This window comes from Lontra canadensis, unplaced genomic scaffold, assembly GCF_010015895.1.
Source record: "Lontra canadensis isolate GAN:19392208 unplaced genomic scaffold, GSC_riverotter_1.0 scaffold49, whole genome shotgun sequence".
In the NCBI taxonomy this organism is placed as follows: domain Eukaryota; kingdom Metazoa; phylum Chordata; class Mammalia; order Carnivora; family Mustelidae; genus Lontra; species Lontra canadensis.
This window is the reverse complement of record NW_022631043.1, coordinates 12,728,742-12,800,830: the sequence shown is the minus strand read 5'-3', so window position 1 is coordinate 12,800,830 and position 72,089 is coordinate 12,728,742. Positions and strand designations below refer to the sequence as shown.

The window sequence follows — 72,089 nt, the reverse complement described above, 5'->3', positions numbered from 1 at the left end:
AGAAAGATGTCAGTTCTGACTTATGACCCTGATAATGTGTGACTGCAGCACAAATTACCTCACACATAGCACTCAGCACGTTTGTTATTTCACAGTTTTTGAGGATCACGAATCTGGGCATGGTTTAGATGGGTTCTCAGCTTTAGGATCTCTCACAAGGCTGCAATCACAATGTCAGCCTGGGCTGGGGTCTCATCTGAAGGCTCCACTTTTAAATTCATATGGTTATTGATAGAATATTAGCTCCGCAATGTCTATTGGATTGAGGGCCTCAGTTCTTAGACAGCTGTAACTGGAGGATACCCCAAATTTCTTCTATGTGGGTCCCTCCTATATGGCAGTTTGATTCATCAAAGCCAAAAAGAGAGAGTCTGCTAGCAAAGTGGAACTCATAATCTTGTAACCTAATGATGAAAATACATCCCATCACTTTGCCATATTCTATTAGAAGCAAGTCATGAGGCCAGCCTACACCCAAAGAGGGGAAATTACACAAGGGTGTGCATTCCAGGAGGAAGGGGTCATTAGGGACTGTATTAGGGGCTGTCTGCCAAATGATGTGAGGGGATGAGAAGGCTTTCTTTGAAAAGAGGGTAGGGAAGGCAGCATTCTCAGAGATCAGCCAGGTGTCTGTTAAGGTTAGGAATTATAGTGAACATCAAGTGGGAATTTGTTAACTCACATTGGGATAGTGATTCTTGCAGGTGCAGGAGAAAAACTTGAGAGAAGAAAACTTGGAAATTGAGTGACAGAAAAAGAAACACAGAAGAATGGGACCCAGAATTCTTTGAAGAAAAAGAGTTTAAGGCAGACATACTGACTTGTTCTCAAAAGTGAGTTATTACATGCATCTGTTAAAAACAAAACAAAACAAAAAACAAAAACAAACCAACAACGACAACAACAACCAAACCAGTCTGGAATTAGAGCTATACCTTCTGCCTAACAACTACACAAACTAGTTGATCACATGGTGGCCAAACCAAAGTCCTAAATCCCTTGCTTACAATTTTTTTAAAAAAGATGTATTTATTTATTTTAGAGAGAAAGAGAAAGAGAGAGAGAGTGGGGGAGAGGCTGAAGGAGAGGAGGAGAGATAATCTCAAACAGACTCCCTGCTGAGCATGGAGCCTAACGTGGGGCTCCATCTCAGGACACTGAGATCATGACCAGAGTGGAAATCAAGTCAGATGTTCAACTCACTGAGCCACCGAGGTGTCCCCAGCTTACAACTGTTCCTTATGAGCTCAGATATCTTCCTATTCTTCATAGAGTATATAACCCTACAGATCTTAAGACACAAATGAAACAATGTTGTAAGGGGGTGGTGAAGGAATTATATGAGCCGGTCAACCAAACTGGGAAAGCTGTCACACCTGGTTGTCCTAAATGGATTTGAGGGGATCCTGTACTGATTTTATAGCTTCTTCTCTTTAGTTAATGAAATATAAATTAAAGTCTCATATTTTCAAATTCCTTTTGAATTACAGTAAAATCAAGGAGCTAGGGCCTATACTTCTACCAGAAACCATGACCTTGTTGGGACGGACAACTTCAATACCTATACACGCTGAATCACAATCCTGGGGAACTCTATCCACAGCCCTTCCGATTTCAAGTGCTAGAAATTGCTATGTGTACATGGAAAGATTGGGGTCCACTGAGTCAGAATACTTATTCCTGTCTCATTTGCCTTCCCACCCTCAAAAATCTATATTTACTTTAAAACCAACATTATGAAACACGGATGGAATTAGATGTCTAAAGCTTCTTAATTCTCCCATCACCTACAATTAAAAGATAAAATCAAGCCCTTGTCCCAAACTTTCTTTTGTCTTACTAATAATGAGTACACTGTCTGTGAGAATATAAAATATCCCCCTTTTACTAGTACTCTCTCTAGGGAAGCCATTTTAGGACTTTTATTATCACTTTAGAGAAGATGTTCTAATCATTATTTAGTGTTCAAAGGGAGCTACCAGGCTGTGGGCCTTAGGCCTTTGGAAATATGGGGAATAGGGAGTTTCTGAAAGTGATTCCATTGACTTTAAAAACATTATTGAACAAATATTATTAAAAGGTCTGGCATTCAGTGGGATGTTTCTCTGTCTTTTTATCTGTCCATTGGGTACTTTCTGAAAAGAATCCTTAGTGACTGAATCAAACACCAAAGTACCAACTTGTTAGGAATTGGCCAGAAATGCAAAACCAGAATAATATCCTTTTGTTTCTTTTCATATAAAGCAAGTTTGCATGTAGGGGTAGGGGGTGAAGAGAGGGAGACCAAACCCCACAGTGTCTGTTCCATTGTTCGGAAAGCTCTGAGGAAGAAGTATTGCTTTGTGTCTTTTGTCATTTTCCTTTTAAACCAGGGGATTTTTTTAATGTGATAAAACACTAGAATAATACTGGTGATAAAATTGGAAAAATTATCTTTGGGGGAAAATACAGAGATACTGAAACAAATTTATTAGAACTGAGGATATGGGTGCTGTTTGTTAGGACCTGTGAATGTCTTGTCATTTTATGTTTGGTTTCAAAAGAAAAAAGATTTTGTTCTACTAACCTAACTTTTCTGCAAAAATATATATCATATACTTCTTAATTCTTGTCTATTTCCTAGGTTCCACTCACCATTATTAGATGGCATGCACACTTACCATTTATGTATTTATATGAAATTAACTGATGTCGCATATTCATTGCAAGGGAGAAAGTGGAGCACATGAGGGGTGTTTCTACTTATATTTCCATTTTCAGGGCAACCCATGCATTTGTTTTAATAAAATTTTCTATTTAAATTTAAGTAAGAACTTACATATTGCTCTTGAACCCTTAGGGCATCTACCATATGACAAAATTTTTAAGTTTCAAGTATAATTTAAAAAATAAAAGACTAATTGTATCTATTGCCTTACTTAGTGTAGAATATTTGGTCATCTAAACAAGTTGGTTTTAGCAAAAGAAAAAATAGAAGCATACTTCAAAATTTTCCTATTTGTTCAAAGCTATGAAATTATTGCCATAAATAAAATAGAACATCCACTATTTGAAGTAGAAGGAGAATCTTTCAAGCAGTAGCCTAACAGTTTTTCCTCCAAAGTTTCATATATCCTTTGCTTTTCTTACAATCTAATCATTTCTACCATCTTGGTCTCAGAATCAGTTTCTTTACCTTCAGTATTCTGGCTTAATTTGGGGGTGGTGTAGGGGAACCTTTCTTTTGACTCCCCTTAACAATGATGAGCAGTATTGAGTAACTAAAATAATGCTACCCAACAGTAGGGGCAGCATAATGAAAAGATGCAAATAAATGATAATAAGCAAGAACACAGTCAAGTTCTCCAAACATAGGCTCTTTATTCCCTTTGTGAAGATTACTATATTTTCTTCCCCCAAAGATGTCAATAAGTATGTTGCTTACTGCTTTTGAACTCCCTCATAGCTGCCTGCACTCTATCCCTTGAAAGCTAACTTTTATTCACTCAATACCTTTAAGTCAAAGCAAGAGTGCTCTGTGTTCCTGCCTCCTCCTCCCAACCCTGCTCCAGTCTTACCTGAAGACATCCATCCAACCAGCACATATTTATAATAAGCTTATTCAGTGGTAAATAGGAGGGATAAGATTTATAACCCTCACTCTCATGGGTTTTATACCTTGGTTGGGGGAAAGGCAAAATCAGACCAAAAAATGAGTAATTTCTAAGAGTTACCTGAAAGAGAAACAAGGTGGTATGATGGAGAGGAACCAAGATTGGAGAAGGGAAACTGCTTTGCTAACATTGATCTAGAACACTTCTCTGAGGAGGCTGCATTTGAGCTGACACAGGAATGGGGAGGAGGAGCCATCTGTGAAAAAATCTAGAGACAAGACATCAAGGTGGAGGGGATAGCAAGGGCAAACAGAGTAATACTGGATGAGCTAGAAGTGTTCTAGATCAGAAATAAAGCCAATGTGGCTACAGCATCTTGAGCAAAAAGTGCCACACGAGAGGTCAAATAAGCAGAGGCCAGATCTGGTAGAGCCTGGCAGGTTACATTAAGGAGTACAGGTTTTTTTCTAATTGCCACTAGAAGCCACTATATATACCCACACTCCATCCAAACAACCAACATTGATTAGTCTTAGTGAGATTTTTTTTTAAAGATTTTATTTTATTTATTTGACAGAGAGAGAGAGATCACAAGTAGGCAGAGAGGCAAGCAGAGAGAAAAGGGGGAAGCAGGCTCCCCTCTGAATAGGAGAGAACCTGATGCGGGCCTCGATCCCAGGACCCTGAGATCATGACCTGAACCAAAGGCAGAGGCTTAACCCACTGAGCCACCCAGGTACCCCATTCTTAGTAGATTTATTTCAAACAGTAGTTTATACTTACCACAATCTACCAAATTTTCCACAACAAAAATGCATGATTTTATCATTCCCCACTAATAGAAATCATGGGTTCTGAGAGAGATGATTTATTTCTAGTGTAAAGGAGGAAAAATACAACTTGAGCCTAGAACAACTTGTGCCTGAAGCAAAGACATTCTCAAAGACAAACAGTGACATGTTAAGAGAGGGAGTCAGCTTCAAGGGACACTGAATGGCTAAATATTTAACAATTTGACTATTAAAAAAAAAAAGCTTGTAATACATTGACTATTTTTCTTTAAAAGTCCGTAGTATTAAAAGATAAACTGAAGCATGTTAAAATTTTAAGAGTTTGAGTAAAAATCCTTTCAAGTCAGGCAGGATCAGACTGGAAATGGTTAGAAGTTCTCCATTGATGGGTCCTTGGGGACAGATTTTATAGAGAAAAGGCAGAAGCAAAGCAAGGAGATTATTGATTGGCTATCTATTGTTTGTAGCCTAGTTGGCTGTTTCGTGATTTGTTGTCCTTAGGTTTCAATTTCCTAACTGAGTCACGCTTAGATTTTCCTTTACATCTGTAAGCCACCATGGCATTGAGTCAATTCAGTAAAATTGGGCTCCTTTTCATTAATTTAACCCTAGGGATAGCCCTTAATCCTGGGGGAAGACAGGAGATGGAAGGAGAAAAGAAAGTTTTTTTGAAGAAGAATGTCAAGTAAAGGTAGAAACACTGGTAATACTACAAAAAAAAAAAAAAAAAAAAAAAAAAAAGGCAACTTCTTCCCCTTCCCCCAACGTAATAAGTGTTTTGGGAAACCATCAGAATGGTGATCCTTGGGTAAAAGAATTTTGAATAGCAGGATATTTATGTGATACTCAAAGTGTCATGCTACTGATTACTTACTAATTACAAGGGGAAATGCCTCTTTATAATGAAAGAACAATTTAATCAAGCAATCAAACAGCACCACCAATATTGAAAACAAACACAGAACCAAGGTGCTATCCTGTGCCTCTTGATGGGATGGTTAAAAGATTTTTTTTTTTTTTAAAAAGATCAGGTTATGACTCTCATGGAGATATAAAATAAATTGGTTAAAGAAATTTAGTTCCTTGTTAATCTGTGAGAGAACAAGGCAGTTGTTATAGTTGATTCAAAAGAGAATTCAGGGAACAGATGCATTTATAGATGAGGATTATTGAAATTAATGTGCAAATGGAGGCAATACTGGTTTTTCTGCTAGGAGATTGAGAGGGGAAAGAGCAGCAATTGAAAATCTATTGGCTCTGGTCATAATTTGCACATCTATAGACAAGAATTAGGTGACATTGTTATGTTACCTATAATTTACAGTTTTTAGATAGCTTCTGTGGAATCAGAGTCAGATAACCCAGAGGGATTGCTCCAGATTGCATGGTTTTTCATTGAGGTCCAGTGTTTTAATAAGAAACACACAATATTGATAATGGGATATTTTTGCCAAAAACATTCAACCTGAATTTAGTCAGACAAAACTAGAATATAGCACATCCTATATATCTCGCCTGAACCCTCTTAAAACAGTTGATGTCATGAAAAAGTATAAAAAAGATGGGGAGAATGTTCTTGATTGTAACAGAATAGGAAGCCTACTAATTACATGTGGTGGCAAATAATTACATATGGTGGCAAATAATTACATATGGTGGCAAAATCTTGACTGCATTCTGGACTCTACAAAAGATACAGAATAGATTTGGGATGGTACTCAGGAAAATTAATATATGGACTGCATATTAGTTGATATTATTGAATCAGTGTTAAGTTTCTCAGTTTATAATGGTTTTGGGGTTATGTAGGTAAAATTCTTTAGTACATGCTGAAGTATTTAATGTTGCCATGTTATCACGTCCTGCACACTTCAAATGTTTCTGAGAAAAAGACAATGCATATATAGAGAACAAATTTGTCAAAAGGTTAACTAACTGGTGAATCTAGGTGAAAAATACATAAATGTTTACGAAAGTGTTTTCATAGATTCGTGTTCATTGAACTATCAACCTTTAAAAGAGATTTGCAATTTTTAGTACAAAATAGTTAAGGAAAAAGGTAAAAGCTCTTAGAACAAAATAATGTTTATAAAATGAGTTTAAAGAAAATGATGTACATTAAATATGTGGCTATGAAAATATATGAATCATTGATAGGGATATATTGAGAGACAGATATAAGAGAGCGAGAAATGGATAGATAGACCGATTTAATGCAGGAATTGCAACTTTTCAAGTATTTGTCAGTTTCCAAGACTAACATCCATTTGGCCTCCATCCCACACTTGCCCAATATCAAGGAGTCCCAGTCTTTTTGGGTAAAAGGTATCTTTTTCATATGAAAAAAATTATCAGTATTGTGATTGTCACTTTCTAGTATCTATTCATTGAAAAATACATAATGACCATTCACCCATGAATTAAAGAAACACTTAGAAATTAATTTCTATGTCATTAAGCACAAGATTATTTACATAAATGCGTGATTTGGGTATTCCCATGTGGATGATGCATTGTATTTGTTCAGCTTAGAGACTATTTAGACTGTGGAATCTCTATGGGTTCTACATTGGTTTTTTACCATTCTGCAGACACAAGAAAAATGAATTCAAAATGGGAATGACTTTAGATGGTGACACAGAAGGGCTTATTTTTATTCTATCACCAAACACCCTCTTAAACAAGAAGATTAAAATTTGGTTTGCTTGTTCCTAAGACAGGTAGGAATTGCCCAGGGTAGAACCCAGGGTTCTGGACTAAGTCTGACATGGAATAAATTTTGACTTAATGATAATCCTTTCTGGATGCTGAGCCCTGGAAAATTTGCTTGGCTTCCCTGAGTCACGGTTTCATCATTTGTGAGGAAATAATAACAACCATAAAGATAATAATACCTACCTTTCTAGGGGTAATTGTATTTTTCTTCATTCTTTTTAATTTGTCCATGTATTTATGATAATTTATCACCCTTCCAAAGGATTTGAAGTCATGTAATGATATTGTGGGGCAAAAGGGTAATTCTTGGAATGTATTTATACAGACTAGAAGTGCAACAACTTTGATATCTGCTTCCTCCTTCTTTCTATTTTAAAGTTGAGGATTGATAACTCCGTGATCTTGAGCTTTTAACTTTATTTCAGCACCTTGGTAATGCCATTTGTAAAATGTAGAATTTAGGGGTGAGATGACCTGTTTCTATGACCTTGAGCAGAATATTGAATTTTATGATTCCACAAGTTGTCACCTACCAAACGGAAAAATATCTGCCCTGACTATAATGATCACCTGAAATACTATAGCTGTAAAAGTCTTTGTGAGTACTGAAGTGTATACATATGTGAGTAATATTCTTTTTTTAAAAAAGATTTCTATTTATTTATTTATTTATTTGTCAGACAGAAATCACAAGTAGGCAGAGAGGTAGGCAGACAGAAGAGGGGAGGCAGGCTCCCCACCCAGCACAGAGCCCCGATGTGGGGCTCAATCCCAGGGCCCTGAGATCATGACCTGAGCTGAAGGCAGAGGCTTCAACACACTGAACCACCCAGGCACCCTCATATGTGAGTAATATTCCGTCATTAAAGCTAAAAAAGGAGATGGACAGAACAAAATTGCTTGCCCAAATAACCTTTTTTTTTAATTGAAGAGTAATTAACATACAGTGTTATGTTAGTTCCAGATGTGCAACAAAATGGTTTAACAATTCTTTACACTACTCAGTATTCACAATAAACGTAGTCCTCCTCTGCCACCAATGTTTTTACAGTATGATTTTTTTTTAAGATTTTATTTATTTGAGAGACAGAGAGAGAGTGAGAGATAGAGCATGAGCAGGGGGAGAGAGGGAGAAGCAGGCTCCCCGCTGAGAAGGGAGCCCAGTGTGGGGCTAAAGCCCAGGACCCTGGGATCATGACCTGAGCCAAAGGCAGCCACTTAATGACAGCCACCCAGGTGTTCTATTTTTACAGTCTTATTGCCTATGTTCCCTATGCTGTACTTTTCATCTCTGTGACTTATTTATCGTGTAACTGAAAGTTTGTGCTTCTCAATTCCCTTTATCTATTTCACCCATCTCCCCACCACTCTCCCTTTTGGCAACCATCTATTTGTTCTCTGTTTTTAAGAATCTTCGTGTGTGTGTGTGTGTGTGTGTGTGTGTGTGTGTGTGTCTTTTTTACTTTTTTTTTTTGCTTCTTAAATTCCATATATGAGTGAAATCATATGGTATTGGTCTTTCTCTGTCTGACTTATGTCACTTATTTCACCAAATAATCTCTTAAAATATACCTCTAAAATTGTACTATTTTGACTTAGACGAATTTTATATGCTTGGAAGTCATAAATATGTCAATAGAATCCCCATAAAACGCTTTACATTTTTCTGTGTGTGTTTTATACCAACAAGACTTCAAAATTGAAAAAAGTGACAAAGGGGAGAATTTATATGAAAACTTTTGAATTCCTATAGATAAATACCATAACACTTAAAGCTATCATTATGTTATGGTCGTTTTATGGTTTTCAATATACTTGTTCTTTTATTTGAAAATTAAAAGCATGATGAATATAATTTATCCATCAGTAAGTGCCGTCAGCCTCTGTGTTATCGGAAAAATACATTTTGTAAAGAGAAGTAAAGAAAAAAAAATCATTCTCAATCTCTTGTCTCCCTGGGAGAAGGTATAATATTACAGGTTCCCTGGTGTGTCAGGATGGTTTAATTTATGAATATCTCCCAGAGAGTATCCATCATGACTCAATCAGATTGCATGTATATTTCATTCCATCATTCAAAATTCGGTGACCTATAGCTGGTCAATGAGGTGTAGGCTTTTGATTAAAGAAAGTAACTGCTGATCTTGCACCCCTAGAATGTCAAAAGAACTGGAAATTGTTCTTGCTAAATTCTGTAGCAGCAAAGGTAATACCAACTGCATGGAAATTCAGTTCTCTTAAGGAGAAAGTCTTTAGCCGTGCAATTTCCACAAGGATGATTACTTTCAATCAGAAAGCATGGTACAATGATCTCATTGAAGGAAACAAGAAGGAGATTGCAACTCAAAGAGGCAGATTCTCTCCAGGGTTCAAATCATTTCTGGGTAGTGTTGCTGGAAGCAAAACTAATACTTTCAGGCCATCAGAAAAATGTATTATTGTTGCTAAGCACTAAAGTACCCCACAGAGGTATGGATGAGTTCATTCATCTTTCTGAGAGCTTAATTTACTACTGGGAGGAGTTGACCTACGACTCACTAAAGGCGAGTAGAATTTATATGTACTGAGCAACTACTATGGTTCCAGCACTGTGAAATATACCCTTATGTGCATTGTCTTATTTAATTTTTACTACAATCTAGAAATAGATATTAATGCACCCAGCTTAAAGATAAGAAAATGGAGGATAGAGAGATAATATAACACTCTCAAGGTCATAAACACAGATAGCAGTTACATTTGATTATATATCTGTCTGCTACCAGTATCCACGATGTCTCAGCTACCAGTGCTTCACTGAGAGAGCCCAGAAAGCAAGTTCCCTCTTTTTATAGTCTTAAACTCAACTGTCTTTTGGCTACCATTCTCAAACACACCTGCCAGCTTGATGTAGGTACTGAGTACAATCTACTGGCCTGGAAATCTGAGCTTGATTAAGGTCCCATATTTTTCTCCAAGACTAAGCATTTCTTGAACATAGCAAAGATTGATAAATTCTCCATTCAGCTATCTATTACCAAAGCCCTGTTTCAGAAAATAAATGTTCAAAACACAGTTTTGTTCCTATTCTATGATGAGTAAAGGGAAAAGAAGTGAAATTCGGTTGACAAGATCAAGGCAGGAGCATCAGAGAAACTGAAGAATGGATAGGTTTCCATTTGAAAAGATGGCATAAAAAATGGCTTTCATAGTGTGGAGATAACATGAAGATAAGCCCCAAGGGAGGTGAGTCAGGACCAAAAAAGTTAAGGATGACTCTGAAGTTTCAGAGTTATAGGAAATGCTGATGCTATTGAGTAAAAATAAAGCCAAGGAGTGATTTGAAGGAGATAACAAAGCTTTGGACATATTGACTATGTTGCTCATTTGGACCTTTTGTTTAATTGCTCAGGCCAAAAACTGGGCAGCCAACCTTGACATACCTACTTCACTCACACTGTGCACTGCAATCTACTAGCCAATCTTGTTGGCTCGACCTTCAATGCATATTTTGAACCCAACCCACTTTTCATCACCTCCATGTTAATCTGTGGCCTTAGCCACCATCATCTTTTACCCGGATCATTATAATAGCATTTTAATAGGTCTTACTGTGTCTGTTTTTTTCTACAGTCTCAACCCAGCAATTAGAGATACTCGATGTGTTTTTTTTTTGTTTGTTTTGTTTTGTTTTTTTCCCACTCAAATTACTACAGTTTGATGCAGAGTAAAAGCCCGAGTCCTGTACTGGCCTGTGTGAATATAATCTTGCCCCACTCTCTACCCAACTTTACTGTACTACTCTGCCCTTCAACCCTCCATTCCAACTGCACTGGCCCCCTTGTTCTTCCTGGTACACACTAGCTGTAATCACGTCTTAGAGCCTTCATACTTGCTATAACTTTTACTTAGAAAGTTCCTTTCCCTGATAACTGCATGATTTTCTCCTTCTCTTTATTTAGATTTTGGCCCACTTTCTCAGAGAAGCCTTCCCTAATGGTTCACACAGTCCTTTGACAATCCAGACACTCCTTAATCCCCTTCTGTTTTGATTCTTGTTTTTCTCCATAGTCATTATCATTTTCTTACATATTGTTGTTATTTATTGTCTGCCTCCCTGTTTTAGAATGTAAGGTCCACAAGACCATTGGATGTGTCTGTTGGATTTACTACTTTAGCCTTCATGCCTAGAACAGTGCCAGGGACATAATGAGTGCTCAATAAATATATGAGTAAATGAAGTAATTCAGAAATTGAGGATTCAGAGAACTCAAGACTAAACTTACTGACTAAAGATCTTTTATCATTGATGGAATAGTTAAACTATATGACAGTTTACCAAAGGAAGATTAATGAAAGAAAGGATACATCATAAAGTGTTTTCAGGAAGCAGCAGAAGATGGAACAAGGGTACCATATCTAGTGCCATGTATATATTTTATATTAGAAATATTACATACACTTTACACTATATATGTATGGTTTATGTAATACATAACACATGTAATAAATACATGAATATATACACATGCATTCATTAGCTCATTCATGCATTCATTCATTCATTCATTTATGTGCCTCGGGTGCAAAGCATGAAGCCAAGCATATTGACCTTTTATCCAGTAGACTTGGGAAGCTCTCTATTTAGTTTAATTGGTTTGTCTGTTGCTGATGTTTTCTATAAGTAATCAAATCATTTAAGATAGTGGTGGTTTTATTTCTTCCCTTCCAATTCTTTATAGCCCTATTTATTTTTGTTTTATTGGAGCTTTGTACAAGGCCTCCAATTCTGTTAAATGGTAGAAGTGGTGGCAAATTGTTTTGCTATTGATCTTAAAGGAATGTGTCTAAAATTTCTCTGTTAAATATAATGCTGGCTGTAGGTTTCTGTTGTTGTTTGTAGCATTTATCAACTTAAAAGATTTAAAAAAGCAAGTAATACTGGATTTTACCAAATTGTATATATTTATTTTAGAGAGAGAGAGAGAAAGAACATGAGCTGGGCAAGGAGCAGAGAGAGGAGGACAAGCATACTGGAGCACAGAGCCTGAGGTGGGGCTTGATCCAATGACCCTGAGGTCATAACTTGAGCTGAAATCAAGGGTTGGGCACTTAACTTACTGAGCCCTTATGTGTCCCCTCCCCAGTATATTTCCAGTATATTTCACATTGATAGAAGTTTCTAATGTTGAAGCCTTACTTGATCATGTAGTATTTTTTGAAAATACAATTTCGGTTTCAATTAGCTAAAGTTTTATTTCATCTATTTGCATGAAATAGACACTATGTTCTTTCTCTCCTTCTCTCTCTCTCCACTCTCTCTCTTTCTCTTTTTTTTTCTGGTTTGGAAACCACATGACACTAGATTCATAAGATTAGCTGGGCAGTTTTCACTTTTTCTATCTCTTAATGATTTGCCTAAGAGAGGCATTAACTGTACCAATGTTTAGAAAAACCATCTGGAATTGGAACTTTCTTGGGGGGGAAGGTCTTTGATAACTGCCTTGAAACATTTTCTACTGACTTTAACATTCACATTTTCTCTTCTTTCTTGTACCAAGTTCGGCATTTACATATTCCTAGGAGTTTATCCCTTTCATTTATAAGCATATATCTATTTAAAATATTTTATATTACTTAAAAATCTGTTTTGTTTCTGCATTATTCTCCTTCTAGTCAGTATTTATTGGCATCACACTTTTTTTTTCTTTGACAGTTTTGGCCACAGTCTATTTTATTAATCTTTACAAATAATCAGCTGTTAGTTTTACTAAACCCTATTTCTTTTTTTTTTTTTATCTTGCTTTTTTCTTTGTTTTTTTCTTGTTTTTTCTTTCTTTCTTTCTTTAGTCTTTCTTTTTTCTTTCTTTATATTTCCTTCCTTCTAGTTTGAGTTTGTTGTTTTTCTGTTTTCCTGAGTTGAATGTTCAACTTGTTTTAAAGTTGGTATGTGTCCTCAGAGCTTCTGCCTGGGGTTATAAGAATGTTGTAGAATAAGTGCTAATGGTTCCACAATTCTGTGAATATACTAAATAGTACTGAATTATACTCTTTGAATGTGTGAATTTTATCATATGAGAATTCTAGCTCAATAAGCTAGTACTAAAAAGAACAATCTCATCTCACTTCCAAATAATATGTCACTTCTAACAAACGATTTGACCAGCCTGTGTAAGCCACAGGTCTCCAGCAAACTCCCCACACTTCTCACATTCACTTTTTATTAATCTGAAAGTTATTAGTGCTTGAGAAACCCAGAAACACAGAGGGTTAAAAATGACACTTGGAACTTAGCTATCAGAAACATTTTGAAAGAGGTCCATGTCACTGGAGAAAATAAACTGAGTTGGTAGATTTAAGAGGACTGAACTAAAGAGAAAGTCTAAGAAGCGGTTAAAAAGCACATGTTTTCCCTAATGTAGTTAACATCAGTTGTTATTAAAAAAAAAAAAAAAGTTGGTATGAGTCCTGACAGATGCATTTGAAGTACTTTTTTCTTTCTCATGCTGCTTTAGCGGCATCCCACAAATACCAATGTCCCATGTTTCATTGTCTCTCAATTTTAAGTATTTAATGATTTCCTTCTTTCTTTCTCTTTCCTTCTCTTTCTTCTTTCTGTTTCTTTCCTTTCTGAGGCAGGGCTCGAACTCATGACCCTGAGATCATCACTTGAGCCAAAATCAACAGTCTGATGCTTAACTGACTGAGCTACCCAAGTGCCCCCACCATGATTTCCTCTTTAAGCAAAAAGATTACTTCCTGTTGTATCGGTTCCAAACCTGTGCTAATTTTAGCTATTTTTACTGTATATTCCTAAATTTATGGCACTATCTTTACAGAATATCTGTATGAAATTGATCTTTTGGTGTATAAAGGTGAGACTTCATTTCTGACCTAACATATAATCTATATTTTGAAAACAAATTCCATATTTGCTCAATAATAAAATTTATTTTCCACCTGCTGAGTAAAGAATTGATATAAATATAAATATAGGTGATACAGATATTGACATAGTGATAAATATGTGTCTGTATGTAGAGATATATAAAACTCAAGTGTATTTAGATCTATGGTTTTTCTGGTTTCGTTTCTTTGCCTGCTTTCTGTTTTTGTTAATCTATCAGTTCCTGAGAGGAGTGTTTTAATATCTCCAAATGTAGTTACTGACTTCTTTCCCCTCCTTCAGTTCTATCAGTTTGGTCTTTTATATTATTGAATATAGATTTGTCAGGTATAAAGGTATATACATGTACCTTCTTGTTCTCCTGTTCCTTTCACCAGGGTATAATGCCCCTCTTTTCTACTGCCTTCTGAAGAACTTCTTCAATCTGAGTCCCAACTCATTATTTCATTCTTTGGCTCTTTATTCTATGTATTGTGTTTTCTATATCAAATTTATAATTTTCACACTTAATATTTCACATTGTTCTTTTTCGTAAATTTTAGCTATGGCTTTATGTTATCCTTTACCTCTTTACATTTATTTTCCCTCTTTTAAATTCTTGAGCCTTCTGTTCCTATAATTCTTCAGTTGTAAAAGTTTTTCAGTATGTATGTATGTTCTGTGGTGGCTAGATTGACCAAGAGTCTGATCATTTTGGCCTGGAAGTATTAGTTAGCTACTCCAACTTGGAAATTGTATTGGGGCAGACCCAAAAGGTAGGTTCTGGTCTACACCTCTCCCCATTTAATAAATAGGAAGAGGGACAAAGTGAGTTCCAGGTCCTGCAGAGTTGGCCCCTTCCATTTGCGGCCATTCTATAACTCATCTGTTCTAGATGCAAGTGTAAATTCTTAGAAATAAGCACTGATGGAATGAGGCAATCTTGACCTTCATCCACTGGTCCTAAGAGTTTGGAAAGAGAGGAGGTGAACAAGAAACAACCCAAAGGTATTTAGTCAATTCCAATTATTCTCATCAATTCTCCATCCCCTTAGGGTCATGCTTGGTCCTAACATCATCTCCACTGACTTCAGTGGCCTGGAATGTTCCCCACATTATCTGGAGAAGAGAGGTTAACTATTGCCTCTGAGATACTTGGGGTAGAAACAAGGCAAAGGCTTTCCTCCAGCCCTACTTCCTGTTCTAGTCAGGCCACCACCATCCCAGCTGTGGCATTCAGAAAGCCTTCAGTCTCCCAGCAATTTATATCTGGCAACTATTCTTCTTTCTTTCTTTCTTTTTTTTTTTTTTCTTCTAGCCCATGCTTCTCTATTGCTTCTATAGTTCTTCCAGACTTGGACAGGAAAGCCATGCTGACTGACCACTTACCCATGTTCAAATAATACTTAAACTGCCATCTTCATGAGCAGGACTCTCTGTAAGTCAAGTGTGTAATAGAATCATTTCAAATTTTAGAAATTAGATTTTGACTATATGCCTAGAGCATAGGAGGGTCTATAACAACTGAGAAACAATAGTCTTTAATGGTATGCAGAATTGTCCAATATTTATTTGGAGAAAAAAATATTATCCTGGCCCTCCTCCTTAGTCGTGTCAGGCCTGGAGCCATCATCGCCAAGAATATTCTAAATGATAAGTATGGAGTTGGGTTTGCTTCATTTTGTTATTTTCCCCCTTGGAATTCACACTATGAATTTATAAGAGGTCACAGTGTTATGTTCTCCATTTGAATAATCTCCCAGCCTTGACTTCATCTGTCCATCATGTTAAATAGTATGACCAATTTAAAAGCACATTCCCATAATTTCACCAGAAAACTGACCTCTGGGTCCACTTTGGGCCAGCCTTATACATCTGGCATCCTCCGCTGTGCCTACTCTGGCTCTGCTAAAGCTATACAAAAGCCATTTCTTTATGTAAGTGCAGAATTCCTATCATCTTATCTCATACAGGGCATTCAGATACTTTCTTTGTTCTCCTCAGGGTCAATTAGAAGAATCACTGGCTTTTTTGAGCCCCTATCCGTATTGTACTACTGTTTTTCTTATGATACAATATTTATGTTAGGTATCAAATAAAATTTTTGCAGTTATATTCAATATTTATAATTAAATAAAATATAAAACATTTATATTATACTATATATAAGCATACTTTATATATCATAATATATAAATATATATGTATTTCGTTATATATAATCTATAGTACTGATATTACATATTATAATAAATAAAATATTCCTCATTAGAAGAATCCCTGGTGTATGAATATCATATTTCAGAGCCATCTAAATTTCTTTTTTTTTTAAGATTTTATTTATTTATTTGACAGAGATCACAAGTAGACAGAGAGGCAGGCAGAGACAAAGAGAGGGAAGCAGGCTCCCTGCTGAGCAGAGAGCCAATCCCAGGACCCTGAGATCCTGACCTGAGCCCAAGGCAGCGGCTTAACCCACTGAGCCACCGAGAGCCATCTAAATTTCTTAAGAGGCATTTGAAGATATCTTGTGACTTCTAAATAGGACACTCGATAATCCTATCCAAATACTAGAGGGCTAGATAACTTCTATTAAGATAGCAAACCACTCGGCAGGGACAAACTGAATTCAAGTATTTCCAAAAAGGTGGGGGGGTGCTTAGATTGTAAATCCCAACCCTTTAATCTCAATCCCAAACCATGTTAAAATATCTGACTGCTTCTACACACATTTTTAAAAGCTTTTATTTAAGAAGAGATGTTAACCATTTGCTCAAATATTTTTGCTGCAAACATTGTGTCTGGATAAGAGCATTATATGTAATTGCTCCTTTCTTTTCAAACTTAGTAACAACAATTTCAGTTTCAAGGAAAAGAAACTTTTTTTTTTTTTTTTTTTTTAAGTAGAACCAACGTTCTACTGAAGATGTTAATTCCAGGGACCCAACTCACTGAGCCCAAAGGAAACTTCGGCACCTCAACACATAGCCTCAGGCATCCAGGTTAATAAACCAAGTTTAAGGTTAATGCCTGTTCTTAGATGGTCATCAATCCCCCTTAAAAAGAGCTACCACAATGGGATTCGCCACACCTGCCAATCAGTTCTACTCGAGAGACCAACAAGGGGTAAGAACAAAAGCTAACACCAGAGAGAAAATAAAGGTCAAACACGTTTGACAGTTTGATGTACATGAATCAGAATTTTATATTAGCCTGAACTAAGTTGCTGCTACTTTTTCTGGCCATTCCTGTGCATATGTCAGATTGGACTGTATTTCTTCATGCTTTATTGCATGTTAGAATAAATTTTCAGGGGATGCCTGGGTGGCTCCGTTGGTTAAACCACTGCCTTCGGCTCAGGTCATGATCCCAGAGTCCTGGGATGGAGTTCCACATGGGGCTCTTTGCTTGGCGGGGAGCCTGCTTCTCTCTCCGCCTCTGCCTGCTTGTGCGCTCTCTCTCTGACAAATAAATAAATAAAATCTTCTTAAAAAAAGGAATATATTTTCAGTTACTATAAGTTTATTTTGTATTATTATTCTTCCATGGTATTTATAGAAATTAATATTTTTAAATAGTGCATGTATTTTGATATTTGAAATTTTTCCACTTGCAGCATCACATTATCAACATAACAGCCACTTTTAGTATCATTGTGATCTAAGTGGGTCCCCTCCCACCTTCAAATTAACCTTCTCTGCTCCCACTCACTTAGCATTTAGTGAGACCTTACTACGTGCCAGGCTCTGAGGATCCAAGACCGATTCCCTCTTAAGGAGCTTAAATGAGTGGGAAGTACACATTTCCACAAACTATTCTTGAATTTGTATTGCTACTCTTCTTTAATATAGACACAGTACTCAGAGTTAGGTCCACGTTGTAGGAAAACCTTTGTGAAACACTTTGAAATAAAGGAAACAATTTTGTGTGTCTATGGTGGAAAGGCAAGCATGGTCTAAACCTATGCATTCCTGGGGTTATTTTACTCTATGGTGTCCCTAAGGTTTCTCTTGTCTTTGAGCTATTTTGCAGCTGTGTAATTTTTAGGTAAGTGAGAGCAAGGGAATGAGTGATTCTTGTGCAGCCATGAAGATGAATTTTGTCTAGCGTGAATACAACCAAGTCTCACACCCTCCCATCTTCTGTTCCTACAATCTAACCCCTGACACCATCCAGCTTTACATGTATTTGTAAATTCATTTGACATCATGTACTGCTCATAGATGTGGCTCTTTGAATTCTCCTTCTGAACCACCTATAAATATCTTTCTAGTCCTCTTAATGAGTTCAATAAAATCGTTGACATGTGCTCATGGGTATGAATGTCATGGTTATACCTGTTTTTAAAAAAATGCTGTTTAACAACTTTCAAGAAAGATACTTTAAAGCCGGCTACAAACTTTCCGACCAGCCTCAACAGCTATCAATAGCCTTTCAGTCCCCAGAATCCTCTATCTTACCACATTTGGGCTGCTCTAACAGAATACCACAGACTGGGTAGCTTACAAACAACAGAGATTTACTTCTCACAGTTCTGGAGCCCTGACATCCAAGATCAACATGCCAGTATTGTTGAATTCTGACAAAGGCTTGCTTTCTGCTTCACAGCTGGTACCTTCTTGCTGTGTTCCTTACATGGTGGATCTGCGGGGTCTCCTTTATGAGATTTATGAATCACATTCAGGAGGGCTCCACCCTCATGACCCAATTACTTCCCAGAAGCCCCACCTCCTAATACAATTACATTGGGCATTAGACTTTCAGCATATAAATCTGGGGAGAACTCAAACATTCAGACCATAACATCATCATCTACTGCACAGGTGCACATACCTCCAATCCTTCTCACTTGATATATATTCATGAGCACACCCTGCCCTTTTCTGTCTCATTTTTGCCATTTACTCAATTTGTGTTTTATATCATAAAAAATGTTATACTTCTTCATACATTAATTTTTTACTCTTTTATTAAAATTCATTTTAAAAAGTTACTTCTGTGAATATCTGTTCCTTCCTCTGTGCTATGTTAGCCCCTGGTCAGTAACCACTAGAATGGCACTCATCACAGGGCATTATCATTACTGCAAGTGGGTCCATCTCTTTCATCAAACAAAAACACTAAGTTCCTGGAGGGCATGTCTTACTCATTTTTGCATCTTATCCCTTGGTGAGAACCTGGTGCATAGTCAATCCTCATCCCATGTTTATGGAGTGAATGGATCACTGAATGATGGAATGAATGAACAATTACAATCTCATCATCATAATCACATACTGAATCCTCTATATACACATTTTCATCATTACGATAGAGCCTATATATGGGAAACTGAACATGAATAAATGCAAAAACATGCATCTATGAACGTCAGCATAAAAATTGGCAGTCAAGGTAAAAAAAAATTATGGCCAAGGAAAAAAGAATAAACACAATATCCAAACTCATCAATATGTTTTGGTCTCAAAGTTAATTTGCAAACTGGTTGATTAGAATTTCAGGCATAGTTTCCCAGAGTAACAATATGATGCAAAGGGTTTAGTCTCCAAGTCCCATCTACCCAAACTTCTTTATCCTGTGACATATTTGAGAATATATTTACTAATATAGTAAAATAGTAATAGAGGATCACAGATTTTTTAAAAAATACTTTATTTATTTATTTGACACAGAGAGAGACAGTGAGAGAGGAACAGAAGCAGAGGGAGTGGGAGAGGGAGAAGCAGGGAGCTGAGCAGGGAGCCCAATGTGGGGCTTGATCCCAAGGCCCTGTGATCATGACCCAAGCCAAAGGCAGACACCCAAGGACCGAGCCACTCAGGTGCCCCTAGAGGATCACAGATTTAAGAGACCCTTAGCACAGTGTCCTGACTACCCAGTAAACCCTTTCTAATACTTAGAATTTGAAGAAAATAATTCAGTTGGCTAATATCACTTTTTCATCATTTTCAGCATAGGTATTTCAGGAGAAAGGAGGATTCAATAGAGCAGAACAATAAATTAGACGAATAACGGAATATTTCTGAGCACTTTGACAAGGGTTTGGTTGGCAAAGGCTGACACTTGACTACATGTATCTCATTTAAAAAATCAATACTTTGTTTTCTCTTAACCAGTGATTATTCCTAGCACAACTTCCTCCTCCTCCTCTTTATCTTCCTCCTCCTCCTCCTCCTCCTCCTCTTTATTTTCCTCCTCCTCCTTCTTCTTCTCTTTCTTCTTTGGTTGCTTTCTGTGGCTTTAAATCCTGTTTGGGCTAAGAGAATGTAAGCTGTTCTTTATCTTGTTGTCATGGTGGTGGTGGTATTTTCTGTGAAGAGGAAAAAAAAGAAAGTGAGAGAGAGACAAAAGAAGAAGGAGGGAGCTTAATAATACAGAAAGAAGGCAGACAAGAAAAGGTTGGGAGCAGAGGAAAGAAGCAGTTCTAGTGTACTGGCAGACTGGCTGAGGTGAGGAAAAGCATGACTTATGTGGTTTACAATTTCCGCAGTGTAGGCGGAATTCTGCAGTGCAATTTCTGCAAGATAAATATTCTTGATGTAGCTGATTTCAAGCTACCAGCACAACATCCTGAACGTAGACTTGTGTAGAAAAGTGTCCACTTGTCTCTTGCATGTTATAGGAGCCTAACAAGCCAACTCCAGGACACAGCTGGGGAAATGAGTGAGGACAGAGGGAAGAAAGAGGAAGGACAGTATGTGAGAGGAATTTAAGAATGAGTTGCAAAAGGCTGGTGTTAAAATGATGGGTGTTTTGTGAGAATCAGGCTAATAGAGGAATAATCCAGGTGTCAGAAGTTCCCTCTCCTGGAACCCAGAGTTAGCATAATTCCAATCTGTGACCTGGTAGGGAAGAGCTTTCCTAGGGGACTTCAGTTGCTACTAGGCATACAGTTCCTATAAAATACATGGTAAGTCATTCTGGAGGTAGTCATTCTCCTGAGGGTAGCTATTCCCCCAAGAAGTCCTGCCCAGAGAAAGACAAACAGAGAGGGAGAGAGAGAGAGAGAGAGAGAGAGACTTCCACTAAAACAATTTACACATTTATGAGCACAAAAACCACCCAAAGATTTTGTTAAAATGAAGATTCTGGTTCAGTAAGTCTGGGCTAGGCCAGAGATTCTGCATTTTCAAAGGTCCCAGGTGATACTGATGTTGCATGTATATAAACTACAATTTGAGTTCTGAAGCTCTAGCCTGCCTTTTTGTCCAAATGCTTCTTTACGTGCCAGATGCAAATCTGCTTATGTCTCATGAGAAAATCCCAATCTTCATGAAGTACCACATCCTGTTCTTGTACTCTAAGAGTAATGACCTAATCATCATAGATTGTGATTAGACACAGATGATAACAATAGTAATCATGCTCACTTCTATCTTCTAAGTGCCATTTATGTGTCATTGGCTAACTTCCCATCAGTAGCTAATACATGTTATTTTGCTTACACATTATCATAAATACAGTTCATTACAGCAAAGACAACCTCTCTGCTTTTATCTCATCTGACAGCTTAACCATTTATCTAACAACTTCAGTTTATAGTCACACTATCTGTCCCTTCTGCTAGAGTCTCAATGTTTGTCTCCTTCCCCAAAATTCCTACATTAAAATATTAACCCTCAAAGATGATGGTATTAGGACGTGCTGCCTTTGGGAGATGTTTGATTCATGAAGATGGAGACCTCATGAATGAGATTATAAAAGAGACCCCATAGAGCTCCCTAGATCCTTCCATCATGGGAGGACACAGTGAGAAGGTGCCAGCTCTGAAGCGGAAGGAAGGGCTTCACCAGAATTCAGCCATGTTGGCACCTTGATCTTAGATTTCCAGCCTCAAGAACTGGGAGAAATAAATTTCTGTTGTTTATAAGCCACCCAGTCTGTGGTATTTTGTTATAGAAGCTCATATGGACTAAGATGCTTCCTTACACCATTTTCCTGCAAGGATAACCCATGGTTTTAACACCAAACTCTTGCCTTTAGACTTTAGGAAGTTGATGCAGGAATCCAGGCAAAAGCCATCGGTCCTCAAAGGGCTTCCTTAGCTAATGGTCAAGCTTGTCTTTGTCGTTGTCAATCCATTTCAAAAATGCCTTCCCCAGTTACAATGGTCTCAAATTTCTCAATGTGCAAAAGATTGCTTATTGGAAGAAAACTGCACCATAATCAATTAAAATCAAGGCAGGATCAGGGAAATACAAATCAAAACCACAATGAGATACCACCTCACACCAGTCAGAATGGCTAAAATTAACAAGTCAGGAAATGACAGACGCTGGTGAGGATGCGGAGAAAGGGGAACCCTCCTACACTGTTGGTGGGAATGCAAGCTGGTGCAACCACTCTGGAAAACAGCATGGAGGTTCCTCAAAAAGTTGAAAATAGAGCTACCTTATGATCCAGCATTGCACTAGTGGGTATTTACCCTAAAGATACAAATGTAGTGGTCCAAAGGGGCACATGCACCCAAATGTTTATAACAGCAATGTCCACAATAGCCAAACTATGGAAAGAACCTAGATGTCCATCAACAGATGAATGGAAAAAGAAGATGTGGTGTACAAATATACATGGAATACTATGCAGCCATCAAAAGAAATGAAATTTTGCCATTTGTGACAATATGGATGGACCTAGAGGGTATTATGCTTAGTGAAATAAATCAATCAGAGAAAGACAACTATCATATGATCTCCCTGATATGAGAAAGTGGAGATGTAATGTGGGGGGGTTGGGGGATAGGAAGGGAGGGAAACAAACCATAAGAGACTCTTAATCTCACAAAACAAACTGAGGGTTGCCAGGGGTCAGGGGGTCAGGAGACGGTGGTGGGGTTATGGATATTGGGGAGGGTATGCGCTATGGTGAGTGCTGTGAAGTGTGTAAACCTGGTGACTCACAGACCTGTACCCCTGGGGCTAATAATTATTATATGTTTATAAAAATTTTTTTAAAATAAAGCCAGAAGGGAGCAAAAATGCCCTGAGGGAAGGAGGAAAGATGAGGTAGAAAAGAACTATTGGTTTTGCCCAAGTCTTGCCTTGCCCAATAAGGTGACATAATCATCCACAAACTGGAAGAAATAACTGCAGGACTGTAAGAAATGTGTGGGCATCCAGGAATTCCCATGTGCCATGATTCTAAAGTGAATGTTAGTAAGTCAACAAATGCTTGTATTCCCATTCTAATGAAGGACTCCTAGAATTGCAATCTTAACCTCAAAGTAGATGGCTGTTAAAAAAAAAAAAAAAAAAAAAGAGCATCCCCTTTCAAGTTAGATATATCTGGTTTTAAGTACAAGAATCCATCATTTACGGGCTGTGACTGTCCTTGGGCAAATGACTTAACACACACTCTGTCTTCATTTCCTCATCTTTAAATTGGTGATAATAAGACCAGTATCATAAAACACTTTCCCAGATTAAATTACGTAACACTTAAGAAGTATATACCACATAAGAGACATTCCATTAATATTAGTTTTCTCACTTCCTTTCCTGAAAAAGAATGAATTTTAGCTGTTAGAAATTTCAGGTCTTATGAGTAGCTGAAGTTTTTTGTTTCTTTGTTTTTTTTTTTAAGATTTTATTTTATTTATTGATTTCACAGACAAAGATTACAGGTAGGCAGAGAGGCAGGCAGAGAGAGAAGGAAGCAGGCTCCCTGCTGAGCAGAGAGCCCAATGCGGGGCTTGATCCCATGACCCTGGGATCATGACCTGAGCTGAAGCCAGAGGCTTTAACCCACTGAGCCACCCAGGCACCCTTAGCTGAAGTTTTTTTAGGAATGGTAAAAATTTCCTGAAGAATTAAATCACTGATCCCAAATTCTATATATATTGTAGACACATAGATTCGTTTGAATATTTATGCAATTAGATCAAATTTTGTTTTAAAAATCTCTTTTTCTCAAGATGATTGTTCCTTTTGTTCCAACCCAGTAGAGCTCCTTCACCATTTATTGTAGACTTCATTCATTGTTTGTTGCTATTGTTGGCTTTTATTTATTTTTTTTAAGAGTTTATTTGTTTACTTGTCAGAGAGAGAGAGAGCACAATCAGGCAGAGTGGCAGGCAGAGGGAGAGAGAGAGAAGCAGGCTCCCCGCTGAGCAAGAAGCCCTATATGGGACTTGAACCCAGGACCCTGGGATCATGACCTGAGCCAAAGGCAGCTGCTCAACCAATTGAGCCACCCAGGTGTCCGTCATGGCTTTTAATTGATAAAGGTAGTATTTATTGTTTATAACATAATAATAATACCTTATAGTTACACTTTGCTAAAATCTTAGACTTAGGTTTCTTTTCCTCATTTAATCTTACAGCAATTCCAGTTAGTTGACAGATTAGATATTATTATTTCTGTTACATAGATGAAGAAAGCAATTTGTATAAGTTAACAAAGATCATACAAGAAGGCAGAATGAGAGACTATTGTTGGCTTTAAAACAGATTAAATTATCTTTACATTCACTTGGGGGCTGAGCTTCTGGGAAGTTAGGGTTCTTTCTCAAAGCCACACACTGATAAGTGAATGCAGCTGGAATTTGCATACAGGTTCTGCTACAGCTCACACTTCATCTATTTTTCTACTGTTTCATTTGAGGGCTACAGCTATGTTAACTTTGACAGCACTTAATACTAACAGTGCATTGGCATGTGCTAGTTTGCTTTGAATCTGATCCTTGTAAGAATCTTATAAAATGAGGATGGGCAGATACCATTATAATTCTTATTTTAGCATTTAAATAGAGGTTCAGATAATAAATATGTGGCACAAAAAGTTATAAACACTGTGGTTGGGAGGTAAGCCTTGGGAAGAAGAAGGTATCTTTGTGTGAAATGAAGTATCTGTATGGGCAAGGCTAGAAGCTTTACCATAATTCTCACTCCACAAAGTTTGATGAAATGTGCAAGCCCCTCACACATTGGGAGGTGGGTGTCTTGGGGAGGGTGCTGTCTTGAAGCTCAAGGGTGATGGTACCCAGAATTGTGGTCATATGTGTAAACATGCTCACTACTATCGATACAACTTGCTTTTCTTGGCAAATCTCTTTTTATTTCCCAAGGAGGCAAGAGTTCAGAGTAGAATAAAGAACTACATTAGCAGCAGTGTCTGAGAGCCTGCACCTGTCTAAAACAGGCAGCTTGCAAATTTGTCCCAATCGATTGGATTTCCAGAGAGAAAGGGGAGTAAAAAGACAATCAAGTCAACCCCCTACCCTTGTCCAGCCAGTGGGACACATTATTCATGACTCAAACTCAGTATGTGCTGTTCATAAATAGTTCTAAACCCCAGGATGCCAAATAAGCCCTCTGCTATTTGTACACCATTTGAAGTAAAGCAGGACAAGCTTCAAGGCACCAGCCTGTACTTGGGGTTTCCAGAAATTCACCGAGGATTTGCCTCAAGCCTTCTAATGGTGGTATGAAGATTCCATTAGGGCATACTGAACAAATGGCAGACCTTGGCTACAAGTGAGGGATTTGAGTGGCCAGGGAGCCTAATGAATGTGTGAGAAGGAAAGCTGTTCACTTATAATCAAAACTGGATTGTTGTAGCCCAGGAGCAACACTGAAATGTGGACCTCATCTGGCTGAAATAGAGGTGAGGGGCACAAGCCCTACGTGTTAATATGCCCACATATTATTTCTAAAGTGCCTTCTAGGAACAGATAGAATCAAGGTCTTGTCAGTAAATAAAGATGTCATGGCAGGTGGTTCAACAGAGGGAATTTAACATGGGGGACTTAGTTATGACAGTACTGGGGTAACTAAAAAAAGCCAAACGGGAGAAGGTCCTCCATGTAGCAGACACCAAAGTGGGATTAGGTATACTAAGGATATGTTGGGAAAAGGCTCTGTGAAGTACAAAGCAGGTGGGAGCACCGACAGATAGTTACAGCCTTCAGAGTCAGACCCATCTATCAAAGGAAAGGAAGAACTGGGTACAAAGAGCCTCAGGCTGCAGCTAAGGTTCTGACAAAGTCTCAAAAAGGTGAATAGGGGTCTCTATGCAACAAGTCATCATTAGAGGAGGATGGACAAGGATGAAAGGATCAACTGGATCTAGTTCCTTGGTCATGGTGCAGTCACTGGCTGGGAGCAGCCTAGGGAAAACATGACCTTGCCTAACAGCAGCAGATAGATCCACTGAATGGTGGGAAACCTGGGCCTCTCAGTCAACCATGCTCCCCTTGTAGTGAAAGAGAATATCTAAACAGCACTCCTCCATAGTGGCCACAGTGAGGACACCCAGAGATTAGCAGCAGGAGGAAACCACAACGAGCCCCAGGGTGAGGGAGGCAAAAGGAAGTGATGTTTCAGTGTTATAGACCCCATTGTCCTGCAGGTGCTGAACAACAGCGGGAATGTGGGCACTGCAGAAGAAGAGCCATAACAACATAAAGTAATTAAAAAAATAGATAAAGTAATTAAAATTTGTGAAATGGACCCAGCCAGTTAGCCCTCCTGCTTTTTTAAAATTAATTTTTTGTATATGGAGAACTTCTCAGGTGCAGAAATTCCACTTCCTGCCAATATGGAGTAACAGGGACTACTAAAAACCCAGACAAAAATATATGAAACAATCATTCTCAAATTATTAGACTTCAACTGATGAAGTGATTCCTGAGAGACAGGAAACAATTTAGCTGATCTCTACTAATGCCTCATATTACCACTTACAGAATCTCTAAGCTGTAGCATGTGGACTGGGAGCCTAAGCAGAGCCCACTGAATTTCTTGAGCTGAGGAGACAGAGCTGAGAGTTCTGAGAGATCAAGGCAATCAAAATTTGGCAGAGTGTTGGAGATAAAGAGACCTGTTTGGACAGAGTACTTTGGAGATCTACAGAGTCCCTCCCAAATATTCAGCTAAATGCTAATACAAGTGAGGAAGCTCCCAAGACCAGTGAAAGAGCCATCTGAAAAGATTAGAAGGAACATTTGCAAAGCTCACACAGGCCAATAGAGAAGAGAACCACATAATTCCTAGGGCATCGTGAATGAATTAGTAGAGAAAGATTTTGTCTTAGAACTGCAGGGAATATTAGCCCTAGACTAAATACTTTTCTGATCCCACAAAAGAATGTTTTAAAAGGATAAAACTGTTTTCAAGCAGCTTAATCATATGCCAAGACAATACTTAGAGAAACACGAAAATATCCAGCACACAACAAAGTAAAATTTAAATTGTCTGTCATTCAATAAAAAGTTACCAGTCATGCAAAGGAGCAGGAAAATACTACACATAATGAAGAAGAAAATCAGTTAAGGAAAACTCACCTAAAAAGGACAAAGATGACAAGATTAAAAGATAAAGATATTAAAACTGCTATAATACCTGGAAAATGTACAAGAAAGTAGAAGATTAAGTATGTTAAGGAAATAAGTGGAAGGTATAAAAATGACAACATTTTACTTCAAGAAATAAAAATTACAATGTTTGAGATGAATGATACACTAAATAGGATTGATAGTAGACTAGACAATGAAGATGAAAAGATTAGGAAAGTTTAAGACACAGCAAAGAAACTGTAAAATGAAATACAGACAGGAAAAGACTGAAAAAGAAGAGAATGAAACATCAGTGGATTATGGCATAAATTCAAGGAGCCTGATATGTGTATAATCGGCCTTCTAAAAAATGGACATAGACATATTTGAAGATAATGGCTAAAAATTTTTCCAGATGTGGAAAAAAGAAACCAATAAATTCACAGATCCAAGAGTATCAAAACCAAAGCAAAACCCAAACAAAAGAAACATGAAGAAAAGTACTTTGAGGCACATCATGATTAAACTTCTTAAAACAAATGAAAGAAAAAAAAGTCATGCAGTGGACAAAGGACGTTAGTTTCACCTTTAATAAGCTAGAAAAAGAAGAGAAATTGTATCCAAAGTAAGCAGTAGAAGGGAAATGATTAAGATTAAAGGGGTAGTCAAAGCAAAAGAAAACAGAAAACAGTAAAGAAAACCAATAAAACTTCTCTGAGCCTCAGTTTCTTAATGTATACAATGGGAATAAAAATATCACTGCAATAAATCTTTTTTTTTAAGATTTTATTTATTTATTCAACAGAGAGAGATCACAAGTAGGCAGAGAGGCAGGTGGAGAGAGAGAGGAGGAAGCAGGCTCCCCACCAAGGAGAGAGCCCGATGCGGGGCTCGATCCTAGGACCCTGGGATCATGACCTGAGCCGAAGGCAGAGGCTTTAACCCTCTGGGCCACCCAGGCACCCCTCACTGCAAAAAATCTTAACAATTCTATTTCCCAACACGAAGGATGGATGGTGGGTGTCCTTTATCATCACAATTGCATTATTGTTTTTCTAGTGACAAAGAAAAAGTGAAATTATACCTGAGCCTAATTTCCAGTGTCAAAAATTGCTATATACCAAAACATCTTTATTCATTCCTATTACTTACTTGACTCCTGGACCATAGAAGTTTGCCAGGGTTGGCCCACACCTTAACATAACATTAAAAATTTTCACAAGTTCATCCAGACCTTTTGGTCCTTCCTCATCTCCCATTACTTGCAACTCTGTTACAGCTAGCTTAACCACTTCACTGCCCCTGCTGTATGCTCATTCTTGTTGCTGACTTTGCACATATCCTACCTATAATGTGGAAATGAATCCTTCTACCTCTCTGAAGCCCACCAACCCAGCAAGTTCCTTTTGAAAGCCAATGTTTTCTGTAAAGCTTTGTGATACCTCTTAACCAACTTGCCTTCCATGATCTAGACCTCCAAGGAATATACAATCAAGCAGGAAAGAATAACACATGAACAAATAAGTGGGATAAGATGCAATGTGTACTGTACATATAGCACAGGCATGTAGCAAAAACTAGGAAATCAGAGAGAGGTAATTAATTTTCCCCAGCAGACAAGGGAAGGATACACAAAGTTCACATTTCATACAAATCACTAAGAATGAATGGAAATTCAATCACAGAGTGAAGAAGTGGGGGCAGAGGAAGCAGTCTTTGCAAAGTCAAGGAAATGGAGAACTACATGCTGAGGGAACAGTGAGTAGTATGGAATGGCTGGCCAGAGGAGAGGACCCAAACCCTTATTCTTCCCTAATCCTCTCTGTTGGCTGTGGAAGGGTAGGCTCTCTAGAAAGCAGACTGAATAAGATATCAGTCTGGGATCACTTATTAGAGAGTGCTCTTGGGATTGATAGCTGTAGAAGAGAGGAAAAGGAAGCAAGATTGGAAAGAAGTTGAATTTACATTGATCCTAGTGATTGGATGGGATCACCCCACAGTTAGCTCTGGAGCTGAGAGGACCCCTCAGACTTTCATGCCCCTGTCTCTTATAGTCACTGGATGTGGGTTATCCTTGGGAAAGGATGTGGCATTGAACAAGGCAATTTTTTTCAACTCATGACAATTCTCAAGGAGGGCTGACAGATATGGGTCATCTTCCAGTAACACTCCCAACAGCTGAATTAACAAGTCCTTCATTCCTGATGGAGAATCTGTTTGGCACATCTGGGGGTCCACCACAACCTGCTCATTTCGACCACCACCTCCCATCATGGCTCCTTTCCCCCTCCAAATACCAATACCAGATTTGAAGTATGGCAACACTGATCTCCAAAGCTTGCAAGGCAAAGCTGAGAAATTTGCAGCTCAGGATGGGATGAATTCTAATGTTTTGGATATTTGACAAACTACTGATCATCAATAGGAATAAATATTCAGAAACCAGCTCGCGAAGTAGAACGGTCTTTCACTGAGCAATTTGGCTAGACAGATCTTAGTGATATTTGTTCTTTCAAGGACTAATTACCCTATTATTAAATAAAGCTAATTATCATAATTTTAACCACCAGAAGATATTGTGGAAATTGTGGTGAGCATGAATAACCAATGTTCACTGAAATAAAGTAGTTAAAATCTGCTCAGAACTCAAGGAGGATGCTCTGTATGCAACTGCTGATCATCAGTGGTGAGTTCATTTATTTGCTACCAGCTCAGACTTCCCTGTAATAAAGTCAGACCTGTCCATCCTCCAGCATAGTAGGCAGAATTCTAAGATAGTCTCCAGTGATCCACACCTTTGTGTAATCTCCTTTCCTTGAGTGTGGGTGAAACCTGTGACTTACTTCTACCCAATAGGCTGTGGCAAAGGTGATGGGATTTCCCTAGAATGACTGTGTTTTGCTGTATGGCAAAAATGATGGGATTTTACAGATGTAATTAATGTCCCCAATCAATTAAGTTAATCTAAAGGGAGATTATCAGGAGTGGGTCTTTACTAATCATGTAAGCCCTTTCAATGACGTCTAGAGATTAAAGGTAGAAAAAGTAAGAGATTCTTCTTAAATCCTTAAAAAGGCAAACTACTGGGGCTCCTGGGTAGCTCAGTGGGTTAAGCCTCTGCCTTCGGCTCAGGTCATGATCTCAGGGTCCTGGGATCGAGCCCACATGGGGCTCTCTGCTCGGCAGGGAGCCTGCTTCCCCCTCTCTCTCTGCCTGCCTCTCTACCTACTTGTGATCTCTCTCTCTCTCTCTGTCAAATGAATAAATAAAATATTAAAGAAAAAAAGGCAAACTACCATGAATTTTATTGCCTCAATATAAGGACATGTCATATGTGAACATGCGTCTCTATCTATACATCTATCTATATGTATATATGTATACAATTGACCCCTGAACAATTGGGGGGTTAGGGGCTGTGAACCCCTATACAGTCAAAAATCCAGTGTAACTTTTGACTCCCCAAAAGGCTACTAATAGCCCACTGTTGACCAGAAGCCTTACTGACAGTGTTGTCAATGAACATATATTTTGTATGTTATATATATATATATATATTATATGCTGTATTCTTACAGTAAAGTAAGCTAGAGAAAAGAAAATATTCTTTTTTTTTTAAGATTTTATTTATTTATTTATTTGACAGAGAGAGAGACACACACACACACACACACACAGTGGAAAGGAACACAAGCAGGGGGCAGTGAGAGGGGGAGAAGCAGGCCTCCTGCTGAGCAGGGAGCCTGATACGGGCAGGGCTCCATCCCAGGACCCTGCGATCATGACCTGAGCCAAAGGCAGATGCTTAAGCACTGAGCCACCCAGGCACCCCGAAAAGAAAATATTCTTAAGAAAATCTTTAAGAGAAAATACATTTATAGTACTATACTGTATTTATATTAAAACAATCCTCATGTAACTGGACCCACACAGTTCAAACCTGTGTTGTCGATGGGCCGACTGCACATGTAAAATTTTTCTGTGTTCCAACATGTGTACTCTTCTACACATCTACTGTTACATACATGTGGATATATTCACATGTGTGCAAGTGTGCACAGGCATGTGCTCTATGAAAAAGAGTGGGTAGGTGTAGTATACAGCAAAGTGTATATTTTGTTATGAGCAAATACATATTTATACATACATTCTGCTCATCATTGCCTAACTCTTGTACATTTAACTGTGTGGTGTGGTGTGCCTGTGAAATGGAGCCCATTACCCACTAATATCTTATATACGGGCGCACTTTTGCCTAAGTATCAAGAAAGAGCCACCAATATTTAAGGGACTTTCGTTTCCCTTGGACATCCTGCAGTTCTCCATTTGATGTTAATGTAAATGAACTGAAATGGAGCATGAGATCGGGGCAGGATGACTGCCGATTCCCATCTCTACTCCCAGCTGGGTCACAAATGGAACCTGGTAATTCATAGCTCCTTCTCCCCAGGCCAGGAGTAGGGGTCTCTTTCCATTACCCTTTACTAGGACTCTGCCTGTTTTCTGGGCCCCGGCCTTGTTTCCCGACAAAGAATTCAGCAAAAAACATTTGGCAAGTACAATTTTTGGGTCTCCTGCTATAATACTCAGTGTCCAGGGAAGCACATTCCTCTCCCTTCTCTACCTAAGAGATCCTCTTTATTTCCTTCTAATGGACTCTTTTAAGTGACAAATGTCTAGCTGCTGTCAGGGATTCTTTGTTAATGTGGTCTGAGGCTCTTGGGGAGCCTTCGAGCTCAGAGGCTGTGTCATCCTGAGGTGAAGATACACCTGTGTGAAATTTGAACTCCATTATCAATACCTGTGTTGACAAGACTCTTAAAGACACAGCCATTTGGGACCCTCTAAGGATGTAGTAAATATGCAGTACAACCAGTCTCAGATTGAGAACTTTTGTATCTTTTGATTGCAAGATATGGGTTTAGATTTTCTTACTGAGTCTACTACTCTAATACTAGTACTACTGCTACTACTAGATAAAAGTGAGTCAGAGTGTTGAAAAATTATACCACCTTCCTTCTAGAGTCCTTTTTTCTTCAACAGAAAGGGTTAAGGCTTGCTACTGCTATGACAGGATTAAATGACTCAGCTAATTTATCAAACATGTCATGCTCTGATGTTTATCACCTATAAGGGTTATTAATGGAGCAAATTTTTAAGGTTCCCTACAAGCACAATTTCTGGTTCTCTACACACTGTAGCCAGAGTGGTCTTTGAAAAATGCAAATCTGATCATGTCACATTATTTACAATCATCCAATGGGTTCCCATTGCTTCTAAAATAAAACCCCCAAATTTTCCCATCGCTTAAAAGGCCCTGCATACTGTCTTCCCAGCGTCATCTCATGAGTTACTTCTCCTCAGCTTTCTTGCATAGAATAGACTGGCCTTCTCTCAGTCTCCCTAATTCATAGTGTTCCTTTCTGTGAATGCTCCTTTTCTCTCTCTTTTTTAAAGATTTTTATTTATTTATTTATTTAGAACAACTCTAGGCAGGGGAAGGAGAGGTAGAGGTAGAGAGAGAGAATCTCAACCAGACTCCCCACTGAGTGCAGAACCCAATGCAGGACTCAATCCCATGACCCTGTGATCATGACCTGAGCTGAAATCAAGAGTTGGACACCTGACCGACTGAGCCACCCAGGCACCCCTGAACATTCCTTCTTTAACTCATGTTATTTCCTCTCTCAGATATTCTCTTTCCTGTTCCCTTACTTGTCAAATTTGTTAATGATCAGACCCTTATTTCCAATGTCACCCCCTTCTGCACTCCCCCCACACACATATGCACCAAATCACTCTCTTATTCAGATTCCCTGGTAGGACCCTTCATTGGACCCATCACAGTTTACAATTGGATGGGTCCTTCATTGGACCCATTACAGTTAGCAAGTGCACATCTACTCATGGGATTCTTTGCTTCATGTCTATCTTCTACTAGACACAGTGTAAGAATGCCTCAGTCTAGCTTAGCAGTCTATTTTCTATATCAAATACTGGCAACTGGTCCACAGCAGGGTACCCAACAATACCCACTGAATGAATGAAGTGTCTAGATTGGGCTTTACCCTGATGATAGCAAAGGGTGAACTCTGGTGTGCATGCTGCCTCCTGTATCTCTCAGCGTCCAGTTCCAACACCACACATCAGGATAACTTCCTCCTAAAAATCTATGTATGATATTTGGTGGAGTTGTTTTGCTGGTGAGGGAGAAAAATGTACTTCACAGCATTCAAACTGTCTTTCTGAAGTAAGAGAACATTGCTTGTGAATCCTTTGCCAAGTCTGACATTTTCAATTTAAATATTTACCATGAGTTCACTTATTGTATTTACCAGGAATACATAAGCAAGGTAGATGGTAATAAATATTATAATAGACCTCAAAGGTGTCATCCGAGCCAAACAGAAGGAATTTATCTCCACTGGAAAAACCTAGGAAGGTCCCAGATAAGAGTGAACATAGGAACAAGGCCTTGAAGTTTGGGTAGGCTGGGAAAGACAATTTCAACCCTATTTACCTGGCCAATGCCTGACTAACTCTAACTACGTTTATACTTTGGCTTAAAAATCACTTCCTCCCAGAAGTTTTCTCTGACCCCAACCTCCAGCCAAGTTACATGCTCCCAGTGCCCTTTCCCCATTCACATCACATCACATCACATCACTTATTTGTCTGCCTTACTAAACTCTAAGCTCACAGGAAAAGGAACTGATGATGACTCATCCACCACTATCTGCATGGTTTAGTACAGCACCTGGCAAAAGAAAGCTATTCAATAATATCCAGTGCATGAGTGCATGAATGACAGAAAAAAAGTGGGAACAGCAATCTACATATGGAGAAACACCATGAAGACATCAAAGAAAGGAAAGCCTGGTGTGGTACAGCATACATGGATACATTGCTCCGTAAGAGAAAGAAAACATCTGGGGCAGTTAAGTGTATATTGGATATGGGGAGGTATAGGAAGAGGAAGGTTTGAAAGGTCAGATGGAACCAGATTTTCAAAGGACTTGAATCATAGTGAAGAATTTGTAGTTTCTGTCATCGTGAGAAACTATATGGTTCTTCTGCAGGAAGACAATACTATTAGATTCGTACTGTACAAAAATCACTTTAGAGGACCAGAAGTGGAAAGACTAGAGAAAAAAAAAAGAGAATAAAGATACAGAGAACTTTTAGGAAGCTTCTATAATTATCAAGTTCGTGATTTCTCAATCTTGGCATCATTAACTTCTCGGGCTGTTAAGTTTTTACTGTGGAGGGTTATTGAGTGCAGTGTATGATAGTTTAGCAGCATCCCTGGGCTCTACCCATTAGATGCCAGTAGCACCCATCCCCTAAGATGTGGCAACCAAAAATTTCTCCAGATGTTGTCTATTATTTCCTGGGGGACAAAATCGCACCTGGTTATTTTGAGAATGACTGCTCCAGGTGATCGGCAATATGGTGTAATCAAAGGTGATGGTTTTTAGAATGAAAGAATGTGTTAGATGCCAAGGACACTAATGAAAGATATTTCCCACAGGGAACAACCATTTGTCATTGTTCAGCACAACTGGTATACTGCTGGTGGAAGTAGGTCTCCTCAGAAGAAAATAGGTAGACTCCTCTTACAATTACATTTTTCTTAGAAACCATAAGATAGCTGAGTTCTAGGCATTTCTATCTATTTTGTTGGATTTGGTAGTCAAGAGGCCATAATTCTTCTTTGATAGAGAACTCTGATTCTCTTTGGAGCATTAGCCCATGGACTTTAAGCTCCTACCCCTGACTCCAAGGATGGAACAGTGACATAGAGCCCTGAGATAAGCAGATACAGGGGATGCTATCCAGAAACTCAAAGAACAGCCCATCTGATAGAGAAGTCAGATGGAGAGAAGAAACAAAGAGAAGAAGGGAGAGAAACAGAGTCATGATGCGGTTATCTGTGCTCTGGAATCCTACCATGCTTGAAGCTCAGCTATCGCTGGATTCCTCAATTTGGTGAGACAACAATTCATATTTTTAGCTTGGTTTATCTGAAGAACTGAGGGTAAGCCATATTGTTCAAGGAGAATAGCAGTCATCTAACAATATCCAAGAAGTAGCATTATAGAGTATAGAGTGAGCACTGGACATATAGAAGCAAACCTCAGATTTGGATCTAAGCCTAATCATGCATTCAGCTATTGATCATTCATCAGACTTTTATTGAGTACTTCTCATGTACTGGGTAGTGAACTACACTGGGGCCATAACAATGGAAAAAAAGATGGTCTTACCTGCAAAGAACTTACATTCTAATACTCAGCTGATGATGTCAACCCTGACTGTGTATTTGAATCACTTCAGGAAGTTTTTAAAAATGTCAGTGCCTGAGTTACATGCCAGACCAGTTAAATAAGAATTTCTTAGACATGAAGTAGGTGATATTTTCCAAGGTAATACTAATGATGGTTAATGTTCTAATCCCATTTTATAGAAAAGAAAGCTGAGGCTAAATAACATGTTTAAGAATACACCACTGGTGAGAGAAAAATCTCGAATTTGAACCCAGATGAGGTCCCACAGGATTCCAGAGCATCCTCTTAATTGCTAAGAAATGCTATCATTCAAAAGGCACAGAAACACCAGAGTATATTCAGTCTAATATTACTATGTACAAGCCAAGTTCGTTTTCAGAATTCTCAGCTCTTCCTTTGTCTTCCCTGTTCTTGGCCTCCCCAATCCAAGCCTAACACACACACACTTTCTACATGCCCAGGCCTAACAAATTTTCTTCTCCGTCCTATTTAAAATATTCCTTCCAGAAATTATCTGCTACCCTCACTTACAATGCAGAGTATGCATAAGTCATGGTGCTTCCTTATCCAGAGTCACACTTACGTCTTGAAATAGCACTGTCTACCATGCAATTGCGGAAAGAACACTGGCTCTGGAATTAGAAACCTCAACTTTGTCACTTTAACTTAACCAGTTCTGTAGCTTCAGATAAATTACATAACCACTCTGAGCCCCAGTTTCCTCTCATGTAAAGTGGGAATAACACCTCTCTTATTGTGTGGTAGTGAAGATTAAACTGAAATATACTTACAGCATTTAACATGGTGTCTCAAACATGGCAGACACCAGATTAATGGCAACTATTGTTATTATAATTTCTGGGTATTCATATCAATTTTCATATGGCCGACATTGTCAAAAATAGGTACAGGTAATTAAAACACCCACTATCATCAATCACTTTCTACGTTCCTGAGATTGTCATCATTGCTTTACATGCATTTTCTCAGCTACTTCTAAAAATAATTCTATAAAATAGGTGTTACCATTTTCCACATTTTATAGACAAGGAAACAAAAACAGAAGCAGACCATATAGCTTTCCTATGAAAATATTAAAGATTTGTGCAGTCTCCGTGCAAATTCCTTTAAGGTTTCCAGGCCCAATTTCCGATAGGGGGGTGGTCCCCAAACACTACACCAAACAATTCTCTCAAACACCAGCAGGTTATTTGAGAATTCAACTCAATTCTGACACGACTTTAAGAAAGCAAGAGATTCCACAAGTTAAGGGTTCAGTCCTATAAGACTGTCTCCCACCCACAACTTCAGATGCCAGTCCCAAGCCCCAGCATGTTGTTACTGTAGTTTTTTATTTTAATATTTTATTTCTTTATCAGAGAGAGAGAGAGAGAGAGCACACAAGCAGGCAGAGAGGCAGGCAGAGGCAGAGAGTAAAGCAGGCTCCCTGCTAAGCAAGGAGCCCTGTGCGGGACTCAATCCCAGGACCCTGGGATCATGACCTAAGGTGAAGGCAGCAGCTTAACTGACTGAGCCACCCAGGCATCCCCTGTTACCATACTTCTGACTGACAGGCTACAGATAGGATGTTCCCACAGCCACCACTTTAAATTGAATTAATTTGCTAGAGTGCCTCACAGAACTCAAGGAAACACTTATTTACATTGACCAGTTTATTAAACACATGATAGAGGAGACAAATCAACAGCCAGATGAAAAGATACATGGGGTAAAGTGTGGGGAAAGAGTGGAGCAGATGTGCCATTTTCCCCCACATGTCTATTTGTTCACCACCCCAAGCACTCTGAACCCAGGCCTTTGGGTTTTTATTGAGGCTTCATTGCATAGTCATGATTGACTAAGTCATTGGCCATTGGCTGTTTCAATCTCCAGCCCTTTCTTCTCCTAGGAGGATCGGGTAGGGGGTGAGACTGAAAGTTCCAACCCTCTAATCACCTGGTTGGTTCTCCAGGCAACTGGCCCCTATCCTTGGGTGGGGTCCAAAAGTTGCCCCAAAAGTTGCCTTCATTAACATAACAAAACACATCTTTATTGCTTTTTTTTTTTTTTTTTAAGATTTTATTTATTTATTTGACAGACAGAGATCACAAGTAGGTGGAGAGCCAGGCGGAGAAAGAAGGGGAAGTAGGCTCCCTCCTGAGCAGAGAACCCAACATGGGGCTCCATCCTAGGACCCTGAGATCATGACCTGAGCCGAAGGCAGAGGCTTTAATCCACTGAGCCACTCAGGCGCCACTCTTTATTGCTTTTATTACAGGAACTTCTAAGGGTTTTAGGAGTCAGGAACCCTGGAGGAAGACCAAGACATGAGAAATACATGTTTGGTCATCTGTTGACCAAACATGTATTTCTTATAAATTACAATATTGCACAAATCCCAGAAGTTTCTTTTTGGGAACAAATATCTGCGTTGCTCTTGCCATGTGCCAGGCAGTAGTTGTGACAGATGTTTGTGTACATTATCTCCTTGGATCCTTACAACAACCCACTCTACAAACAAGCAAACAGAGGCTCAGAGAAATCACATTAGGTGCCTGGGATGTGGTTAGAACCCTGACCTGTCTCACTCAAAGCCCATATGCTTCTTTTTCCCTCCTAGATATGAACAAAAGCTTAATTAAAGGTTTTGATTACTTAATAGTATATGTACCCAGGAAAAAGGGCTTCATTTGTAGATCAACAAACCCCAACCCACCAGAGAAAGGATCTGATGATTTTCATTTCCTTCCACCACATTTTACTGAATTCAACACTCTTTCCTACTTTGCTTGGCCAGAAATTGGTACCTCTTCAGCAGCCCAGATTTCCACCCAGAAATGCTCCCTGTCTAGGGAGGACTCACTTAGCATCTCCTTTGTGAATCCAACCCCCTTTGCAAACACAAACTACCCTTCTCTAGTTTGAATTGGAAAGAGTTCCTCTATTTCAGAATAGAGAAGTCTCCCTGCATTAAAAGAGAAATTCCAGCAATATGTTCAAATAGGGAAATCAGCCCAAGTCTATCACATTGAATTAGTGGCAAAGATAGTTCCCATGACTTAATTAATTCTTCTATTATCAGCATTCATGCTCTTCAAGTGAATCTCATTTGCATATTCCCGTAGAGCATCATTATTTAAGTTTAAAGGCACTTAAAATCAAGTCACACAATGGTTATATGTAACTCAAATCAATGCAGGCTATTCAAAGAAAAGCACTGAATGGATATAAAGACTAGCTGATAGATGTATCATTTTCAAACCTGCTCTATTTATGCCCACATCCCCAAAATGCCACTGAGCACCTACTATGTGCAAGATATTAGACAATGAATTTCACTTCTATGTGTACAGTTCATAGGAAACTATGCATTTGAAATAATGTTATTCTGTCAAGTTACTAATCTACATTGTGTATATTTCCTGGTCATAGATAGTTTCCACACAGAAGCATCTGGATGCAAATTGAAGAATCCAATTACTCAGATCCAAGTGGGTATATCTGTTTCCTAGTAGCTGGATAATTGACAAATAGCTGGCTTCCTACAGATATAGCCCAAAGCTATTTTGACAAAGACAGAATGAAGTAATAGTTTTTTTTTTTAAAGATTTGTGCTAAAAAAAAAAAAAAGGATTTCTGCTAAGAAAAAGATCTTTGCAGACATGCTTGAAATTATGCAGGTAGCCACCAAAACAACCAAATTATAACGGCTATTTGGTCACATTGAGATGCTACATGAGCTCTCTGATTAATAGAACTGTATAAAAAATATGTCAAGATATTGCCATAATATTGTGTGATATTTTGCCTCTGGTAAATTTTCTGAGGCATTTCCTTGCCTATGCATGAGATAGATATGGAAAGGTAGTAATTTTCCAGGCATCAGGGGAAGCCAAAAAGAGGTTTAGATTTTGGACAATAGTGAAGGAAATTTTAAAACAATTGTTTTGAGATCATTGTTATCTAAAAATCTAATGTTAGAACTTTTATTGTGTTAGCCTCATCTCTGAAACAAGAACATAAATTTAAACATTTGAAGCATAAAATCATAAATCAATCTGGATTTTTTTTCTTTTAATACACTTTCATTAATTACATCTGAACCTTAGCCTCTCGAGACCCCTGGAATTCAAGGAGTCATCCTCACGAGTCTGATGAAGAAAGAAGGAAGATTGGGGAGGGGGTATGGGAGGAAGATAGAGGACATAATGAGAATAGACATACCTCTCCTTATACTCAAAAGACACTTTGCTGTGTGACTCCATTCCCTTCTGTCAAACAGCTTCCCACACAAAAGCCATCTGTAAAAGGAAGGAGGTGACAAAGCAAATTGTTAACAGTATTCAGTGAAGTTCATCTCTGGCTTTATTAGGAAAAGAAATGGAAAGCAGAAGCTTAGGGATGTCAGTAATTTCAAATGTGCTATTTGCCCAGATGATGGAGAAGACCTTGTTTACTCTGAGTTCATCCTGCTTCCAAAATCTGCAGTCCTTCTCAAGAGTTAATGTGTTTGGAGAATTGGAGTCACCCAGACATCTTATTGAAATGAAGGTTTTGTTTTGGTGTGTCTGAATTCTGCATTTCTTACAAAGTCCTAGGTGATGGCTACTGCTAGTCCATGATCAATGCCTCAAGACCCAACACACCTAGGATCATCCCCTTCTGGTCTGGACTTCGCCCACACCCCAGCCAAGCTAAATCACTTGCTCATTCTTAAATGTTATGCTCTGCTTTTTCTGACCCCACCCCTAAAAGCTCCCCATGACCCCCAATGCATATGCCTCCAGCAGTAAGAGCAAAAATGTTTTCTCTTCTGCCATGCTGCCAAACTAATTTCAAGGGTAGTTGTGCGCATTTCTTCTTTCCCTAGTGGTACTTGCTGGCACTTCTGCAGGCTGCTGGGATGTTTTAACTCCTCCTCTCCTCCTCCTCATCTGCTTCCTTCTCCTCCTCCTCCATCTTCCCCTTTTCCTTTCCCCCTACCCTGCCCAACTTCCTTTTTCTCTTTTTCTTTCATTTGAATATTTAGTGAGGTATCTAAATGCCTGTGCTGAGGGTGAGAATTCTGGGATGAACACAGCTCCTGCCCTCCTGACTTTCACAGGCTGAGGGCAGGAGCATTTGGAGAGAGTAGAGGTGTAACAAGGTCACTCGGTACAACACGGAGGGGCTCTTGCTGAGAAGGCACACACTGCTCTGGAAGGACTGAAGAACTGAGTTTTAAAGGAGGATAGGATTTTACATGGCTAAGAATGGAATGAATATTCTTCAGACAGGGAAAAACAGAGTCACCAGGACAGCAAGGAGGGAAGGAATGGCACTGTAGGTCCAGGGGAGCAGTGCCAGAGTGGAAGCTAAAGTTGCTTTGACTTCCACTATTGAAATTCTTGAACATCTTCTCAACGGCTCCAAGCCGGGACACACGCCTTCAATCCCTTTACTTGACAGAGTCTCCTTTGGAATTCTGGGCAATCACTTCTAGCTTCCTGATACACACCTAGAAGCCTTGAGCTGATGAAACACTGAGGTTACTTGCCTGGTTCTTGAGCACTGCTTAACCTATAACTCGCCTGCTCATTCATGTCTTCAGTGGCAGTAATTTCCATCTCCAATCTTTGTGTTTCTCCAGGCGCAGATTCAGAAGCAAGGGCTTGAGTACAAGTAGTTTCTTTGGGTTGTGAAGATAAGCAGAGGCATGGAGAAGTGAGAAAGGAAAAGGGAGACAAACAATATAGGGTGCATCCGCAAGCCAGTTACTGCTGTGGGTGACTGGAACTTCATCTCATTGGGAAGCCAGTGTGAAATATACGTGTCTGCATTACTACTCATAGGAGAAGGGATCTGGGGGTGCTCAGACCTCCATTTCCCTCAGTCACTGGTGAGAGCTAGGGGTGGCATAGTTATCTGCCTCTGGCTCTTCTGGTCTGCCATGCATGGCAAGTGAGTCTCCTACAGCAAAAGAAAGCCCTCAGGCAAAGAAATGCAGGCAGTGGCGGTTGGAATTCTGGTGAGTGCATGCTGAGGTGGTGAAGTAGGGGTGCTGCCAACAGAGCTGCAGGTGTCTGCCACACGCCTCACAGGATCGAGGGCCAGATTTCCTTCCTCTTTGCCTGCTCCCAGTATCCCTCAGCCCAATCTTCCTAGTGTCTGACTTTGCAGATTCAGTCCCATGTTTTGGGTTCTCCTCCAGTTAAAGCTTCCCTCCCCACCTGCTAGGGGTGGGTACAGTGCACACCAAAGTCCTCACCGAACATTGGTGGAATTTCTACCTGATGACTCAAATCCAATGGGCCTCCTCATGAATTTATTTTAACATGATCCTGAAATGAAACCGAGATGACTTTATATCAGGTACATATTTTACCTGTAGGTCAACATTTATATTACATCCTGGCTCTCTGGTGACTGATGAAACATGAGAGCAATTTATTTTTGTCTCTAAGCCTGATTCAGTGACATCACCGTGCCACACTAAGGGGTTATATTACATTGCCTCTTCTCTGCCCCAGTTGTGCACAATCCTGCAATATTAGGGAGGTTTTGCTACAATTCCTAAGCCTCGAGTATATTTCCCCAGTGGTCTGCTTTTACGGGCTTTCTCTGGATCTTATTAATGGCATCAGGTTTAGGAGCTTGCCACGCCAGCTGCAGGTTTTGCCTCCTTGTCCTTCGCTGATCTTGTATTAACAAAAAGGAAGACTAACCCCTCTGTCTTCACATCTGGAGCCTTGGATGGTCTAACACACCCACACAGCAGCCATGTGACTCAGACTCAGGCAATCAGAATGTTCATTTCCTTGATCACTCTAAGTAGCCTCGCATGGGCATGTGACACATTCAGAACCAACAGAATGAAATGTGATGTTTGCTGGGACTATTGAGAAGATTTTTCCTTTCTTCTTCTGGACTTGAACCTGAGAGGATGGTGGCCTGGAAGTGCTGTCTGGCCATCTTATCATCCAACCTGAGCCAGACGACAATGGTAACAGGAAGGATGGCAGAACCAAGAGATGGAGGGGAACTGAGACTGCATGACCAATGTAGCCGAGCCTCAAGCCAGGGGTCTTTCCAGCCTTAGTGGGAATATGCAAAAATATTTTTGATCATTTGGTTGGATTTTTCTGTCACTTTCCCCCAAAAGATCTCTAACTGATACAGACCCTGAGAAACTTGGCTTGAAATCCCAGCTCTGCCTTTTATTACCTCTGTTTTTATTTTTATATTTGAGAGAGAGAGAGAGAGAGAGCATGTGGTGGGAGAGGAGGGGAGGGCAGGGTCACAAGGAGAAGCAGACTTCCTGCTGAGCAGAAACCAGGCTCAGGGCTCAATCTCAGGACCCTGAGGGGAAGGCAGCCACTTAACCAACTGAGCAACCCAGGCACCCCAGCTAGCTCTGTTTTAAAAGTTCAGTTTCCTCAACTTTCAATGGAGATCAAATTTCCCCAGGATAGGGATATTGTGAAGATGAAACGAGGTGTACTCAAGCCTCTCTGCATGTGTCTGCCCCCCAGTGCAGGAATATATGAAAACTTAACTCTCTTCTTCCTTTCCCACTCACTTCCCTGCATGCCCCAACCTTCCTCAAGTGTGTCCCAGCCCAGCAGGGGTAAAGTTCTGCACATTGGCTTCATTCCCATAATTGATAAAATCAGAAAAAAGGAATGCACCCATTAAAACCCTGACATTGAAGTATCCTGTGACCACGACATGACTCTAAAGTGTAGGAGGGCAAGAGCTCCCAGCTGGCCTGAGGAAACTTCTGCCGTCTTTGTGACTTGAATAATTCATGTGTCTATGCTGGGCCTCAGTTGTATTTTTCCAATGAGAAAAATAGTATAGAGGGGGTATCTGAGGTTCCTTTCAGCTCAAAAATATTCTATATCTCATTTCCTGAAATGCCTCCTCTCTGTACTTGGTAAAGTCTAAAGTCCTGGCAGTTGGATTCAAAGCAGGGCCAAGACCTGGTGAGGCAAGTGGGAAGCCTAGGACAGAGTACACAAGGAGACATTTGCCCCTGGGTGCCAAACCACACAGCACAACTCTAAGAGTAAGTGCCTTCTTAAATTTTGCTCCCTGGGTACCAACCATGATCACTGTAGTCTCAGTCTTAATATGTTCCATGTACAGCAGACTTTGTATAGAATAGATAGAAACCAGATGCTGTGTTCACCATGGCTGGTTCTAACTAGCTAGTGCTACTAAGTAATTTTGAATTTTGAGTTATGACCAGGAAACCAGATCCTTCCTGGACCCAAATGAAGACATTTCCTGACCTATGAATTAGGGAACACATTTGAAGGAACATGGACAGACTTATGAACCATTTGGTGCTATCTAGAGCTTAAGTTTTCAGTTTGAATTAGCATACACACCATGAACCTCCCTCAAACCCCATTCTGGCTTTTGTAGCATATCACAAATACCACTATCACCTCTGCTCTTTATACAATGGTTTGGGGAGCTTCTTCGTTGATGTCAACCTACATCGGGCAAGTATATTCATTGAGCTCCTTAAAAACAAACAAAAACCTCTGATTTTGTTTTATTCTTTGACAACATGCATATCTTGTAGCTTTGGGAGAGAAAAGTTGATTCCCCTTCATTTATGATGCGGTACATATGATTGAGCAAAAGACAGGTGCAGAGAAGGAATATTCAAACACTGAGAATAGTGTAGGAATAATAAGACACAGGAAGAAGGGTCAGTGATTGGGTGGAAAGGGAGTCATTTTCAAACTCTATCTTTGATGTAGATATTCATACATAAATTAGTATACAAATGTAATTTGAGCAGTTGCCAAATACGGGACACTTTACCCGTGACATCTTATTTAATGCTCACAATAAGCAAGAAGATGTCGTTAGCTCCATTTTATAAATAAGTGAACAAAGACTGAGCCCAGGTCAGTTTCTCAAGGTCGCAGGACTCAAGTGTGGTTCATCTATATTGGAAATGAGGTTTCTCTTACTTTAAACACCGCTTGCCCCTTTTCACCATTGTGCAAAGAGTCAATGTGATTTTAATTGACTACTTGCCCTTTATACCCCTTAAAGTTTTAGTGTTCTTTGTCATCAGCTAAGTTGTGAGGGGAAGAAGTTTTAACTCTTTGGCCACTGAAGGAGCTAGCGTTAATAGTCTGCTTCAGTAACAATAGAACCCTTTTGGAGAATTAGGCTTCTGATTTCATGCCTGCTTTTCCAGCAAAGTGTCACGGCTGTGGCTATGGCCATGTTCATAACAGAGGTCTCAGCACTGGGGTGTCCACAGCAGCCCCTGCAAGATCCCAGAGGCACAGCAAGGCTTTCTCCTCCCTCTCCCCACACCTAATGTGTCAGTAACAAATATCTTACTGATAGCTCTGAGTTTAGCTCTAGGAGAGAGTATCTTCCCAGTTACTGTCTCTTTATGGAAAGCAGCTTCATGAGTGGAGTTGCAAGCAATTTGCAGGGTTGCATTACTATCCCAGACTCAAAACTAATCCAAACTCAAAGCAACCATCTGAAGGAATTGCTCCAACGATGCTGCACCTGCTATTTTATGGTCCTTTGAAAGGGCGTCTGTTTGTGAGAAGCACAATTAATGTCATTTAGTTCCTCTCAAACGCCCAACAGTGGATGAAGAATCATCAAAGGAGAAAGTGAGCAGTTCTTGGAAGAGGTAATTGTGGGAAACAATTACAGCAAGTGACTGCACCGGTGCTGGCTCCCGCAGAGGGACAGAGGGATGACACTTGCTCCTGTCCAGGGCAGACGTTGATCCTTCCTAGTCTTAGCAAGATGGGTATAGGCAGAGTGAAACTAGATACCTAAAGTAATGGGGACCATTCTGGGGTGAATTTTGCTTAATGCTTAAACATAGAATATTTCCTTCATTCCAGACTCCTTGTGTGGTGAGGCTATTCACATGAAAATGAGTCCCTGATATGTAATGTAGTAAATGGAATATCTTTTTAGATATTGAATGCCTTTTGAAATTGATGTGATCTGTTAGGTACTATCATTTGACTTTTACAGCTTGCAAAACCTCAGTAGTCAGTTTTAATTATTCCTTTTAGCCTATTTGTTGTGACCATTAAATATATTGTATTTGTTAGTTTCACTCTTCCCCATCAAGTCCACCCCAGACCATGAGCCCTTGAATACTCCATCATACACTCAGCTCAGTGAGTCCCTGTGATTCTTTGGGTCCCTAGCACCTGGCATGTAACTGATCCTTAATAAATGCTTGTTTATTGTTGGAGACATTGATTTTACAAACTGATCTCCAGCTATCTTCATGTATGATTTCTATCATTTTCTTAATATCTTCTCTTACAAAAACTGGGGAACATAGTCAAAAAACATTTTACATATGTGTGTGTGTGTGTTATACACATACATATGTAATATATATAATCTGCATGTACATATCTATATGTGTATGTGTGTATATGATATAATATGTAAAAGTATACATATATATAAAATGTGTATACATATATGCATACAAAAAAACCACATACAAAATTCCAGGATGGCCCAATCCTAAACTGTGAATAAAAAAAAGTCAGTCAGTTGGTCTTTTCACTCTTTTTTTTACCTAAATTTTTTTTTCTATTTCTACTTTAATTCTGCCCCTAGCAAGCTATCTGTCTACTGGTTTATAGCTTTCCCTTTCTGCCATAAGTTTGCTTGTGCTTTATATTTGTTTCTAGGGATTTTTTCTGCTCTGACTTTTTACCTAATGGAGAGAGAAGCAGAACAGCCAAGTTTTCAGAGGAAAGGTAGAGAAAGAGGGTAAAATATCAATTAAAACATGAGAGACAGACTGGCATGGATCTCTGCTAAACTAACTTTGCATTGATGTGTGTCTCCATAGAAAACAGAGAATTTGGTGTCGGGTGTGGGATGACTATAAGTTGGGTGAGGCAGAAGCAGGGAAGTGACTTCATTATAGATTGTTTCTGAAAGGGCTACAAGGTGCACCAAACTCATGGTTCATTCTGAACCCCATAGTATTGACTGGTTCCTGGGAGTTTTCTCTTCTTTCTAAAGAAAACTGGCCTGGCTGAGTTCTTTATTGCCAATCTCCCCCAATTTTTGCCTTGGTTCCCACCCATATGCTAAGCCTGGTTGTGCAGACTCCCAGTTGATTATGAGAGCCAAGCAGTTGCTTTCCAATAAAGTCTTTGCCTGCCTCAGTTGGCTGGAGTCTTGCAACCAAGAACATTCACAGATGAGAACACTAAGATTTTTAAAAAACCTGGCAAGAGTCACAGTTGCAGGCAGCACTGCTGTGATTCAAGCAAGACTATAGGGCTCCAGAGTCCAAGCTCTCAACTAGTACCCAACGTTGCTTGCTTCCCCCACCCCCCAACAAGTATATAGACCCTTTTAGAAGAAGTTTCTGCAAAGTTTAGTAAGGTTGCATATATGTGTATTCTACAACCCAGAAATTACACTCATTTTTAAAGTAAACTATCCCCAATGTGGGACTTGAAGTCACAACCTCGAGATCAAGAGTTGCATGCTCTACCAACTGAGCCAGCCGGGTGCCCTCAGAAATATCACTCTTAGGTGTGACAGATTACAAAAATCAGTGCAATGTTTTGCATATCCTCCCATCAAGAGATAGAGTTTATTCTCCCACTCTATGATTCTAGCGTGGTCTTGTGATTAGTTTTGTCCAAGCAAGTAAGTGAAGTTGTGCCAGTTCTGAGCCTGGGCCTCAACAGACCTTACAGTTTCTATTCTTACTGCTCCTAGAACCCTGACACCTTATGTGTAAGCCTGAAGCAAACTGCTGAAGGATGAGAGAAAGAACATGTATAGCAGCTTGGCTACTTGAGAATACCTTGCAAGGTGATCATAAAATCATGCAAAACCCAGCTCAAACCAACAGGGTCTGAACTCAAACTAAAGTTCCAACCCATAGAATTGTGAGCTAAAGAAATGGTTGTTGTGTTGTCACTAACATTTGAAGTAATTTCATGCAGCAAAAGCTAATTCGATAAATATCTTAAGGATATCTATCCATCTATCTATCTTCACAGAGAGGGGTGTGTGTGTGTGTTATATATGTGTATATATGCTATATATAGTATATATGTATATGTATAGTATATATATGTTATATGTGTATAGTATATAAGAGTGTATATGTAGTATATATGTGTGTGTATATATACACACACTTAAAGAAATAGGTATAAGAATGTTCATAGAAGCATTGTTTATAATAGCAAGAAATATGAAATATTGTGTGCCTGGGTGGCTCAGTCTGTTAAGTGTCTGCCTTTGGCTCAGGTCATGATCCCAGGATTCTGGGACCAGGTCCCACATCAGGTTCCCTGCTCAATGGGATGTCTGCTTCTCCTTCTACCCCTCCCTTCTGCTTGTGCTCTCACTCTCACTCTCTTCCATGTTCTCTCTCTCTCAAATAAATAAATAAATAAATAAAATATTTTAAAAAATTAAAAAAAATATGAAACTATTTAAATAGCCAGAAATAGGGTTACAGATACACAAATTATGCAATATTCATGCAATGGAGAAGTCTACAACAGTGAAAATAATTGAAAGGACATCTGTGAGTATGGATGGGTCTCACAAGCCACGGTGAGTAAAAAAACACCAAGATGTTAAAGAACACATGTAATTTGACACCATTATATTAAGTTGGAAAACATGCAAGTTATGTACTGATTGAGGACTCCTCTTCATGTGGTTAAAGTCTGAAGAACTGCATGGAAATGATTAGTCAACTCGTGAGAGTAGGCTAACTCAAAACAAGTCCGCTTTTCATTCATTTAACAGTCCAATGGTGTTGATAGTAAAAAATCGCTCCACACAGTCATTTGAAGACTGAGTGATGTTCCTTGTAGTCCCCCACTCCAACTTTGGGGACTTTGGAAACTTCTCTGTGCAGCCAGCTAAGGGGAGAACTTGGAGGATTGCTCAGGATTATGGCCAGATTTGGAAGTGGTGTAATTCCATTTCATTCACATTCTTTTGGCCAGAATTCTGTCACATGCTCTGACCTATTGCAAGGGAAGCTGGCACGTATAGTATATATGTATGTCAAAGGGGAAAATAAAGGACATTTTTTAGTAGATTTCCTTGTGATTACCACTGGATTGACTATGAAATATATTCAAGGGAGAAAAAATGAAAAGTTTTATCTGTCCTGTTGTGTTTCATTTCTTAAACTGTGATGCATAGATGAGTTTTTATTATATTTTGTTTTTCTTCAAAAATTTATGCTTTTTTTCTGAAGTCTGTCATAAGATGGTAAGAAGTTTACTGAATTAGATAGAATGTAGGGGCTCTAATCAAAGAGACTGAGAGGGGCACCTGGGTGGCTCAGTGGGTTAAGCCTCTGCCTTCAGCCCAGGTCATGATCTCAGGGTCCTGGGATTGAGCCCCACATTGGGCTCTCTGCTTGGTGGGGAGCCTGCTTCCCTTCCTCTCTATCTCTGCCTGCCTCTCTGCCTACTTGTGATCTGTCTCTCTAAAAAACAAACAAACAAACAAACAAACAAAAAACAGTTCTGTATTGAATAATCAAGAGAAGTGAATCCGAATTCAAGTCTGTCATCCTGGAAAAAGAGTAGGGATTTTGCAGTTGAGAACTATATGGGTGCATGGGGCTGTTCCCTACTGATGCTGGGTTGACCTCTGAGTCAAAATTGATTCTGTAAAAGAGTGAAAATAAGCACCAATAATTCTACTAGAGGGGGCAGGAGAGTCCAAACACCCAATTCTCTCATGCTTCTCTTTGGCTAACCAGAGCTCCCCACCGCTATGGGTCCTTATATGTGCCTTCTTATAAAAGAACTGTGAAATTTCAGAAGGGAAAGGGTCTGCAGGGAATATGCACCCTTACCAGCTTTTTATCAAGGACAAGAATCTCCTCCAGTATCTTTGGTAGGTGATCATCTAGCCTCTGTGGAAGGTGACTCTTCAGAGTGTTCTAGGCCTTCTCTATGGGCCTGACTATCCATTATGCAGTCCCTCAGGCCCTGCTTCCTGCCAGGACAGGGCTAGATCATCCAAAGTAATCTGGATTATGTTGTCAGCTGGACCACTTTCTTGGAATAGGTAAAGGTCTTTCAATGTCTCGAACAAATGAATTGTCCAACAAGCCTGATAAGGAATATCTTGGAACACATGGAACTTTCATCAAAATTGGAGAGTGCTCACTTATTATCCGTTTATTTTCAAACAAATTTCTTTGCTATTGTATGACACATATCTGAGATCAAGACTTAAAAAACTGACCATCTAAAGTTGATATTCATTTTATGGAGGACCAGTTCCATGGTCATAAAGGTGACATTTCCTTACTCTGTTCCTCTGGAGAACTTTGTTTAGACCTCTTTTTTGATACTTCATATATTCTGCCATCAGTGAGAGAGTGACATTTGAATATATCCTCTTAAGTATTTGATGAGTTCCTAATGGATCTTATTAATCAGCTACAGTCTCTAGTCGATTGAGGGGCCAATAATAAGGAAAAAACATGGATGTAAACATTAGAAAAGTAATGAGAAAAACAATTTGAAGGTATTGGTAAAATGTGAAACTACTTCTATTTAATAGAAGTTATTAATAACTATCCAGCTACACAATAAAAAATAAATTATAGTGGGATCATTACAAGATTTCAATAAGAAACAAGTTGAGTGAACCCTTAAATTACATGCAAATTGGAAGTCTTTCAGAATACAGGTACAATTTCAATACTAAAAGCTTGGGTCACCAGTAATATGAAAGTTCCCCCTTTTCCTAGACATTGAACAATCAGTTATATTCATGTGCTGAAATTCATGAAGATGCACATTTTTACAAAACAGGAGAGATTAAGATCGAACGTGGTTGTTCTCAACTCCTAGGCAGAAGTGCTCAGCTCTGAAAATGTCAACTTTCTCCTTCCCACTTGAGTATAGATACCATTGAAATATAAGCACAAAAGTCATATAAAAATGATGACTTAAGTGTTTGGGAAAATTGATTTGCTAATACTTTCCTGAGTTAAAAACTTCCCCCCAGACTACAGGCTACCCCAAGGACCATACCAGCTCAATTGTGTCTGTGACATGGCTAAGGTATGATGAGAAGGAGCTGAAACATGTTCATTTTGTTCTCCGTTATCACCAGTCAGAAAAGACACTCTTCCTGAGGGAGTAGTGATGGGATGAGAAAGCCCAAGAGAGCTACGGCCAATGGAAACTTCTCACACAGAAACGGGGAAGTGGTACTTAAATATTCCCCACCAACCAAGCAGGATTCCCAAATTCTGTTTGTAGTCTGATAACTCATTCTCCATAAAACAATGTGAAGTGTGCTAGCCCTCTGAACCTTATTCATGACCCAGTAGAAGGCTGTGTGACAGGTTCGGTGGAAGCTCTGAACCCCTATGCAGTATTCCCCCTCCTGGTGCCCCAGGGAATGCCGATAGAAATGCAAAGACAGTCATGGTTAATAAATACATAAGTAGGTCTGAGCCTCAACAGCAAGGCACAAAAAGAATCAGGGAGCATGAAATAAAGCTGCTTAGGATTCTGCTGGCTGGTCTGAGGTAGAAATGGTGCTGGTGGATTGTACACTCATTCTGTCAGAGTCTGAGAGGCTCAAAGGGATTGTTCTGGAAAATCCCAAAGCAGTTATAAATTTATGGTTGCAAGTATTCTGTTGTTAATGTGCAATTCTAGCTGGGGTTTTAGAATTGAGTATTTCAATTCAATTTGAAAAAAAGACTATGAAACCCAAGAAGCACATCAATCCTTTATAGTATAATTACATACTCTTCTGTGGCTTTGTTCTAGGACTCTAAAGGGGATACATATACATACATGTATTTGTTCTGTGAATTTATATATTTATGTAAGCGTATCACACAATGTCAGTTGCTAGAGGTTTCTTCCTCATAAATTGTCCTATGTAAAGTGTGCCTCTTTAAATATCAAAACTTCTTAAATATCAAAGGTTTTACATTTTAAAACTTTCTAAGTGGATTCTTTGAATTATTAAAAGAAGCTTCTGAAGAAAAAATTAACCTTTTCTTAATTTTATCATGAACATAGATGGCTCTGGGATGAATTTGGGTTATTGAAGTATTTAGAGATAATTGCCCTTACTTGTAATGGCCTGTCCATGCTTATAATTTCTTTGTTGCCATCAGCTATTTGACGTTTTAAAGATAAAATTTACACACAGTGAAATACACAAACCTTAGTGCTTAATTAAGTTCTAGTAAGTATTACACCTGTGTTAGCACCCAATCAAGACATAGGACATTTTTATCTGTACAGAGTCCCCTCGTGTCCACTTCCAGTTAAGCCCCACTCTCTCTGTAGGCAACCACTGTGCTGATTTTCATTCCACAAATTAACTTTGCCTGTTCTTGAATTTCACAAAAATAGAATCAACAGTATGTAGCCCTTTATGTCTGGCTTCTTTCACTCAACGTAACATTTTTGAGATTCATCCATGCTGTTGCATATATCTGTGGTTATTTTCTGTATTGCTGATCAGTATGCCATTGGTAGAATAATTGCAATATGTTCTTCCATTTCTCTTATTGATGGATAGTTGGGTTATTTCCTTTTTCCTTATTATGAATAAGGCTATACTAGACGTTTTTATAAAAATCTGGAATTCACATATGGGAAAAACACTTGGGCCCTAAATCACATGCAAAAATCAGTGTATCAATTATAAAATTAAATGTAGCAGCTAAAACCATAAGGCTTCTAGGGGAAAAAAAATATAGAATATCTTCATGACCTTGGAGCAGGCAAAGATTTCTTAGATACAACCTAAAAAGTACTCAACATCAAATAAAACTTGATAAATTATACCTTGTGAAAGGTATTTGTTGTGAAAATAAAAGCTCATCAAAACACACAGTTTACAAATTGAGAAGTTATCATCAATGTGTTAGAGGCACTGAAATGCACTGGCAATTCATTTGTCAAAGAAATTGTATCCTGAATAAATAAAGAGTTCTGCATATCAACAATAAGAAGACACACTAGTCAAAAGTTGACCGAAGATTAGAAAAAAAACACTTGAAAATAGAAGATATGTGAATGGTCAACAAATACACAGAAAAGGCTAGCGTCATTAGTTGCAAGGAAAGACAAATCAAATAACAATGATGTATCATTTTATACCATGTGAATGCTAAAATTAAGAAGACTGGCAATACTAAATGCTGGTGAGAATGTGGAGAGGATGGAGGCATGAAATGATACCATCGCTTCAAAAAAATTCTTGGAGAAATTCCATCCCTAGGTATTTACACAAGAAAAAGGAAAACCCATGAGCTACTGTTGTTTTTTAGATGACTTTATACAGGATAATTCAAAGAGCTCCCCTTTAAGGAGGAAGACAAACAGCAGAGTCAAGGGAACCCAACATTATCTGAACACTTGGTACATGACAGCCAATGTCAAGGCAAGTTATGCATTTTTTTCCTAAAGATTTTATTTATTTATTTGAGAGAGAAATAGAGAGAATAAGTGAGAGATAGAGCATGAGAGGGTGGAGGCTTAGAGGGAGAAGCAGACTCCCTGCTGAGCAGGAAGTCTGATGAGGGACTCCATCTTGGGATTCCAGGATCATGACCTGAGCAGAAGGCAGTCACTTAACCAATTGAACCACCCAGGTGCCCAAGTTATGCATGTTATTACAGGACATATATGGCTTTCCAAAGGTAGACAGGTAAATAAATAACAGATTAGGCTTTTACAAATTATTTTATGCATTCATCAAATATTTAGTAAGTTTTTGTTGGTGTTGGCCATCATTCTGGTGCTGAACATTTTGCATGAAAAAAAAATTAAAGTATTAGATTTTTGTCCTAATGGTACTTCAGTTTTAGTGAGGATTGAGGAAACATAAAATATCAAATCAGCATGTATTAACATATAAATAAAAAGGAAGTTCTTGATAGTAAGATCTACTCTGAGGACACCGAAATAAGGTAATAGGACAGAGAGTGACAGCAGGGTGGAGGTACAATAGACAGAGTAACCATGGAAATTGAGTCTGAGGAGGTGATGTGTGTGGGATGATACTCTGATAACAAGAAAGCATCAGGCACATGAAGGTCTGGGAAAGAGTAATCCATATGGAAGGAACAATAAGAGCAAAGGTCCTGAGGTGAGAACTAGCTTGATGGGTTCAAGGAGTAAATAGAGCCATGTGATTGAAGAAGGAGGATGCTCAGGAAATGAGGGTGGAAAGGTAGGAAGGGGCCAGATTGTCCAGTGCCTTAGATGCTATGGTAAAAAGTTCAGATTTTATTTTAAACTCAATGGGATTCCATTAGGAGTTTTTAAGATCCACTCCAGGAATATTGTTAAGACTCACTTGATGGTAACTATAATTAGTACAGCAGGATCTGACTTGAGGGTTGATTATATTGCTTCTTTAATTAAATCAATTATACATTCATTTATTAATTTATCTGCTCAAAAAAATATCACTTGAGCACTACTGTCAGCTGGATACTCCTCAACACAAACAATGCAGTCACAAATTGCACAAGCAAAACTCCTTTGCTGCCCTTACAGAGTTTATAATCTTTTTCTGTGTTTCTCTAACCTGGCTGCATAATGAGAATCACCTGCAGGAAAACAAGCAAGAAGGGAACTAACAAAGCCTACTACATGGATTATTTAATGTGAGCACACCACTCTTTTCTTAGACACATGGGGGCAGCATGAAGTAAATGTATAGGTTCCTAAAAAAATTTTTTTAGCATTGTTTGCAAATAAAGACTATGAAGAAACTGAAGCCCAGATAAACTTTAAAGTGCAGCCCCTGTATTGGCCAGGAAGTAGCAGAGCTGAGATTTGAGTCCATATCTTTCTGACTGCATAGAAATATTTCCTCCACATAGCAGCTACAGAATGTTTTCTAAAAAATAAAGAGTAATTCTTAAAATTACTAAGTAGAAATTTTTTTAATATCCCAATTCTTCAAGCTCTTACAAAAAGTTACAAGAAAAGATAATGTGTAATTATGTGTAGAATTTTATTCTTCTATTTCAACTCTGGAATTGATTATAGCAATGTCATGATTTGAAGAAACAGATGATGAAACCCACAATAATATTCATGTCTGCATAGAGGCTGGACATTAAGTTTGTTCAAGATTTAGCCCCCTCCTTTATTCATCATAATAGGAAAATTAAAATAGGATGTTGCTTTTGTGGAGAGAACTGTTCCTGACATGCTCTGTAAGTCTGTGGGGGATAGCTCCATTTGGAAGAGAACATTGGCCTTATTTGAAACAAAAACAGAATTTAAAGTGAAGAGATTTTCATGATCTCTAAATCCACCTTTTTGCCTGACACCAATTTGCATAACACAGGTAACATGTCTAACATGCTTTCAGAAACAAATAGAAAAAATCAAATTTTTCTTTCAACTCCAATAGGAATTTTATATTTTGCCAAACATCAGCTAATGTGAAACTTTGAGGAATAAGGAACAGCTCGAATTTAACCAGAGACTCCAGTGACTATTAAAATTCAATGTTAATATAAAATGTGGCCTCTAGAAAGACCTACTTTGTCAGTGCGTTTAATTAATTCACTTGTATTGGCACAAGTGTTTTGCATGTGTATGAAGAGGTTGATAAACCTTCATTAACAATCAACAGCCCTTATGTCAGAAGATTCACAATGTTACTATAAGTTAGATCAACATAAGGGCTGTCAATAGTTGTGTTCTTGAATGAACATTCATTTTGCTGAATGAAACAGGTCTGAAAAATATCCAGTTCTGATCATGGTGTCTCTGGATGTTGTTGCCACCCACTCCAGTCACGTGGGCAGCTCCTCATCTTGGCTCAAGTGCACTTTTCACTACGACTCAATACTTTTTCATTGCATATGTGTACCACACCCCCCTTCACCCAACTTGAGAACTATTAATAGGTGATATTTACATCATATACCATCTGAAAAATTAGTACTAATTAAAAGAACATCTGGTTCTTCCCCCACAGTGGCCCTCTCTGGTGACTAGCTGTCTTAGCACCCTTCTTTCCTTTCCCTTCTTCATTGCAGGAAGGATGCCATTGTTCTTAGCACACATGCCTTTGCTCTGAGCTTCTAGAACTAGTGTAAATTAGACAAGGCACCACCTCTAGAGGACATAGATCCTGATCCAGCAGGAAAGCAGCTGGGCTAAAATGGACTTGCCCCCAGACAAGGCACCCCAGTGGCTCTGAGCGTATCTCCTGGGATTAAGTAAACCTATCCTCCTTAGGATGAGGTTTAGTAACCTATTGTTAGTGAGCATGTTTTTTAAGGTCTCTCTCTCTCTACTCTAAATTTCTGATAAAAGAAGTCACAAAACAAGGGCAAGAAGGGAGGCAACAAGGACAACAATATTTTCTCCATATCCTAACTGTTAAAATAAGCCCCTATCCCAGGAAGACCCACATAGGAAGGAAGGGCTGATTCCCACCCGGCTGTCACCTGAGTAGACAGAAGAAGGTTTTATTCAACCTTAAAGGTGAGACGATGAGTTTAGTGCTGAAAGTGGAAGAGAAGATGCCAGCTGTCACACTTTTTGGCTTTTTTCCTAAATCTTTGAAACATAATCCTGAGCTTACTTGTCTAGTTTCTTTCTAAATCAATTTTATTTTTAAAGAAACAACAAAACAATAGTTATTAAGAATAACTTTGACTACACCCCTAAAGAGTATTACTTTTTTTTTTTTAAAAGATTTTCTTTATTTATTGGAGAGAAAGAGAGAGAGAGAGTCCAAGGGGAGGGGAGGGGCAGATGGAAAGGAAGAAGCAGACTCCCCCCTGAGCAAAGAGCCTGATGCAGGGCTCAACCCCAGGACTTTGGGATCGTGACCCAAACCAAAGGCAGATGCTTAACCAACTGAGCCACCCAGGCACACTTGTAAGCAGTATTATTAAAAGCTATATGGAGTAACACAGGTATGTGTGGACTAGCCAGAGGATACTACCATTTCTATAAAAAAACATCTCAAATTTGGATATATTGTGTATGTAGTAGTAAGGAAAGAAGTGAGAGAAGAATGATGGATGGAATCATCATTTCTTGAATCCTAGAAGAGTTACTTTACCTCTATTCTCTCTAAGTTGCCGAAGTAAATATTCCCATGGGCTCACTTGGCTCTGCCCAGTTTGGGCCAGAAGAATTTGTCTCTGCCTTCAAGTGGGCAAGGGTATTTGGAAATGGAAATCAGACAGCATGGCCAGTGATTCCTTACCTATTAACATGCCTAAAGTCTTTTTCTCTAGTGTTGACCAAATCCACTAATTTAACCAAGATGGAAAGTTCTCTTGGAGAATGGGAAGAATTGGAAAGAATGTGTGGTTGCTCTGCGAGGTGCCTAATTGCAGATGTCCCTTCTAATCCCAACAGATGATAGGAACCAAGACCTTTGGCTCACCAGTAATTTTTTTTCCAGTAGAAACCGTTAGACATCGAAATGTCTAATTATATGTGTCCATAACATGAAGTAAAACCAGGTATGTATAGGTCCCTATTTGTTTCTGGCTAAAACCAAAGGGTAGACCTAGCTTACAACCCACCCAACAGTCACAAGAAGCCCATTTGTTAGTCAGGGTTCTCCAGAGAAACAGAGATACTTGTGTTTCTAAATCTGTATCTGTATTTGTATCTGTATCTATCTATCTATCTTTCTATCTATCTATCTATATCAATTTATTACGAGGAACTGGCTATGCCATTATGAGAAGTCCCACAGTCTACCATCTGTAGACTGGAGAGCCAGGAAAGCCAGAAGTGTAATTCAGTCTGAGTCTGAGGGCCTAAGAACCAGGAGAGCCGATGGTGTAAATCTCAATCTGAGGGCACAAGAAAATGAAATGATAAGAGATGATGTGCCCCAGCTCATACAGTGAGGCAGAGAAAAAAGGCAAATGCCTCCTGCCTCTGCCTTTTGCTATTCAGGCCCTCAACAGATTGAATAATGACCTGATGAGCACCCACATTGGGGAGGGTCATCTACTTTACTGAGCCCACTGATTCAAAGGCTAATATCATCCAGAAACACCCTCATAGTCACACCCAGAAATAATGTTTAATCTGGACACCCCATAGTCCATTCATGTCCACAGATAAAATTAAGCATTGCATTCCGCCTTGGGTGTCAAAGGAGGCCAAGTGCAGAATTTGGACTTCTACCTCCAGTGGCAGTCACAGGACAGTACCCCTGCCTTTCCTTTGCCAGAATGGTATCTGAGGGAGTACATGAACCAGATGGTTGGAATAAGGTCCAGAGTCTCACAGCATAATATAAAAAATGTTCAGGTTTCAATTGCAAATCCCACATCATCCCAAGAACTAGGGAAATCTCCAATGGAATGAAAAAGATGATTAACAGATGCCAATACCAAGATGACAGAAATATTGGAATAACCTGCCAAAAGATTTTAAAGCAGTCCTCATAGAGAGGCTGCAATGAGAACCACAAACTTGAGACAAATGGAGAAACAGAGTCTCAACAACAAAACAGAAAGTCTCCACAAATAAGCAGAAGCTAGAAATAAGAACCAAATGGAAATTTTAAAACTGAAAAAACACAATAGCTAGAATTTAAAAACCTCATTGGATGGGTTCAACAGGGAAATGCAGGGCGGGGAGACAAAGACCCAGTGGATCTGAAGATAGAAAAATAGAAATCACTGAATCTGAACAGAGAGAAAACAAAACAAAAAAAAGGAACAGAACCTCAGGGACTTGTGGGACCATCACAAAAGACCTCACATTTCTGTCATCAGCATCACACACAGAAAAGGTGTGTCTGAAAAACTTCCCAAACTTCCCCCAAAGACAGAAGCCTACAGATTTAAGGAGCTGAACGAACTCTTTACTAAATAGCCTGGCCCATCCCAAATCCACAAGAGACAGTACAGTATATCGGCCGAAAGCTAAAGATACAGAAAAGATCTTGAAAGCAATGAGAGAGAAAGAGCGAAATGGCATTTTATCTCTAGGCAAAGAGCCAGTTCAAATGATGCCAGGATTTCATCATGAACTGTGGGGTCAAAGGAAGTGCGCAATTGAGCGCCCCCTACAGTAGATGCAAAATAAACATGTGAATGCTCTGAAAGGTGGGAGGGAAGAAGGCAGGCTGACTAGAAACTACAAAACTGACAGAAAAGGAAATAGAGGAAATCTTCAGGATCAAGAGACAGATAAAGAAAAGGAAAATTGGATGGGGTGCCTGGGTGGCTCAGTGTGTTAAAGCCTCTGCCTTTGGCTCAGGTCATGATCTCAGGGTCCTGGGATCGAGCCCCACATCGGGTTCTCTGCTCAGCCGGGAGCCTGCTTCCTCCTCTCTCTCTGCCTGCCTCTCTGCCTACTTGTGATCTCTGTCTGTCAAATAAATAAATAAAATCTTAAAAAAAATGAAAATTGGTAAATAAAAAGAAAATTGGTAAATAAAATTTCATCAAACTTAGAATGTTTTTCTCTGTGAAGGACCACACACCTATCAGAATGTCTAAAATAAAATGTGTGACCACACCAATTTCTGGGCAGGATGCAGCCAAACTAAATCATTAATATACTTCTGGTGAATATGTAAAATGGTACAATCCCTTCGGAAAACAGTCAGGAACTTTCTTTAGAAACCAAACACACAGCTACCATACAATCCAACAATTATATTTTTGGGCATTTATCCCAGAGAATGATGACTGCTGTTCATGCATAAACCTGCACACGCACATATAGCAGCTTTATTTGTAATAGCCCAAACCTAGAAATGACCCAGATGTCCATGAACAGCTGAATGGTTGAACAAGCTGTGGTACATCCATATCGTGGAATCCTATTCTGCAATAAGAACGAACCCACTCTTGATACAAACAAGAATCTGGATCTATCTCCAGAGAAATATGTAAGTGAGAAAAAACAATACCATAAGGTTGCATGCTGTGTACGCTGTGTAATCCCATGTGTATATTATTGAAGTGATATATTATTAGGTAAAGAAAGCAAATGGAGAAAAGCACGTGTGGTATATCACCATTTCTCTTAGAAAGGAGGAGGGGATGCACATATAATAGATTTCTTTCTTTCTTTTTTTAGGATTTTATTTATTTATTTGACAGAGAGAGAGAGCGAGCACAAGCAGGGAGAGTGGCAGGCAGAGGGAGAGGGAGAAGCAGGCTCTGCGCTGAGCAGGGAGCCTGATGTTGACCCTGGGATCATGACCTGAGCTGAAGGCAGATGCTTAACTGACTGAGTCACCCAGGCGCCCCTCTTTCTTTTTTTTTTTTAAGAAAAAAAATTGTTTCTTAAATTCCACATATGAGTGAGATCATACGATAATTGTCTTTCTCTGATTGAGTTATTTTGCAAAACAGAGGACATAGGGGAAGAGAGGAGAAAACTAAAACAAGACTGAAATCAGAGAGGGAGATAAACCTTAAGAGACTCTTAATCATAGGAAACAAACTGAGAGGGTGGGGGAATGGGATACCTGGGCGATGGGCAGTAAGGAGGGCACTTATGTAATGAGCACTGGGTGTTAAGACTGATGAATCACTGAACTCTGCCTCTGAAACTAATAATACATTATATGTTAATTAATTGAATTTAATTAAAAAATGAAAAAAAAAAGAAAAAAAAAGTAAAGCAAAAACTGAGCCACCCAGGAGCCCCTTAAAAACTTTTTAAGATAATAAAATTTGGGGGCACCTGAGTGGCTCAGTGGGCTAAACCTCTGCCTTCAGCTCAGGTCATGATCTCAGGATCCTGGGATCAAGCCCCACATTGGGCTCTCTGCTCAGCGGGGAGCCTGCTTCCCTACCCCCTCTGCCTGCCTCTCTGCCTACTTGTGATCTCTCTGTCTCTGTCCGTTAAATAAACCAATAAAATATTTTTTTAAAAAGATAATAAAAAATGAATATCAGCTTGTTTTTTAATATAAAGAAAATTCCTTTGGTTTTAGTCTATATATAATAATGATACAGGATTTTATTTTTTATTTTTTTTTAAAGATTTTATTTTTCTATTTGACAGAGAGAGAGATCACAAGTAGACAGAGAGGCAGGGAGAGAGAGAGGGAGAAGCAGGCTCCTCGCTGCACAGAGAGCCCAATGCGGGGATCGATCCCAGAACCCCAAGATCATGACCCAAGCCAAAGGCAGAGGCTTAACCAAGGAGCCACCCAGGCACCACAGAATTTTATTTTTAAAAAGAATCTTTTACCTTAAAGGAAAATATTTTTAAAATTATGAATAAAATAATATAATTGGGGTTTGTATGAAAATAATTGGGGAGAGGACTGCATGAGGATACAGGTATCATAGGTTTGGTTATAAATGGATATCTGGTAGAGTTGAGTACTGGGTATAAGGGAGTTCATTAAACTGGTCTCCCGAATTTGTATATGCTTGAAAATTTTCATAATAAAAGAATTTGTAGGGGCCCTTGGATGACTCAGTTGGTTAAGCATTCACCTTTGGCTCAGGTCACGATCTCAGGGTCCTGGGATCAAGCCCTGGATCGGGCTTCCTGTTCAGTGGAGTGTCTGCTTCTCCCTCTCCCTCCTCCCTTCCCCCAAGTTGCTGTGCACTCTCTCTCAAATGAATAAATAAAAATCTTAAATAAATAAATAAAATAAAAGTTTGTGCAGAGTCATTCGGGATGAGGATAGTGCCTGCTGTGTATTTGAAGACTAAGGGACAAGCAACCCAAGATCACTGGGGTCAAAGGAGGAGGGCAGATTTTCAAGACAGTAGAAAAGTAATGGTCATTCTAAATAGTAATAAAAATGAGTAACAATGAATAAAAAATAAAAATGAAGAAATAAAGTAAATAAATAAAATAAAACAAAATTATTAAACTCCAGAAACAGGTAGTAACGTGAATGACCCTCACAAACAGAGTAGTGAGCCAGACACCAAACAATACATACAATATGATTTCATTTAGGTAGAGCTCAAAAGAGGACCAATTAATCTATATTCTTTTAGAATGTATATAAAAGTGGTAAAATGATTAAAAAAAAAAAAAAGCAAGGGATAGGATCATACCAAATGTCAGAATACTGGGCTCTGTCCATAGAAGAAGATGGGGGTCCATGACCGAAAAGGGGGACAGAGGTCTTCTTGGGTTCTGGCAACCATGTCATTCTTGGCCTGTGTGGTATGTCCTATGTGCTCACTATATAGTAATTATTTAAACTGTACATATATTTTCTGCACCTTTTAAACTATACAACATACCTTGCAATTTTAAAGAGATTTAAAGGAAAAAAGCACAATGATCTGTGAGCAACATCTGGGAGGGAGGAAGGCTCAGCCTTCCATGGGGTTAGACTCAAGCTAATCCTCAGATACTGCATAGAGGTGAAGAAGGGGGTCTGCTTCTCTTACAGAGGGTCACAGAGTGACTGAGTGAGCAGTGTCCCACAGAAGAGTGGGTGGGGACATTCTGTGAAATATGGCAATGTGGAGAAGTATGTGCCTTTACAGTGATGAATCCAGAGGAAGTGACCTTAGTCCAGGAGGATGGACTGGGTTTTTGTCTGGGATATCAGAAAGGATTGGACAGAGGGAGTTGAGTCTAAGCAGCACACCTCAAAATTCTGAATGGAACTCAGAAATAGTTATTCAGTGTCCAAAGTGGCACAGGACTCAGGTTCTGCTGGGTTGCGTTTCTACCAGCAGCTCCATCCTGCTCAGGTGGTGAGCTACCGGCTGAGGCCACGGTGTCTGTGCGGCCTGATGGGCACCAGTATACTCCCATCAGTTTTCTTCTTTTTCCTCTATTTGCTATAAGACTGTGTCTGCTGTGAGCACTGTTATCTCCAGAGCCCAGCACAGTGCCTGGGAGACTGTGAAGCTCAACCCTTGCTGAATGAACGAAAGAATGAATGAAGTATTTGTAGAAGCTAACCCTAGAAGAGCTACAGAAAGGACCTGGAGCCCGCAATGGGAGAGATTGCTTAATAAGCAACATTCAGTACTCAAAACTGTTTTCTGTGACCAGCTGGATCTTTCATTCCACAAGATCCTCTGCATTTTTGCAGAACCCAGATTTGGCCAGCCAAGGTTAAGACAGTGCGGGGAAAGGAGTGAAAAGCAGGCTCTCTTTCCTTTAGTAAGTGCTCATGCTACATTTTTTTTTTTCCAGGTATAGCACTGTTTTGAGGTAATTCCCAAGTAAGAGCTCTGTGGGGAAGAAGAGCGAATGGCTGTTTAAGGCAGTTGCAGAGCTGCTGAGAGGGCGTGAAGGAAAAGCCACAGATCGAACCAGGTTGGAAAGCAGCAGAAACAGATCAGTGCTGCCTCCTATCTCAGACACCTGGAGTGGCACAGAAAGACAGAGCAGGCTTCCAGACAGGGAACACTGGAAAGGGAGCGGGAAGGGAGGCATGTGAGGGACACCCAGCATGGTGATAGCTCGTTCTCATGACTAGCAGTGAGCACCCAAGCCCGCTGCCACCTCCTCCTGACTGGTGTCCTTGCCTCTGGCTTCTCCTTGATCCCGCCAGTAAGCCCCGCCCTGCTGCCAGTTAGCATCAAAGTCAGGAAGCCTATGTCCCCTCCAAGCTTTAGAGGAATGCTGTCCAGTGGAAACATGGTGCAAGCCACATATGTTATTTTATATTTTATAATAGCCACACGAACATAGCAAAACAGAAACAGGTGACACTGGTTTTGATGATACATTTGCTTTAACCAAATGTATCCAAAATATTTTCATTTCCACATGTAGTCAATATAAAAGTTATCAATGAGATATTTACGTTTATACCGAGTCAATGAAATCCTCTGTGGATTTACATCGGCAGCACACTGCCGGCAGACAGGCCCCATGTCAAGTGCTTCAAGGGCGCGTGATGTGAGTGGTGACCGCATAAGACAAGGCAGGGCTACTGTGTGACCCTGAGCGAGTCACTTTACCTCTCGAGCCTCGGTTAGTTTCCTCTGTGAAGTGGGGGTTAGGCTTAGAGGATTTTTAAAAAGATTTTGTCTATCTATTTAAGAGAGAGAGAGGAAGAGAGAGAGAGAGAGCACACGCACACAAGTGGGGGGGGGGATGGGGAGGGAGGAAGAGCAGAGGGAGAAGGACAAGCAGACTCCGCACTGAGGCGGAGCCTGATGTAGGTCTCCATCTCAAGCCCCTGAGCTCATGACCTGAGCCAAAATCAAGAGTTGGATGCTTAACTGACTGAGCCACTCAGGTACCCCCAGGCACCTCCAGGCTTAGAGGATTTCTAAGCTATCTTTAATACATTAGGGATACATGTTCTGGCAAAGTAAAGCTCTATTTCATAGCAAGAGATCCGCCTCCCACTCTGGCCAGCTGGTTTGAAGATGGGCAGCAGAGGCCGAGAATCCCAAAGAGCCACACAGATCTATTTGGATGACAAGGCAGTAGGCACAGGGGACAGCCCCTGCAACATGGCCATTGTCTCACTATTGACCAGCACGCATAAATGCGAATCTGGTGCTAGACATGTCAAGTTTGTGACCACACATCCCTAAGGGTTCTTTTGTGGTGTCCTCTATCTGCAGAGTTGAGGAAAGGGACATTAACTTACACAGACCACTCAACTGCCAGAAACAATGAGGACATCAAAGGCAGAACTTTTATAAGCAGGAAGACTAAAGACCTCAAGACGCCGATTGCTTGAAGAAATTTCTTAAGGGAATTTAACTAGTACTGTCTTCTGGAATGTACACAGCTAGAGGTCACACATCGGCTGCCCAAGTGACAAAGGAGAGAGTTCTGCCTTCTGGTGAAACTGTTCCCCAGATTTTCTCCACTGCCAAATTCTGCAAAGATAAATGCATGTTCTAGTCATGCAGCCAGGTTATTATGGAATTCTCTGGAAGCTGTCCAAGTTGGACAGAATCCTGCCTCATCTGTACTCTGACTCTAGCTAACCTCCCTGACTGCATCACCCCCTAGCCTCTTACCTGCCTGACTCGGAACCTGTTCCTGCACGCAGCCACCACACACAAGGGCAGCACTGAACTGAATGCTCCTCTGTCCTTCCCCACATGGCAGAACCATCTCAATACCATCTCAATACTCAGCTCACAGACCACATAGCATTTTCTCCGTGAAGCGTGTTCTCAGTCTACCAGGCAGAGTAAGCGTGCTTCCACAGCTATCTGCAGGACATCGGTGATGCACCAAATTCTTCCACGTATGGAAATGAACAGACCTGAGTTCAGATCCTGCCTCTGCCATTTACAAGCTTTGTTCCCTTGAGCCAGTTACTTTCCTTTTTGTAGATCCCTTATAAATAAGACGGGAAGCGAGGTAGTTACCTAAGAACACTGTCAGGTTCTTTTAGTTCATCATCACAGGATGCCACTAGATAGTGTTTATTAAAACTAACAACACTGGAAGCACCAGATGTTTATGCATTAGCCCATTCAAAAGACATTTCCTGGGCATCCCCTAAGCACAGGCACGATTCTGGATTCAGAGGAGAAAGTCAGGTAAACAAATGACTCAGTCCCTGCCCAGAGCAGCTTATTATCTCAATAAACAAAGCCTGAGTCTTTGATGCTGCAAGGTAAGTCTGTTCCCCTTGTTTTACTCTGGAAGGCGAGCTGGCTGCCGCCAGTGACTGCCTTTGGTAACTGGATATCTGCTGTCTGGCTGAAAACAGGGGACTGTTGGGAAGTAAACAAGTCAGAGCTATTTTCAGTACAACAGGCCCCCATGGGAGTCCACCCAGGACCAACAAAAGTTTAACACCATCTAAAAGATGCCCTGCCCCACCTTCCTTAGATGCACGGCCCATTTCAGAGAAGGCTTTGGCCCACCTAGCGACTGGGAGCAGGGCCAGCAGCTGGGTGAAGGATGATCGTGACAGAACCCAGCTCTCCCATAGGTCCGGTCGTCTGTTAACAGACGGAGAGAGGGTGCAGGTTCATTCTGACTTGGCCATGTCTCTCTGAGGAAGACTTAGATTTGGGAAGACAAAACTAATTTGTTTCTTCTCCAAGAAAGGGGGTGTCATGGAGAGCAGAGTGGCTATCCCTCTGGTGTGCAAGGTGTCTGGGGACTCCCAGAGGGCTGAGGAGGGGTTGGCAAGGGCTAAGCCAGGGGTTGGGTCTGGGGGCAAAGAGGTGACAGCGAGGTGGATATAGAGCCCCAGGCCAGTGGCTCCGAGATCAGCAAATTCCTCCGTGACCTCAGGCTCAGGTCGGCAAAAGTCCTCCAGAGCCCTCTTACTGTAGAGAGGGGACTGCTCCTGCAGTGCCAAGTGAGAAGCGGCTCGGGAAGTCATGACACCTGCCGAGGACAAGACCGGAAGGCATAGATAGTGCTGAGAGCAGGTGGCTAATATAGCAAAGCAAATCCAAGGCCACAAAACAGAGTCCTGGGTTGTGGTGCGGCAGGGCTGCTCTCAAACTCCTGCCCAGAGCTTGGGAATCCCCTGGGGTCTTCTCCTCTTGGGGGACTCCATCTGCCTGGGGAGCGGGGTATGTGTGTGGGGGTGACAGCTACCCTCTAGTGCTTAAGTAAGCGGCTGATCTGGTCACAGTGCAAGAGGAGAGGAGTGCTTCCTAAGCAAGTTACAGATTGGGATTGGGAGAGCTCAGTGATCCTTGCTACCTTCATTATTGCTAAGAAGTTTTCTCTTGTTGGGAAAGATATCTAGGTGCATACATGGGCATGGGAGACAGAGAAGATGAGAGAGGGAGAGGCAGAGAGAAGAAATATCTGGAAGCTCTAATTCAAAACAAAACAAGTCATTTACACAAGGACACAAGCCTCCATTAGTCGCACAACTGCCCTAAACAGAATAACATGGGGTGACAGGTAGTGGCATTTATGCAGATGAATGGGAGACAGAAGTACCCACCAGCATTCTGAGGATCACGTCATTAAAAACATAGGGAGAAAATGCAGCTGCTTCTGCTCAAACCCAGCGAAAATCCAAAACAGGGAATGAGCAGTGGAGTGGGTGAGTAGGAGTGGCCCACAGCCCTTGCAGTTTCCTCTGTCAAGGTCACCCTGAGAACTCAGGGAGCTACCACTCAACCACACCTCTGGGGAGACAGGAAAGATACTGGACTATGAATTAGAAGCTCAGTGGGCAGATCTCAGACCTGCCCGCAGGGATGGTCTCAGGAGGTCTTTAACACCTTGTTTGCCAGAACGTGAAGTGTTCTTTCTCTTCTGGGCCTGGGTAGTCTGGCTCTACTTTTGCATTCTGCTTTCCGTCTGTAATTCTCTCTTCCAAACCCTGAGATCCTCCTCAGGTAAGAGCTTTTTTTTTTTATTCAGCTCAATTTCTTCCTCCCAGAGCCTGCTTGGTACAGAATGAATGGGAGGAAGGATGGGCGAGTGAGGGAAGAGGAAGTCTGCTGAGAGAGGCAGCAGGGGATACTGGAAACAACTCTTTCTTTAAATTAAATTAGGGATCAGGTGCCCTGAGCTCTCAATTTAGACTGCACAGTGGTAATTCCTGGCCAGACTAGCTGTGTGGCCTTTAGCAAGTTTCTCGTCTTCTGTGTGCCTCAGTTTCCTTGTGAATGAATAAGGGATTGTAATTGCATCCATTTGCTAGGGCTGTCACAAGCTCTAAATGACACTATGCACATAAACAGCTAATTGCAGTGCCTGGCACATACAGCTACAGACCAAATATTAGCAATTATTGCTATGTAAAAAGAAGTCATTAAAATAAAGCTGGTGTGGTTGAATCAAGCTGGGAGACACACAGCCCCATATGCTCTACCTTCCTCCCTTGTCGCATGATGCTGGAGAGAAGCCCTGCGCTCCCTTTGGTGTTAGAGATCTGTGGAAAGCAGTGAGTGTCACCACAGAAAGGACTCAAGCATGGACATCAGACCCGGGTTCTAAGCCCAGATTCCTGATTTGGAAGAAAGGAAAGTTACTGCATTTCTCTGGGTTGCAGTCCTCAGCTGCAGTTTAGGGATGAGATCTGCCTACCTGACAGCTGTGAGGAAGAAATGAGAGAAAGAATGCGGAGCATTTAGAGCAGTTCTGGACATGTAAGGGCTTCAGGAATTCACCTCCATCCCCGCTAAACACTCCCTCTATGGGTGTGCGGTAGTTCATAATTATTTTCCAAGTGAGCAAAGAAAGCTCCTTACTTACACAGCCACAGAGGAATTTGACAACATCCTGCACCATTTGGACATGTGAAGTGGTCCTTTCCCGTATTTGATGGACAGTAGTAAGTACCCGGGATCTCCTGCAGCCAGACCTGTCAGCCCACTGCCAACACTGGGGACAGATTACAGCCTGACCAAACTGCCCCTTCCAGAGGACACATCTTCAGCAGACAGCAAGAAAAGGAAAATAAAAGAAAAAAAAATGCAAATCAGGAAATAGATGGCTTTTGAAATGACTTTATCAGTTGTCAGACTAGGGTCTCCCAGACAGTTGGTAACTCTGAGCAAATATGAACGAAGGAAAAACCCACAAATTCCCACCTCAAGTTCCATAAGTGACTCAAGAATGACAGCTATCTCATTTCAAGTAAGATAGCAACCTGTTGCATAAAGAAATAAAATTTCCAAACATATGTGGCAGTGCAATTTTTGGCTCCAAGAGGGAAGGAAGAAAAGAGCATTCCTTACACAGGAAACCAAAGATTCCTGACTACTCTGTCCTCCCACTTTCCTCCTTCCTTCCAAAACCAGAGCTTGAAGCTAGATTTTAAAAAGGAAATACAGAAATAGAGGAATTAAGAGAATGGAGAATATTATCTTTAATTCGCTGATTCCTTCAACAGACTATTTTCCTCCTTTTTGCTAATTAACTTTATAACATGGAAAATTTCTAACATGTATAAAAATAAAATAGCCCAGTGAATTTATCAACCACTTTCAACAGTTATCCAATCTTATTCTGTTCTTCCTCCATTCACTTCCCTGTCTCCTATATTATTTTTAAGGAAAATCTCAGACATCATATCATTAAATCCATAATATTTCAATCCAGCTATATAGTGAGCACCTTCTAGGTATGCTTACCCTGGCTGGGCAAAGACAGATAAGGAAGACTCCTTGCCCTCACAAAGCTCGAAGGCGGGGTCGTGGGTCTTCGGAAACATGCGAAGTTGAGGCATTTATTTGTATAACAAGTGTTGTAGAGTATGACCAATGCCAGCATAGTTCTCAATGCTTTATGGTATTAATTTATTTAAATGTAGTCCTCCAAACTCCCCAGCGAGGTAGGTGATATCATCTTTCTCATTGTACCAGTGAGAAAGCTGAGGCACAGAGTGGTTAAGTATTTCTGTCCGAGGTCAAACAGCTAGTAAATGGTGGAGCTGAGGAGCACAAATTGCTCAGAAAGCATAGTGAAGGTGACACAGCATTTTCTCTGGGGCCACTGAGGCGTGAGCAGAAGCTCCCCATGCAGACATGCGAAGGGCAGAGCATGAGCAAAGGTGCAGAAGGGCTCCACACCCAGGAAACAAGGAGTTTTGGAATGGCTGGAAGTGGACCTAGAACAGCACGTGAGGACCTAGAATGGCACGGGAGGGATTGTGGGCACCATGCTGAGCGGTGTGGACAGGCAGTGGGCTCCAGACAGCCAGCAAAGAATACGTGGGCGAAGGATGAGATCAAATCATATTAGAAAGATAACTCTGGGGGCACCTGGGTGGCTCAGTGGGTTAAAGCCTCTGCTTTCAGCTCAGGTCAGGATCCCAGGGTCCTGGGATCGAGGCCCACATCAGGCTCTCTGCTCCACAGGGAGCCTGCTTTCTCCTCTCTTTCTGCCTACTTGTGATCTCTGTCAAATAAATAAATAAAATATTAAAAAAGAAAGAAAGAAAGATAACTCTGGAAATGGCACAGAGGACTGAATGTAAGGGGGAGAAATGGAACCCTAGACATGTCCAGGTAAGCCGGGAGGTGATCAAGCCTGATCCAGAGCCGTGCAAGTGGGAATGGAATGGAGAATACAGAAATAGGAGACAAGGGATATGATGATAACTGGGACTTCCATTTCTCAGAATGTTGACAGAACCCCAAAGCCCGGAACAATAAGAGCAAAGACCACAAATGCTAAAATTGGTGCTGGGCACATCAACAGAAAAGCTGAGAAGGGGCCAGATACCTTCCTGAGCCTTTTAGCCTTTCCCCAGCTCTACTCTCTGGATAAGAGCAGCCTAAAGATTCCTCCAGGAGAGATTTCTTTGCAGAACACTGTTGCCAGTGTAGGGGAGGAGGGGTCTCTCCTCTCAGGCCAAGAGAGGGAACTCGGAAGTCCTCAGGATCAACGAGGGACCAGAGTAGTGGACAAATTCTTGGGAGGACATGACAATCCTCCCGAGAGTTGGGCGGGACAGAATAAGGTGCCTGGCTCACTCTGGTTGGGGGGTGTTGTGGGAGCTGCCCGCAGAGCCAGATGCTGCAGCAGGAAAGGCCTGGAACTTCTGAGTTCATAGGCAAAGGTGTCATATGTGTGTCCATGGGTAAGAGACAGGCTGCCTGGGCTGCTACTTCCCAGTAGGAAGAGGCTGGTCTCCTGTGGCTGGCAGCTGCTTGAGAGGTAGAGCTGTAGCATATCCTGAGAGGTGGTGAGAGAGGGGCCACATCGTGAAAGCACCTGGGAAGGGATGAGGAATGGGCACAGCAGAACCAACCATCCTCTGATGAAAGTGCAGCTTGTGAAGTTGGCCCTGTCTGGCATTGGCTGGTGTCTGGGAACGCAGAGCATCCCCCCCATTCCCAGGAGTGATGACAGTCTGGCTCTCAAGGCCTACACTGATTGTGTAAACAGCATGGTTGATGCCAAACACCTGCTTTCCTTCTGGGAGTCTGGAATTTTGCTATGTACCAGGGAGAGGGACCTACGGATCAGCCCCCAATACATACTCTGGGCACATGGTGTCCAGTGAGCTCGTTGTCACAACTCCTTGTTGGAGAATTAAGCATGTCCTGTGTGACTCCACCGGCAAGGACCTTTGGAAACTCACCCCCAGTTTGCCTGTCTTAGCTCCATGTGTCTTTTCCCTTTGCCGATCTTGTTTTGTACACTTCCGCTATAATAAATTATCACTAAGAGTACTACTATATGCTGAGTCTGTTGAGTCTTCCTAGTGATTCCTCTGACCTAGCCGTGCTGCCAAAGAACCCACCATCACTCCCAAGAGAAGCAATGCCAGCATTTGGGTGTCTGCCAGACAAGAGGGCGCAGATGTCAGATAGGATAACACGGATCATGTAAACCATTTTTAGATTTTAATTTCTCATTTTTCTCCTTGAGCACATCCTGGGGAGAGCAGAAGCAGCGAGGGGTGTGTGGGAGGAGGGGAGAAAGAGCAAATGACAAAAAGAGAAGCAAATGAGCAAGTAGGATGAAAAGAGCACACCCCCTCCCACTTTGCGGAGTCTGACCTGAGGGGAATAGGGAGGAGAGCTGACAGCAGGACGGGGGCTTGGAAGCGATGGGGTAGGAAAAAGTACTGAACTGAGCTGGAGATTAAATTGTGATTTTTTTTTTCATATCAAGCATAACTACAAGTAACTAGGAAGAGGTTAGAATAGCCATGTGATCTCCCTGAAATGTTGCCAAGGATGGGAATGAAGATCCAGAGTATGTGTCTGAGGACAGTGTGGGAGCAGAATCAATCTATTTCTGGATTGGATTTTATCAAGTCCAGACCTCTCAATAATACTGAAACCCACTTTCTAAATGCAAGCAAAACCATAAAACAATACAAGGCATACAGGTAAGCGTGTTCATCTACAGTTAAAAGAATACTGGCTTTAAATTCTAGCTCTGCTTTTTTAAAAAATATTTTATTTATTTATTTATTTATTTATTTGACACAGAGAGAGACAGTGAGAGAGGGAACACAAGCAGGGCAGTGGGAGAGGGGGAAGCAGGCTCCCTCTGAGCAAGGAGCCCGATCTGGGGCTTGATCCCAGGACCCTGAGATCATGACCTGAGCTGAAGGCAGACGCTTAACTGACTGAGCCACCCAGGTGCCCCAAGCCCTGCTCTTTCTACCTATGTGGTTCTGGGGGAAGTTCCTTAATCTCTCTGATTCTCGATTTTTGTCAACCTCACATGTGGGTCACTAGGAGAAGAAATGAGAGAAGACATACTGAGCACCTGGTAGCTTGGGGACACACAACAATAGGACGCTACTCCTACAGGCCAGCCACCCTCTTCCACCTTCTTTGGAGTATCGTGAAATGTTTGGAAGAAGAGTGACTTTGTGGGGTTCGGTTTTTATGATCTTTATTTGCAGGAGTGAGCATTTGCCCGAGTCTGCCTCATGTGTAGTTGGTGAAGCTGGGATGCGGACCCAGAAGGCCTCTTGAACTCAAGAGATCCTGCTTCCGCTAGAAACTGCTAGCTGGTCCTTCTGCCAACAATGGCTTAAAACCATCCCAGTGCACAGTTTTTGGGTTTCCCGCTTACCTTTTCCCCTGCATATTTAGTCTTAATGGGAGAGAGAATGTGAAAGGGGTAGAAATATGCATATTTTGCAAATACGTTTTAAAGCAAACTTTATGCCTCTCTGACTTTCATTTTCCTTTTCTGAGAATGAGGAAGACAGATGAGATGGGTGGTTCTCAAC

The 72,089-nt window shown here is 40.2% G+C and overlaps 1 long non-coding RNA gene across 1 annotated transcript; it reads right to left on the bottom strand.

Annotated features, from left to right (window-relative positions):
- Positions 1-37,757: 37,757 nt before the first annotated feature.
- On the bottom strand, positions 37,758-67,772 carry LOC116876999. The gene is made up of 3 exons (XR_004384509.1): positions 67,640-67,772; positions 39,750-39,826; positions 37,758-37,834 (listed from the first exon to the last, which is right to left on the bottom strand). It is a non-coding gene; the product is annotated as an uncharacterized LOC116876999 (long non-coding RNA).
- Between the last annotated feature and the right edge of the window lie 4,317 nt (positions 67,773-72,089).